The 72,089-nt window shown below is 40.3% G+C and overlaps 2 protein-coding genes across 2 annotated transcripts; both read right to left on the bottom strand.

The window, feature by feature from the left end:
- Positions 1-18,146: 18,146 nt before the first annotated feature.
- Positions 18,147-60,339, bottom strand: LOC129778620 (probable sulfoacetate transporter SauU). The gene is made up of 4 exons (XM_055785643.1): positions 59,793-60,339; positions 23,872-24,144; positions 18,932-19,833; positions 18,147-18,875 (listed from the first exon to the last, which is right to left on the bottom strand). The coding sequence occupies exons 2-4, from the start codon at positions 24,096-24,098 to the stop codon at positions 18,475-18,477; spliced, it is 1,530 nt and encodes a 509-aa protein (XP_055641618.1). The 5' UTR covers positions 24,099-24,144; positions 59,793-60,339; the 3' UTR covers positions 18,147-18,474.
- LOC129774033 (uncharacterized) lies at positions 25,765-29,277 on the bottom strand. Its single transcript, XM_055777729.1, has one exon. It carries the CDS (start codon positions 29,275-29,277, stop codon positions 25,765-25,767), a length of 3,513 nt encoding a protein of 1,170 aa, XP_055633704.1.
- Positions 60,340-72,089: the final 11,750 nt, after the last annotated feature.

The raw sequence follows: 72,089 nt of genomic DNA, 5'->3' as shown, positions 1-72,089 counted from the left end.
AAATTGGAAGCAATCTCATTTCCCCATACATTTGTTCTGTCCATTTGTGTGATTTCCCAAACAGAGCTGTCAATAACGAGCAACGAAGGAGAAATCGTAAGATTTAGGCTAGGCGCAAATTGAGAAGCGTATAGCGCTCGTAAGCGAACACGAGACTATCAACACGACTCATATGTGCCACAAACGTAGCGTGGTGGAGCGCATATTGAGTCGCAGTTTGGTATAAATGTCGTGCCACTCGCATACAATGTCTGATTCACACAGAGTTGTGCGATATATTTATTTACTAACACAACCTTCCGACCGGTACAACCATACAGTGTCAGACTCACGGCGCTATATGATTGTTCACCAACACAACCAACACAACCAGCATGAGCAGCACGAGAAACTGTGGCTCAGCCACAGCGTCGAGCGAGTCGTGTCTCACGAGCGCTCCTTCATCTCGCGTCATCTGACCAATTTGCGCCGTTCCATCTGTTTTCATTAGTCACAAAGACAGGCGCTATATCGCGCCATACGCGTCTCAATTTGCGCCTAGCCTTAAAGTCTCCGTGTAGTGATCCCCGATTTTTGAAATTAATCGTTCATCATCTAATCGAATATGGAATATGATTCCATATGGAATCAAAAAACAAAAAACAGGAAGTGGGTTATATCTATGGTATAACCGCAATGGTGACGTAGGACTATCGTTGATTTAGTGATCATTTGTTTGAAGTTGAATCTGAATTCATTCTGAATGAATGAATAAATGAATATTTGGGGGACTTCGAAAACTAGAGCGTTACGTTGGAGGTACAAGGTTTTATGCATCCAATATTGGATACGAAAATGTCCTACTGATGGGGAAGAATAATCTTCAGAAGCTTTCCTGCTAATTGCACTTGATTGAAAAATCACAGAACTAAATGTATTTGGTCGCAGTATTATATGTATAGAAAACATTAAAATAAATTCGTTCGCTTGCATGTAATTTTCAATTCCAAGGGGAACTGGTTGATTATTTTGCAGCAACGACATCTTTCCGGATTCTCCTCGATTCTTCTCGAAATCCACCAGTGATTAATGCTAACTCGATAACCACCTGTTGATTGTACTTGATTGAAAAATCACACAATTAATTGTGTTTGGTCGCAGTATTGAAAGGATAGAAAACATTACAATAAACTCTTCCGCTTGAATGTAATTTTCAAGTCCAAGTGGGACTGGCAGATTATTTTACAGCAACGATCACTTCATTCCGGATTCTTCTCGATAACCAGCGAACGTAAAGAGTTGCACGCGTGTATGCGTGTGGCAATTGCTTCGATACATCAAGCGGAACCAATTTTCGATGCTGGTACTCTCTCGGTCGTCTTCTCTTCTCCTTCTGATGGATCGGCATTTCTGCCCTCACTCACAGTTCCAAACAAACTGCATGTCTTTCAGGTCAGGTCAGGCCAGGTAATGAATCCCTCGATCCCTCGCCGTCCAGCTCGTCCAGCACGTTCAGCTCGTTCAATTACGATGTTGTCTTGTCGATGTCCTCACGAAAAATGAATACGTTTCACCACCAGAATATCGCTTAAGTATGCTTTTTGTGCGTGATTGAATCGAGAGAAGGTGTGGTTTACGATGGCAATTTCCGTTGCGCGCGCATACAATATTGGATACGAAAATTTTCTACTTATGGGGGAGAATAATTTTCAGAAGCTCTCCTGCTAATTACACTTGATTGAAAAATTACAAAATCAAATTGTTTGTTTCTTTGTTTTTAAGAGGCTTTAAACTTTGCAGTTCATTCGCCTCCAGCCCAGTGAAGAGCCACAATAAAACCAGTCCAGAGGGGACTGGCGAAAGGGAAACCAACAAAATCACTCATCAGACCTGTCCGCTCGACTCTCGGTTAAAGAAGAAGGTAGGAAGGGATCCTATGCTTCATAAGATATTTAATATATGCTGTAAAGAAAAGTAAAGATTTACTGATCCGAGGACCAAAGCAGTAACGAAGCACAAGTGACCTAGCGAAAGGCGTGTTCCAAAGCCAAAAAACAAAACGGCCCCTCTCAGGAGGATAGGAAGGAGAGGAGTGGAAAGGATTTGGGTGGGATTAGTGGATTGGCCGGGGGTGGGAGTGGTATGGGAAGGAAAGAGGGGAGGAGTAGGTGTGGGGTGGGGTGAAATGAAATGAAATACAGTTTGAATAGATAATAAAATATAGTGGTTTTGAATTTAATGGTATATAGTATAGCTGAAAAATGGAGAGGTTTATTTAATGAATTTATTCTCCTTGGTGAGTGTGGCTGTAGGAATAGGAAGTTGATTAAAGTATAATGTAATGGATAGAAGATAGATGTGGGTATGAAAGTATATATTATATTATTTGTTATTTAATATTATTGAATGCGTGTATATACATGTATGAATACCTTCCTTCCGACCCGTACATACATGTGTATACACACATAAACACGCATACATGACTGTGAAGTGGCGAACTTTAATAAGCACTTTCCAAGGTATTTAGTATTTCGGTTTAGATTTTACCAAAGAAGTCGGTTTCTTTCAGAAACGCAATTAAATTGGTTTCTTGGGTCTCGTCTCTACTGAGGATATCTCGGAGACTCTGACCTATGTTGTGTCGGACTCGAGCATCTTTGGTATGTTGACATTCAAGTAAAAGATGGCTAACGGAAACCGGAGCTTCGTTGCAAGCACATTGGGGTTTTTCGGCTCTGCAGAACAAGTGTGAGTGGGTGAAGTTAGTGTGCCCAATTCGAAGACGGGTAAGGACTTGCCTTTCCCTACTATTGAGGCGGTCATCCCAAGGGAGAGTGGAATTTTTAATTTTATGAAGATGAGTGGGACGGCTGTTTATCCAGCCTATGTCCCAGCTTTCACGGACTTGCTGTTTTACCCAGCGGACAATGTCAGATGGAGGACAGGGCATGTCTGGGGGATCTATTTTGCTGCCCTTGCCGGCCAGTATGTCGGCGGCTGTGTTTCCACGGATTCCTGAGTGACCAGGAACCCAGCAGAAGGAGATGTTTTTATTTGAAGCAGCCTCTTCTGTTTGCTTAATCCATGGGTGTTTGCTGTTTCCACTTAGAAGATCGTGGAGACAGCTAGCTGAGTCTGAGAATATTGTGGTAGGAAGAAACTCATGGGTGCATTCTTGGGTAGCTATTAGAAGGGCGAAAGCTTCCGCACTGAAGATGGAGCATTGCGGTGGAAGAGAAAAGCTACCAGTGTATCTACTCTCAAAGATTCCACATCCAACTCCATCGGCACTGACTGAACCATCTGTGTATACCTGGTGGTTGATTTGAAAATTGGATGCAACGAGGTTATTGAAGCAGGCTTTGACTTTTGGAGAAGGGTCTCCCGCCCGAACTGCCTTGAGAAGTTCAAGGTTAATGTTCGGCGGTTTGACGTTCCAATTTCTTCCCGTCGCAGATGAACGTTCACATATATCGGGAAGATCTTTGTTCGTGAGATTTTTGAACCATGTTTTAGCTCTATGTATTAATGGGACATTGTGGTCGCTTTCGGGGAGTGACAAGTGACGGATGGCTTTATTGGTGATGGCTTTTGTTACCAGGTGGGTGAAGGGAAGTTGCCCACTTTCTGCCATTACAGCAAGAGTGGGACTGGTGGGAAAAGCGCCAATTGCGAGCCTAATTGCTTTATTGTAAATTGGTTGAATGGTGTTTAACACCCTGTCCCCTCCACGGCTGAAGGTGCCTATTCCGTAAAGGATTTGTGGGACCAACCAAACATTTACAACATTTAGCAACGTCTTTCTATGACCAGAGGCTAGGTTGCCTGCGATAGACTTGATGATGTTCAATTTCTTTCTGGTGGCTATTTTGGTCTTTTGGGAATGTGATAGGAAGTTGAGTTTCTTGTCGAAAGTAACCCCTAGTATTTTCAATGTCCTCATTGTAGGGATCGGGATTTTGTTGAGCTGAAGATAGGTTCTCCTTCTGAGAGCTTTTCCGATATGTATGTGTTTGGATTTCTCCGGGGAAATTTTAAAACCTGTTTTTAGAGCCCAGTTTTGGATGGAGTCTAAGGTTTTTTGAAGCCTCTTTCTCTGAATTAAGCCGAAGCAGCTCGTAGAGATAAGAGTGATGTCATCTGCATAGACTATGACCTTTATATGGTCCGGGATAATCTCGAATAGAGATTGCATGGCAATGTTGAAGAGGGTTGGTGAAAGTGCTGAGCCTTGTGGGAAGCCGTTTTCTGGGATTTTTAGAGAAGATTGGTGGTTGTTAATAACGGTTTTGAAAGACCGGTTTTCTAGAAAACTTTTAACGAAGAGACCTAATCTCCCACGAATCCCCCAGTCGAAAAGGCTTTTCAGCACTGGGTACCTCCATGCCCGATCGAAGGCCTTGGATAAATCCAGGGAAACAATATCAATGTGGTGTAATTTTTCAGTTGCGTCGTCTAGGATTTTTTCGATTGCTACAAGGCAATCTTCTGTACCTTTTCCCGCACGGAAGGCGAATTGTCTGGGATCAATCAGCTTATTTGACTCTAGAAAAGTCGTTAAGCGTCGATTGACCATTTTTTCCAAGACTTTCCCAACACAACTTAGGAGAGTGATGGGGCGGAAATTGTCAAGAAGATGATTGTTCATGTCTGGTTTCGGGATACAGATCATTAAACCCTCTTTCCAGCAACTGGGGAGGGTTCCACTGTCCCAGACTTTGTTGAGGAGCTTCAGAAGTGCTTTTTTCCCGAGATGGGGTAGATTCTTAAGCATAGGGTAGCTGATGTCATCAGGTCCTGTGGATCCTTGTTTGACTTTGTTCAGTACCCAATCGAGCTCTTTGAGGGAGAGGTTTTTGTTGAAGTCAAATTCCACATCGGTATGAAAATCGATGGGAATTCTTTCGCATTCCGTTTTGTGGGTTAGAAAGGTTTGGTCGTAGTTTTGATTGGAGGAGGCGGAAGCAAAGAAATCTCCAAACGCCTCGGCGATGATTTTCCGGTCATTGGTGTATTGACCGTTAATTAGAAGATTATATTCTTTGCTTCTTTTCTTTCCATGAAGCCTGCCAATCTTACTCCATAACTCCTTTGTTGACGCGTTGGGATTAATTTCGCTGACGAATTTAACCCAACTGTTGTGCTTGGCTGTGTTGATAGCAGTCTTAGCTTCTTTGCGAGCCCTTTGGAACTCTGCAAGCAGAGTGGGTCTCAGTGGGCTGTCCGGATGGGCCTTTCTTAATTTGCGTAGGGCCTTACGTCGACCTTTGATCGCTGCCTTCAGCTCAGGCGACCACCATGGGACACATTTCCTGCCAGGGATGCCACTGGTTCTGGGGATGTGCACCATTGCAACTTCTAGGACAACTTTGGAGAATTCCTTGGCTGTCCAATCTCGTTTAGCGGAGAGGCGGTTTTCAATGTCAAACTGATAGCCAGCCCAGTCAGCGTATTCAAATTTCCATCTTGGCCTTGTTGAAAACTCTGGAGAAGTTTGGCCGAAGGAAGTGAAGATTGGAAAATGATCGCTTCCGCAAGTATCATCGTGGATGTTCCAAGAAAGTTTTGAAGATAGTTTGTCTGATACTATAGTGAGATCGATGGCTGAAGTAGTACCAGAATAATGGATTCTGGTGTGTTGGCCGTTGTTAAGAAGGAGAAGAGAATGGTCGGATATGAAATCCTCAATGATGGATCCTTTTCGATCGAGGTATGCACCTCCCCAGGCGTATGAGTGGGCGTTGAAATCACCCATAAGCATGATTGGGGCGGGAAGTTGGGCGAACAGATGGTCCAGTTGGCCGCGTAGAGTGTTCGGATCGGAATCATTAGTGATGTAGATGCTAACGACGGTGATTGGAAAGGGGTGTTTAATGCGCACTACCACTGCCTGAAGATCAGTGGTAATGGGAAGAAGATCATGTGGAGTGCCATCTTTGATTGCGATTGCAACTCCGTTTTTTGAGGGGTTGGGACCCTCTTTGAAGTATGTGATATATTTTGAGATGAAGTGTTTATCGAAGTTGTTTGGAGTCATAGTTTCTTGAAGGGCTATGACTGTGGGATTAGAGTTTGAGATAAGCATTTTCAGTTCTAGAATATTTCGTCGGATACTTCTGATGTTCCATTGTATCCCGAATTTCTGTGTTGGAGTGAATGTGTTGGTGTTTTTAACTCTAATTCCTAAGTCTTAATTGTGTGTATGTTTGAACTATTCAAAGAGAATTAGTTCGATGGTCCTTTACCCTTGGAAAGAGAAGCTTTCTTTGAGGTATTGGTGTTGTTTTTGTTTGGTGTAGAAGTCTTTGGAGTGTTTGTTGTGTTTGTGTTGTTTTTTGTTGAATGTGCGTTTCTGTTGTTGTTATTGTTGTTTTTTGTTTGATATGTGTTGTTGTTGTTGTTGTTGTTTTCTGTTGGGGTTGTATTGTTATTTGTTGTTGGTGTCTGTCTTTGTTCATTCTTAGTTCTTTTCTTGTCCTTGTTTGTTTGGGTCTCATCTTCAGATTTTTGATCTGACTCTGAGGATGATCCTTTAGTTATTTTTCTTTTGTTTTTGTTTTTGTTTGGAACATCAGACGTATCCATAGAAATGACTGATTCGCTTTCGGATTCAGTTGATGAACTACCAGTTGTTGAATCTGTCATGGTTGTATCGAATGTAGTGTCAATTGGGGGGGTGCTTTCGCGACTAGAAGTGGCCGAAGCGGCCGAGGCGCAGTTACATTTGCAGTTACATGTGGGTGCTGGCTTTTGCAAGTTGGTGAGTCTGTTTTGCAGAACACTTGCGAATGAAGAGCCATTGTTTTGAAGTTGAAACTGTTCCTTTGCCTCTTTGTGTGAAATTCCATTATCGATTCTGATTCTGGTAATTTTATTTTCATTTTGCCATACGGGACAATTCCTACTGGAAGAGGAGTGGTTTCCTTGGCAGTTGACACAAAAAGCTGAAGCATTGCAAACTATGTTTGCTTCTGTTTTTTGTTCCGGATGTTCTTGGCCGCAGTTTCTGCAAAGCGGATTTTCGCGCTTGCATCGCTTGGTCGTATGCCCAAATTTATAGCATTTGTAGCACTGCATGGGATTAGGGTAGAAGTTTCTAGTCCCGACTCGAATGAACCCGAAATAAATGAAATCGGGAACAACCGTTCCACGAATGGTCAAAATTAAGGTTGCCGTTGGGACAACAATGTTGTTATCCTTCCTGGTAATACGCTTGACATCGATCACACCTTGATCGGAAAGCTCAGTAACCAGTACGGATTCTTTGATGTCAATGACATCACGGCAAGTGACAACGCATTTGCGTTGATTTAATGTTGGGTGAAAGATAACTTCAACAGGGGTTTCATCTATCAATTTAGTTATTGAAAGGAGCTTACCAATAATATCCTTGTCCTTGGTTGTAAGAATATACTGCGTCCTCTTTTTTTCGTCTCGTTGTGGTCTCGCGCTGTTAAATTTATCCCCCGCAACGTTGGAGATAGTTTTACTAACTATGAACGGATTGGAAGGGATCACGTTCTCTCCTGTTGCACGAAGGAGCAGAATCTGCAAATTGCCGTTGAGTGGGTCGGCCCACTTTGGAGAGGTACGTTGGGTAGGTTTCCCTTCGTACAGGTTTGTAGCCCGGCCTTGAGGAGGCCCGGAGCTACTGGAAGCCATTTTGTTGTCGGCTACACCCTAGGTATAGCCGACAAGTGGGTTTCACTTTGCACTAAAGCACTGAGTTATTCTTGTGAGGGCTTGACACTTGGGGATATGTTCCCAGAAAATACTACTTTTTATACAAGAGCACTTGAAAAACCACCAATATCGCGGGTAAACTTTTGGAATTATTCCCTCTTGTCACTTCACAGTCCGTACGCGTGCGTCTTCTTTTTAAATTTTATTTTATTTTGTAAACACTAAGCACTACTATTAAAATTGGCAACACTGCCAGAAAAGAAAAAGGGGGCGTGGCGTCAGTGACGCCGCAAAAGCGCGCGCTTTTCCGGTTCACCGGTAGGCGCCCGCTCCTCACGGTCGAAACGAACTGTTGTTTCCTGCTTCTTTTTCTGCTGCCACACTAAAACCGTTGAAATCGCTCCTTTCGAAAACGCCGGGGGGGACGTCCTAGTCCGCTTGTCCAAAACGTCCAACTGCTAAGCTGAAAATAAAAGCGACCTTCTCGGTCGGAGGTTAAAATCAGTATGACAAAATCAAATGTATTTGGTCGCTGTGTTATATGGTTAGAAAACATTAAAATAGACTCATTCGCATGAATGTATTTTTCAATTCCCAGGGAACTGGCAGATTAATGTTCAGCAACGATTAGATTTTTCCAGATTTTCCTCGATACTCGAAGCCCGCCAGTGGTTAATCCTAACTCGATAACCACCTGTTAATAGCACTTGATTGAAAAATATTTGGTATTTGGTTATACGGTTGAAAAACATTAAAATAAACTCTTTCGCATGAATGTATTTTCAATTCCCAGGGGAACTGGCAGATTATTATTTCAGCAACGATTGGATCTTTCCGGAATTTTCTCGATGCTGAATGGCATCCAAACGAAAATAATTTCGCGCGTGTATGTGTGTGTGTGTGGCGGCTGCTTCGATGTCTTCCCGGGGAACAGTTTCTCGACGCTGATACTCTCTTGGTCACCTTCTCTTCTCCTTCTGATCGATCGGCTTTTCTGCCCTCCCTCACAGTTCCAAACAAACTACATGTCTTTCAGGTCAGGTCAGGCCAGGTAATGAATCCCTCGATCCCTCGCCGTCCAGCTCATCCAGCACGTTCAGCTCGTTCATTTACGATGTTGTCTTATCGATGTCCTCACGAAAAATAAATGCGTTTCACCACCAGAATATCGCTTAAGTATGCTTTTTGTGCGTGATTGAATGGAGAGAAGGTGTGGTTTACGATGACTCTCTGAGTTTGAAACTTTCGGCAATTTGGATACGAAAATTTTCTACTTATGGGGAAGAATAATTTTCAGAAGATTTTTTTTTTAATTGCGATTGATTGAAAACCACAAAACCAAATGTATTTGGTTGCAGTATTATATGGATAGAAAACATTAGAATAAACTCTTTCGCATCAATGTATTTTTCAATTCCCAGGGGAACTGGTAGAGTATTTTTCAGCAACGATTAGTTCTTTCCTGATTTTCCTCGATACTCGAAGCCCACCAGTGGTTAATTCTAACTCGATAACCACCTGTTAATAGCACTTGATTGAAAAATATTTAGTCGCAGTGTTACATGGATAGAAAACATTAAAATGAACTCTTGTGCATGAATGTATTTTACAGTAACGATTGGATCTTTCCGGAATTTTCTCGATGCTGAATGGCATCCAAACGAAGAGTTCCGCACATGTATGTGTGTGTGTGGCGGCTGCTCCGATCTCTTCCCGGGGAACCGTTTGTGGCATCACTCTCCTCCTGATGGATTCTCTTCTGGCCTAAGGTGCACAAACAGGCTCTTGGTGACACCGTTCATCCGCGCTTTCATGATAAACGAAGAGCTTCACCACAACAGCGACAACATGCTCCAATCGCTGTTCAATTAGAACTGAGTGGACTTCCAAGCGGCGCTAGCTTATATACCGATTGATGATTTCAATAGCCTGTTTTGAAAGCAATTTTAAGACTATTGAAACAAGTTTTTGGATCAAAAAGTAACAAGTATAGAATGCGTAGGCATTTTATATTTCGAATGAAGTGTTTATCATACCGGTTCATTCAGTTGTTTAGGAGCTATTAACGCTCAAAATCTCGGTCTCCGGCGTAACACCCCGGTATAGAAATGAAAGACGTAGTCCTACGTCAAAAGTGTTCATTCCGCCTGAAAATCAATTATTATCTTTTACTCACCCCTAAAGTCGTAAACGAAGCTCAATTCACGTTGACGGCATTGAGCTTTGTTTACGAACTTAGGGGAGCGTCAAAGATAATGATTTGTTTTCAGGATAAAACTGCAGCGGCCGTCCGTTTTTTTCTCTCTGAGTTTGGATCGATTAATCGACGTAAATTATTCGTTCGCTTCGATTATTGGTTTTGCAGTATTCGTTCGATTAATAATCGATTTCTGTAGAATTCGATTATTCGATTTGTAGTATTCGATTAATCGAACGATTATCGGGGATCACTATCTCCGTTAACAAAGGAAAAGAAGAAGAACGAAGGGGAATATTTGCCTACAGTGCCTATAAAGACTGGATCTCGCTGAGGCAAGCTTAGACGCGAATAAACTGCAAAGTTTAAAGCCTCTTAAAAACAAAGAATTGAATTGAGGCAAACGTTCATTCTTCGTAAAGACACCGACTGGACAACACCGTTGCTGGGCGAGCTGGATGGCGAGGGATCGAGTGCCTTTCTTAAAGCAATTGGCGTGGACGCGATCAAGTTACTCACTCGCATCGCATTGCAATCATTGCATCAAACTGATGCCTTTGCATTAATGTTTTGAGCTACACAATTGTGTGGGGAATCATCAAGTTAGGCTCACCAAGAAAATAATTGTTCTGGAATTATGCCTCTGATTTGGTTTCGCATGGCGGTAGCAAAACTCTTTCCACCAAGGCTAACAGCTAAGCTAAAACAGCTAACAGCTAATCTAGACAGGCAATATTAATAGAAAAGGCTGTTGAGAAGAGCGCAAAACGGAGATAAGTGTGTGTATATTTAGATGCTTCAAGCCATCGATATATGGATATTTGTGTGCGTATGTGCGTGCTTCATAACCCGTACGTAAAAATAGTACATCTTCGCTACGCTGAAACCCCATTTGTATCTGCTCCCGTTTGCATTGGTGGTGCAAATTATGCAGCCGTAATGATAAATTTAAACAAGGAGGAAAGATAGTGGGAGGGTAATATTTGCGCTAGGGTATTAGTAATGAATTTCTGCTGAGGCAAATATTCAGCAATGCTACTCTTTTCGAAGTTGTTGAGAATAACAGAAAGAGATTATTTCGTTTATTTAATCACCATGAAAGTAAATGTCGTTCTGGAATTTTGCATGTGATTTGGTTTCGCTCGCCAATAGCAAAACTTTCTCCATTAAGGATGACAGCTGCGCTTATCTTGAGCATGAGAAAGTAATGCTACTTTTTTCGAGACCAGCCAATATTAACAGAAGCGTTTTTTTGAGAATAGCGCAAAATAATGAGAAGTGTTTATATTTCTAGTAGCTTTGAGCCACCAATGTATGGCTCTGTATGCATGCTATAACAAACTCTTGTTTAGCGCTTGATTTACGTTGTACGAACGATTCCTAGAGGTGCGATTCCACTGAGGCAATACTAAATAACAAGTAGCATGATATTTGACTTTGATGGTCACATCAGTTCCAGTCGAAAAATTGTTTTTTAGAACTGGCGCTAAAACCAAGAATCGGTTTTGTCTAAATTACAGGCATATGGTATGGTTGACTTTTATGGCTGAGTTCAGAGCAGATACCAGTTGTTGAATTTCTAATATTGCTTTTTAAATTAATTTATGAGGCTTTAATTTTTTAAGGATTGGTTTAGCAACGATCAATTCTCTGGTACCAATTTTATCAGTAAATCGATCCGGTCACAATTTAAAACAGTTTCTCGCGAATGATCAACTTCTACGATTCGTATATTATGGCGGGTTTACATTAGGGAGATCTATAGCTATAGATGGATTTATTCACGTGAAAATAGGTGTAAACGAGTGAGAATAAATATGATACACTTATTCGAGGTATATATAACTTGACTAAATTTAGCATATGTAAACGCTTGTGAATTTCTCACTGGTGAGAAATCATTAAAGTTGGATGCAGTTCTACTTCAGGTGAATAAAGTCACCGAAAATATGAATATATTCATTATAGAAGTTCACGCTAGTGTAAACGGTAACGGTATTGAATTAAAGAGACTTTAAACTCTGAGAGTTCATTCGTCCCTTGCCCTTGAGGGCGGGAAATTTTACTGGAAAGAAAACTAAGAAAAACTATTGCAAAATTCGTTATTCTCGCTCGACCCAGTCCTAGTAACCGCTATGGATGTATGTCGTATCGCCGCACCCTACACGGCTCCGGGGTCAAAAACACAACCAAACAATTGGAGCAGGGAAAAAGCCCCTTTTAGTGTGCTTGAGGAGCTCGCTTCTAAAAGGGGCGTAAAAAACCTGCTCATCTTTTGCTGAAAGTAGAAGAGAAGACAAACGAAATTTTATCAGTATAGGTAAATGTAGTAATTAGACATTAGATCTGATCGAATAAACCTGTATCCTTTAGGAAATCGATGGTCCTTTTTTCCTCGACGGCGTCGTCCGATAGTGCTGTCCTTATGGTGTCTGCAACCTGAAACTTTATTCTTGAAGCATTAAATTTAGGGCATGTGATTAATATGTGTTCCACCGTGAGTCTTACATTGCATGACTCACATAGTGTTGGTTCCAATCTACACATGATAAATTTGTGTGTTAAAAATGTATGCCCGATACGTAAACGTGTCAGACATACTTGAGTAGATCGGAGAATACTATCCTTCCAGGGAAGGGTAGTATTCTTGATCCTTCTTAAGAAGAGGTCGCGGGAAAAAATACCAACTGTTCTCCCAGCTCAATCTGAGGGATTGACTGACCCATCTGATGGTGTCATTTGCTGGGTGGGAGGTGGTCCATGGTTCGGAGAGCCTACCCTCCTTGGCGAGACGATCAGCCTGTTCATTACCCTGGATTCCGCAGTGCCCTGGGACCCAGCAGAAAGTGATGTCCTTCCCTGTATTTTTTTCCTCAATGCTTTGTATCCAAGGGTGTTTACTATCGCCACTTTGTAGCGCCCGTAATGCACTATAGGAATCTGAGAAGATCACCACTTTACTGTCGTTATCACAGAGTGATGTCGCGACAAGGAGAGCGGCAATTTCGGCGGAGTATACCGAACATATGGAAGGCAGTTGGAATTTTAGCTCCGTGTTATTGGCAAAAACTCCAAACCCTGTTAGGTTTCCATCAAAAGACCCATCTGTGAAGATTTTGTGGTGGGTGTGATACTTGTTATGAAGGTGGTTATTAAAACAGGCCGTAACAATGCTGCTGGCTTCCCCAACCCTGACAGCATTTTTGATTGACCAGTCTATCTTTGGCGGATGTGCGTGCCATGGGCGTTGACCGACTCTGCTTAATGGGGCAATAGCCGGGAGGGTGACTTGGCTAATATTTTGCAGCCAAATGTTGGCTCTGGAGTAAATGGATAGAAGATCCGGGTATTTCTCGGACGTCCGGATGGCTTTAGTGGCTAGGATATTTGTGAGGAAGTGTTCGAAAGGAACTACGCCAGCCTCCACAAGCAGAGCGTTTATTGGGCTGGTCTGAAGGGCTCCTGATGCATATCTAATCACACTATGGTAGACAGGCTTTAAGTAATTCAAGTGAGCCCAAGAGGCACGGCTGAAAAGTTCGATACCGTAACGAATTTTAAAGAAGATAATGCTTTTGCCTATGTTGCAGATGGTTTTACGAGAACTCAAGCGGCATCGGCCACCTAAAGCTTTCACCAGCCGCAGGCGGCACTTCATATTAGCTTTAGCATTTCTGAGGTGTTGTCCGAAGGATAGTTTACTGTCAACTAGCACTCCAAGAATTCGGGCTGAGCTGACTCTCTTAATAGGCCTGCCATTGATTAGACATGTTCTAAACCTTTTCCTATGACCTTTACATTTGCAGCAGTGCATTATATTAGACTTCTCTGCCGAAAACTTAAACCCAATGGAATTTGCCCAGTTACTAACAGCCGAGATTCCTTCCTGCAGTCTTCTGCGGGCCATTTCTGGGAAAGCATTTCTTGCCATCAGCAGTAGATCGTCTGCATAGGCCAGTACCTCGGTGTTTTTAGGGATAACCTCTAGAACCGACTGCATAGCAACGAGGAAGAGGGAAACTGATAGAACCGAACCTTGTGGTACTCCGTTTTCTAGGCAACGGTGATCCGAAAGTACTCCTCCGAAGTAAACTTGAAAGCCTCGATTGGTGAGGAAACAGCGAAGAATGTTGAAGAGGGAGCCTTCAAAACCCCATCGGTGGAGTTGATCGATAATGTTATGGCGCCATGTGGTATCGTAGGCTTTGGCTAGATCGAGTGAAGCGATTTCGCTGTGTTGGCCTTTTCGATAGTTTCTTGAAGGAAATGATCGAGTTGACTGAAGTAGGTGCCCGTACCTTTACCTCGGCGGAAGCCATGCTGTCTGGGGTCTAATAGTTGGCATTCTTCAAGCGCCGTCCTAAGTCTTCGATTGATCATTCTTTCGAAGACTTTCCCTAAGCAGCTGAGGAGGGTTATGGGACGGAAGTTATTCGCGGCCCGTTTACTCTCCTTTACCTTTGGGATAGGTATTACCAAGCCCGTTTTCCATGCGTCAGGGAAATAGCTGCTAGCCCAACATTCGTTGTATATCTGAAGGAGTAGAATTTTTGCATGAAGAGGTAGATGCATGATCATCGGATATTCGATTCCGTCTGGGCCAGCTGATTTGCTTTTGGAAATTTGTATTGCCCATAACAACTCGTCCAAAGAGAACTTATCGTTGTATTTGTGGACCTGTTCCGAAGCAGGAGGAAAAACTTTAAGTTCCGCCTCCGCCTTAATAGCCTTGAATTCGTTAGTGTAGTTGGAGGTGGCTGATGCCATTAATCTCGAAGGAATAGCAGTTTGAAGCTTTCTTGCCACTAAGTAAGTTGACCTTGTTCCAAAGTTCAGATGTCGAAGTATTAGGGTTGATGCAATCAAGAAATTCCATCCAACTGTTTTGCTTGGCTTCGGTTATTACCTTCCTAGCTAGAGCTCTAGCCGTTTGGAAGTTTGTTAGGGCAATCATTTTGCAAGCGCTTCCATCAGGAAGGCGTCGTAGGATACGGAGGGATTTTCTTCTCCTTTTGATGGCCTGTGCAACTGCATCGTTCCACCATGGTACAGCCTTTCGGCCGGGTTTCCCACTGGTACGGTGGATATTTTGTTCAGCCGCTAAAATAATGGCGTGGGTAAATTCTTCCACAGAGCAGCTTTCATGTTCGGAAAGTAAGCTGTTGATTGTGGATACGAAGCCTTCCCAGTCAGCCGACTGGTATATCCATTTCCTGCGCAAACGAATGTTTGGGTTTCTAGACAGGGTTCGGATGTGGATGGGGAAATGATCACTACCTCTGAGGTCAGTATCAACGGTCCAGCTCAACCTGGGGGCGAGGTCCCAGGAAGCAATCGTGATGTCGATGGCCGATGATGATCCGTGATGGATATCTATCCTGGTATGACGGTGATCGTAAGTATGATGAGGTTTAGCTTTTGGACGATTCCCAAAATTGTTTTACTTCTTTTGTCACATTTGTTTCCTCCCCATGAAGAGTGGGAGGCATTAAAGTCACCCATCAGGACGAATGGGTGCGGTAACTGTTTGATGACATCCGTAAGTTGCGTTTCAATGTCATTACTGTGCAATGGGGGAATATAAATGGAAGCAAGGGTTACCTGTAGAGGTCCCTTCAGTTGTATCGCACATATTTGTAATGATGATGTTATGGGGATGACGGTATGAGGAAGGTCACTCAGGACAGCGAGGCAGGCTCCAAAAAGCCCCGAGGATGGCCCTTCCTTAAAATACCATGAAAATTTGCCGCTAAACGCCCGCTCTAAGAGCGATACATTGATTTTTTTAGCTTCTTGAAAAGCCAGTGCTAGTGGGAGATGTTGTTCCTCAGCTAACATTAGCTTAATTTCGTTCATGGAAGTGGATAGCCCACGCAAGTTCCATTGAATAGCAAGGTTTCGGTTGGGTGTTTGGTTACAGGACGAAGGGTTGCTGTTACTAGCTAGAGGAGTGAATTTTAAAAATGAGAAAAAGGTAAGTGGGCTGAGGTAAGTAAATAGGGGTTCGAAGATGGGAGAAGGGTATGAGATTAGGAATGGGTAGATTTGCCGGATCTGTTCTTTAGTCTAGGATCATTTTTGGAAACGTTAGAAATTTGTTTGTTGGCAAGTGGGGTGGGTTTGTTTGAATGGTTGGATTGGTTGGAGGTTTTAGTTTTGGATGCGGTGGTTGGTTGGAATGAAGTGGATGGTTGGGGGAAGTGGATGGTTGGAGGGAAGTGGATGGTTTGGATTCGTTGGATGGTTGGCCTTTTGTTAGTATTCTTCCTCTTGTTGGAGGGGGTTGTTTCAATTTCCATTGAAATATCTGGGTCGGATTCTGAATCTGACGAGGAGGTGCTGAGTTCCGATTCCTGTGGATTACTGGACGGGGTTTGAACTGCTTTTACAGAAGAAATTGGCTTAGCCTGAGTGCAGTTGCACTTGCATTGAGAACAACCAGTATTCTTTTCTATTCTTTCTTGTAGCTTACTAGCAAAGGAAGGACCATTTTTGTTCTCAAAAATGGATTTAGCTTCCTTATAAGACACACCTTGGTCAATTCGGACTCTGGTGATGTTATCCTCTGCGATCCACGCTGGGCACTTCCTACTGGTTGAGGCGTGATTTCCCTTGCAGTTCACACAAGAGGCAGGTGCATTGCAAATAAAATGTTTGATTTTGTCTTTATCATTAGTATTTGTGTTAAGTTCGGGGTGGGCTACACCGCAGTTACGACAAAGTTGGATGTTTTTAGCGCACTTTTTGGAAGTGTGGCCGAAAGCGAAGCATCCGAAGCATTGCATCGGGTTTGGATAAAAATTTCTGGTTGGGGCACGGAGGAATCCGAAGTTAATTGCTTCAGGGATAACTGTTCCGTTAATGGTAAGGATCATGGTAGAAGTAGGAACTCTTTCCTTCATGACTGGGTCAAATCTTAGGATTCGATGGAAGAAGATTGCCTTCAGTGGCTCTCAAAAGTAAGATTTGTAAATTGCCACCAAAAGGGTCAGCCCATCTGGGCGAGGTACGAGTGGTTGGAACACCATTATAAATATTGGTTGGCCTTCCGGCGCCGGAGCTGCTGGAAGCCATGATCGGGGCCTGGTTATATCGAAATACAGCCAGGCGCGGAAAAATATTCACAAACCAAGGTAGAATATACGACGTGCGACGGGGGACGAAAACGGCGGAGGACAGTAACGGCGGGGGACAATGCAAACGCAGTTACAAAAACTAACACCGAAATCACTTGGCGGAAAAAACACTTGCGGATAAATTCACTGGCTGAAAAACACTTGCTGCAAACCTATCACTGAATAAATGTCACTTGAGAAATTGCAATCACTTATGGAAATCTTGGGATAAGTTTTAGAAATTATCTAACCTATGCCCTCTGGGCGTCCTGTACTTTCTAACTCCTGATAATGAAAAGGTTTTTATCACTCACTGATCGTACCGAAGAACCACTCCGAATTCACCACCTAATGGTAGTGGGGTAGCGGGGAAGGGACCGGATACCGCCGACGGCAGGGCAATCGCCGCAGCGGTTCGAAGCGACGAAGCGAAGAAGACCTCCTTTCACACCTCCTGAGTTGCTGGTGGTTGAAGCAGAAATTGCGCCAAAATCGCGCGTCACTGGCAGGAAAACGATGTTGATGAGACGGGTGCAAACAGCGGGACACGCAAGGGGCAGTGAAAACTGCCGGTCAAAGTGGCCAATCCGACCGAACCAACTTCCTGAATGGCTGTTGGGGGCTTCTCGGCTGCTTCCTCCTTTCCTGGTATCCGTACAACTGTTGCTGTAAGAAACGCTTTATTTAGGACCGAAATTAGCTTTGAAAAAAGCTTTGCATTCGGTAGCAGGATAAAACTTCTATTGCTATTGTTCTCTTTTAGAATGGCGCTAAAAACATAACCGTTGCGGTCGAGTGTCAGTAGCACCTTGTAGTGTAAACGGTTGATGCGATTTCTATAAATCTCATCATATTTCTTCACATGAATATATCACTAGTCTAAACCCACCCTTACATTACCTGTTCGTTCGTTTATGCCCGAGTCGATGACAAATAGAACACAACTTCAAATCTCATCTAATGACAATTATAGTCCCGCTATTCGTCTTCGGAAATACTGTGACTCGATCCATCTCACGTCATTGGTCGAGCTGAATAGGAGAAGGGTTTGTTTGACATGAGGAATGTAACTTTCAAGCTTTTTTTAAGAAAAAGTTTGCTGAAGAATTCCATGCTTCATGCGATATCAGATTGTCTTATTTTAAAATAATGTTGGTGTTTGGTTTTTCTTCTTCATAAAAACTGAATTTTATTCACATTTACATTAACTTAGCGTTTTTATAAATAAAATCAACTCTATCTTATTCTACATCAAGTACTATTGTGTTTCTCGAGCTAACTATTAAAACCGTACGAGGTACTACGTTGAGAGAATGGAATATGAGATTCTTTTTTCCCGGTCGGAAGAAGCTCTCACATTGGGAAAATGTATGTTACAATCGAGATTCCTGCTTGACGAATTCATTTGTTCTGGTTTTGCGTTTTACTCTTTCGTTCGGGTAGATTGTGCATCGTATTTTTTTCTCACAAATTCGATGTTTGACCAACTGTACCGCCCTACAATCTGCTGTTCTCAGGCCCCCGTACACCTGAGACGTTGAGTCCGTTGCTTTTACGTCCTCCAATGCCGTTGATGAAGTCATCCGGTTGGAATGTGCTGTTTTCGTGGCCCATTTCGACCTGGCTTCGATGCTCCTCTACCACTGGTTGTGGTTTGGCACCCTCCATAAAGAACATTGTGATGAAGAACAGAAGAGTGCTGATACCATAGAAGCCAGCATAGAATAGCATGATCGATCCTCGATAACCGATAGCTTTGGCAAGTGGGTCGACGAGGATAGGCAGATTTCCCCCGATATTGTTCATCACGAACAAAAACACCCCCACGATTGTGGAACGCATATGCAGTGGGACAATTTCAACCAGTACGGCGAACACGATTCCGAACCACATTTCAGCTGTAAAAAAGTAAATTTTAATTTTTTTTTCGTTATTCCTTGCATATACCACTTACCGAAAAAGTAACTTATTCCAAGTGTGATCATTGCCCACAGAGGATCGAAGTAAACCGATCCGAAGGCGAACGGCGTGGCAACCAGCTGACTGATAGCAAGACAGGCAACGCGAGATCGGATTCCCATTTTCGCTACAAACTTGTCCGACACGACTCCACCGATAACCACGCCGATGCTGCCAATACCAATTGTCACAGCGAATAACCACCAGCCAAGATCCACATCCGGGAAGTAGATGTTGTAGTACAGATCAGCGTTGTAGGCGAAAGTCATTCCACCGCAATGGCGAATCGACGCTGCGATCATCAGCAGGACCACACGTGGCTGCAATAACACTTTCACGAGGGACACCTTAGCTTTGCCGGTCGTTTCCTCGCCGATACTTTGACGCTCCGGTTCTTTCAGGGTGGTACCAGTCAGGACGGCCATGATCAGTGCTAGCACTCCTGTTCCGTAATAGCACACGCGCCACCCTAGGTCCCACAGGTTTAGCTTGGTGATGTAGCGACCCACGGGGAATGCAATGCCATATCCACCGTAGATTCCCCAGTTGAAGATAGCCATCACCAGGGCTCGTTTGCTCTCTGGGAAGATGTCTGACATGATGCCAGTGGCCAATGGGTTGCATCCTGATTCTCCCGCGGCCATCACCATACGTAACAGGATCAGTTGCCAATAGGCGGTGACAGTTCCTTGAAGTAGTATGGCTACGCCAAATACAAGCGTACAAATGAACAACATACGAACTCGGTTGAATCTATCGGCAGCAAATCCCAGCACCACACCCATCACCGTGAACACGACAATGAAACTGGGACCAGCCATGAGCTGGTAGTCTAGGCCCAAACCGTTGTAATTCCACTCGCAGTAAACGGTTCCGTTGAGGTGTTGCTGATGGCATCTGTAACGGATGGAAGGAGTTTTGAATAAGCATTAGAGGTGTAACAAAAGATAGTGATTTAAGATCAGCGAGGCATGATTTGGCAAGATGTATAAGAGAAAAAGAAACATGACAAATGAAATAGTATTTTAGGTTATTCTAAGCCATTCCATTCCATTCTTTGTTTTTAAGTGGCTTTAAACTTTGCAGTTCATTCGACTTCATTCAAAGCTAAAAGTCAAGAATGTATTAAAAAAAAGGAGTGACCAAAAACTGAGTTAACCCTCCTGTACTCGCGCGCAAAATCATAGTTTGTATAGGGGGAATCATTGACATAGGACTATGTCTTTGATTTCTATTATGGGGGGTCACTCTACGAAAAATCGTTATTCATTAAAAGTTTTCTAACGCATATTACTCAAAACCGACACCCCCTGTTTATTCAGTGAGAAGCAATTTTTCCGATGTCTCCTGTACAAACTTGTCATTTCTTATATTTCGAGAAGTCGCTTTTAGAGATGAGCGAGCGCTCACGAGCCGCTCATTTGAGCCGGTTCGTCAGAACGAGCGTGCGAACCACAGTGCTTTACAAACGAACCGCGGCTCAAAAAAGAACCGCTTTTTGAAAGAGTCTCGGCTCAAAAAAAGCCGCTGTTCAAGAAAAAGCCTCGGCTCAAAAAAAGCCGCTGTTCAAGAAAAAGCCTCGGCTCAAAAAAGACCCTCGGTTCAAAAAAGAGCCGCGCAAATGAGCCGGCTCGTTTCAATGAACGAGCGGCTCTGAGTCGCTCAATGAAATGAACCGTTATGCCTCTAGTCGCTTTATTGTCAAAACAAACAACAAAACAGAATCGGTCAGTAAACAGGAGTTTTTCTGTGTAAAATTATGCTAATGGAATTTGAGTGCTATAGTCGGAAAACTTTGGAAATTCGATACTTTTGAGGGCCTAATTAATTTTAGATCATCGTTCGGTATATATTGTGAGACGGTAGGTGATTTTGTTGCTCAGCGATGCTCGAAACTTAATTTTCGTAGCTGTTTAGTCATCATTTAGTCATCAACATTTCGAATGCAGTGACTTGTTTTTGACACTGAGGAAGCTTTCAGAAAATGGATAGAAAGCAAATCTCAGCACAGGTCCGAAATTTAACTGTGCGTGACTTCCAGCGTAAGGAGTCTCAACGAAACATTGCTGAGAAGTATGGGGTAAGCCGTGGTGCGGTCCAACTGTTAAGTCGGAAGCATCAGTTACTCGGCAGCGTCCCTGGAGAGGACCGAAACGTACGACTGATGCAAGAACGGCCACGCTAATCATCCGGGAAGAAAAACAAAAAAAATGACTTCAGTTTGCGAGGGACCATGTCAACATATGCTGGAGTTCTGGGAGTGCGTTATTTGGTCGGAGGACAAGTTCGAGCTGTTTAACAAGAAAAAGTGACAATCGTGTGCCAACTCCAAAGTCCCGACATGAATCGTATTGAGAATTTATGGGCGGTTTTAGACAATGAGGTGTACAAACTGATGTTACGAACAAGCAAAACTGTGTTGAAGAAGGCTTGGAATGAGCTGGACCCCCAACACTTCAAAAACCTCGCGGAGAGTATGCCAAAGCGTTGTTAGTTGCTTATCGAGACCAAATGGGGGTCATATTGATTATTAATTATTGACATAGGACTATGTCTTTGATTTCTATTTAGGGGGGTCACACTAAGAAAAATGTAACGATTCATTGAGAGTCTTATCTTACCCAAAATCGTTATTGCAACATATGTTGTGTAAAGTAAAAAAAGTGCACAATTTGACGATTAAAATGGGTATGATTTCCTTCGATTGCACTAACCACTCGCTTTCCTCTCCGACGCAACGAGCAATTATTTTGCCTAAATTCGGGCGTTGGCTCACAATGTGAGTTGATGCGTATAATGAATTATTCGTTATTTACCGATAATAGGCTTCTATCGGTTTTTGTATAGTATGTTGCCCAATCAATTCGTGCTCGATTCACGTTTTTATCATGTAGGTCTTGTTACTAACAATTTATGTAATTGTGGTCCAGGATGTCATAATATCGAGCATGTTTTTGGTTATGTAAAAATGCAATATTGAATTTGACTGGCTGCTGATTTGGAGATCGGAGGGGTATACTCACGCATATCAGATTATGATAGCTTGAGTAGTCGCGATCTTAATATTATGCTCCCCATATATGTCTTCCTAAGAAACCCGCTTCACTTCCTCGAATGCACATGCCATAAGCAGAACTTAGCACCCAATGAGATCAATTCACTACACTACGAACTTCCCAAGAGAGCACTCATGGTCATATGATACTCAATATACATCACCTAGCTATAAAGTTATTACAACCCTCTATAAATAATGTTCCGGACAACGTGGCAACAAAGGAGAAAAAGCTATTTTTATCTATAATATATTTCTGTAGTCATAGATTTATCTGACTTAGGCTTATATTAATACTTATATTAAATCAAGCGCCAAACAAGCGTTTGTTATAGCATGCATACAGAGCCATACATTGGTGGCTGAAAGCTACTAGAAATATAAACGAAATAATCTCTTTCAGTTAATCTCAACAACTTCGAAAAGAGTAGCATTGCTGAATATTTTCCTCAGCAGAAATTCATTACTAATACCCTAGCGCAAATATTTCCCTCCCACTATCTTTCCTCCTTGTTTAAATTTATCATTACGGCTGCATAATTTGCACCACCAATGCAAACGGGAGCAGATACAAATGGGGTTTCAGCGTAGCGAAGATGTACTACTTCTTCTTTTTTTGTTTTTAAGAGGCTTTAAACTTTGAAGTTCATTCGCCTCTAAGGTGTACTATTTTTACGTACGTGTTATGAAGCACGCACGTACGCACACAAATATCCATATATCGATGGCTTGAAGCATCTAAATATACACACACTTATCTCCGTTTTGCGCTCTTCTCAACAGCCTTTTCTATTAATATTGCCTGTCTAGATTAGCTGTTAGCTGTTTTAGCTTAGCTGTTAGCCTTGGTGGAAAGAGTTTTGCTACCGCCATGCGAAACCAAATCAGAGGCATAATTCCAGAACAATTATTTTCTTAGTGAGCCGACGATAACCTAACTTGATGATTCCCCACACAATTGTGTAGCTCAAAACATTAATGCAATGGCATCAGTTTGATGCAATGATTGCAATGCGATGCGAGTGAGTAACTTGATCGCGTCCACGCCAATTGCTTTAAGAAAGGCACTCGATCCCTCGCCATCCAGCTCGCCCAGCAACGGTGTTGTCCAGTCGGTGTCTTTACGAAGAATGAACGTTTGCCTCAATTCAATTCTTTGTTTTTAAGAGGCTTTAAACTTTGCAGTTTATTCGCGTCTAAGCTTGCCTCAGCGAGATCCAGTCTTTATAGGCACTGTAGGCAAATATTCCCCTTCGTTCTTCTTCTTTTCCTTTGTTAACGGAGATAGTGATCCCCGATAATCGTTCGATTAATCGAATACTACAAATCGAATAATCGAATGCTACAGAAATCGATTATTAATCGAACGAATACTGCACAACCAATAATCGAAGCGAACGAATAATTTACGTCGATTAATCAAATTCCTAAAATGGTAGGCGCAATATAATCATTTCCGTGATTGAGTAATTAGAAATGTTAGGATGACCACGTGATTAATAGGGGAGAGGTATAGTTAGTGTCCATGCTTGTCCACGTAAGGGTAGGGGGAAGCTAAAATCGTGTTTATGTCTGATGATAGCACCACAGTCTTTTGCTTAACGTAACAAAAAAATCAAAATAGTGTTGGACAAATTTAGAGCGAATTATCTCAAACAAAAAGAAATCCCAAAGTTCCATCTGAAACTGTGCTTCGTCTGGTGAAATTTCTAAACGAGATTCGAAACCACCTCAGACTTACTAGTAAGGGATTACTCAAACAAATAGTCAATTGTTTCAAAAAAATGTTTTTGTGTGTTTAATTCAATTGGTTTTTAGGAGATTTAAAATAAGATTGTGTATCAAACATGATTTACGAAAGAAACTAACAGATGACTTACTCATGCTCAAGGTCGATGTCGGCACATTGCTGTGGTAGCAAATGGCGGTGAACTTCAGTGTGGTTCTGCTGACAGGCGCGGTCTCCATAATCCAGCTGTATAGCCGTGGCTTTTGATGTAACACCGATCAGATAGTGTCCAAGCTCTCCTGCTATGTATCCGATTGTCAGTACCGCCAGGACGTATGGTTTGTAGAGAAATCTTAGCTTTTCCACCAGAGGCTGCATGTTGTCCCGTCTGTTCGTACCACACGTGCCTTAAAAGCGATGCTACCTAGAAGCGGAGAAGAAGATCGGATTTAATTTTAGCAATCTCTGATGACGTTTTCATAAAAAATCAACCACACAGATGGTTATCCAATATGTTTAAAGTTGACAATCGATCAGTAGCGTTTCTATTCAATATTTTATGTGATTGTCTGTTGTGAGATAATAAAGCGGAGTTAATAATTCTGATTACATATTCCTTTTCATAGCAACTCACGCGAGGCATCTTCTATTGGTGTGACCATATCTTATTAATAGTTACTTGCAGGTGACTGTTTAAATCGCTGCAAATGATTTAATTACCGACCGTCTTTGATACATGATGCGCCAGCGATCGTTCACCATTCTACTACTTATTTATGGAAACAATCAGATGAAGTGGGATACCCGCGATTCGCGCGTCTCGAATACACACCCTCTCAAACTAACAAACAGTGGAAAAAGGCACGCTTTGTATTATCGAGTTGAATTACATCGAAATCGTGATCAATAAATTCATATTGATTTGCAATTCCAGTCAAAAGATAGATGATAGTGAAGAGTCAATACGTTCTTCACAGATATTGTCGGTGAATTTGCATATATGCGCCAACATTAGCGTCAGACAACATGTCCCTGTCGCGGTCTTTGATACGATTAAAACAATGGCGCGAAAAGTTCACACGCCATTGAATAGATCATCGATACACTTGATCTGGGGGTGTAACACGATTGTCGCAATAAATCCGGGTTTATTGATTCAATTGGAATTGAAATACAGTAGAACACCGATAATCTGTGAGCGAGTGAAATGGAATGTTTCAAAGTTTGGATCCTCAAAGAAATGCTCAATTTTATTGTAATCATCAAAAACAAGGACTGAAGCAACACGACTTTGTTGTTGAATAGTACAATATGTTGAATTTCCTTGAGATGAAACAATCAATTTCCGAATTCTTAACCACCTTTATTTCAGGTCTATTCGCTGGTTTCAGGTAAGTTAAATTATTCCTACAAATGACAGTTGTATAGGTAAGTAACAGGTAAGTAACAGATATTATAACTTATTACAACTTACGTTTAGTTTCTATATAATATTTTAAATTCAACTATTTCTCATAATAACTTTCTTTTCAGGAATCAATTCTATTAATCTCGATGCTATTCTTCAATTTGTATAGATCACTGTTTATATTTTTTTCTAGCATGTTGGTAGGCCAATGCTCTTGATGGGAGGTGCGTCGACTGTTGCAACACCATGATATTTCTGTCGATGGTGTACCGATTACACAGCCGTAACACTCCCCCCGGGTACACCTGCTTCCAGGTTTACGTTCCTCTCGCACCGGATGTCCAAAACTGCCAATCTAACCACCGGGCGTTCATAGATGCCGCAAGCTGTTTGTACCGCTGCAGATCTCACTTGTCCATCTCGACTTTTGTTCACCGACAGGACTCGTCCTTTTGGCCAACAATTCCGGGGAAACGAAGGATCAACCACCAGCACAACATCATCTATTTCGATTGATTTTACCGATGAAAACCATTTTGTTCTTCTCGTGATTACTGGGAGATAATCATGCACCCATCGTCGCCAAAATATGTTAGCCTCGACCTGGGAAACTCGCCAATTCTGTCGCAGTGTAATTTAATCGTCTGTCAGAAGAGTCGCTGGTTTCAGTCCACTAGAGGAACCAAGAAGAAAGTGGTTCGGTGTGAGCACTTGATCATCTGGATCTTCAATAGGAATTTCCGTAAGAGGACGGGAATTGATGACGTTCTCAATCTCGATGAGCATATTGCGAAGAATTTCGTCGGAAGGGTTGCGTTCTTTGTTGATGCGGGCCAGATTCACTTTCACGGATCGCACCAAGCGTTCCCAAGCGCCACCCATGTGAGGGGAGGCCGGTGGAAGGAATGGCCATGCAGTATTCGGACTGATAATCTCCTGTATGATTTGCTCTTGGTCCAGTTCGGATAGAGCTTTCTTCAATTCCTTATTTGTTGCTGTGAAGTTGGTGCCACGATCACTATAGAACCGGATTGGTACACCTCGCCTTGCCATGAAATTCCTCACCGCTAGTACGCATGAATTAGCGCTTAGAGAACGCGCGATCTCGATATGTACTGCTCGAATTGTAAGACATGTAATTAGTACGCCCCATCGTTTTTCAATTCGCCGCCCCACAGATACAGAAATGGGACCAAAGTAATCGATCCCTGCGTAAGAAAAAGGTCTAGTGAACGCAGCAAGTCTGCCGCTTGGCAAATCGCCCATAGGTGGTGGGATTGGCGTTGCCTTCAAATTTTTGCACGTCTGACATTCTGCCATAACTTTCTTGAAAACGTTTCGTATTTTTGGAATGAAATACTTTTGTCGTAGCTCGTTGACGACAGTCTCGTGATTGCGGTGAAAATAACGCTCGTGAGTATATCGTACGATCAACCTGGTGATATGGTGATCCTTGGGAAGTATTATTGGGTTTTTTGCGTCCATTGTGGCGTTTTTACACATACCAATTCTGCCGTGCATTCGCATGATTCGTTTGTCGTCGAGAAAAGGGTTTAATTGGTAAATTGAGCTTGTCTTCCGTATAGATTTCTTGTCAGTCGAGAGGATAGCAATATCCGCAGAATGAGCGTCACGCTGAGCTTGTTTGAGCAGATAGTCTTCAGCCATCTGAAGTTCCTCGCCAGTCAGTGGGCCTTTACACTGGTTACTTCTTTTCACACAACGCTTGATGTTCGCCGGAAAACGTAGTACGTATGCTGTAACCCGCAATAATCTTTTCCAGGAAGAATAACTTTCTACGTTTATTACTGATGTTGATTGCTGATCTATTTCGTGAAAAAACACATTAACGCGCAGTTCCGTTTCTGATGTACTGGTATGAAGGGGTTCAGTAGGCCAGTGATCACTGCTTTGCCAGATAAATTCGGGTCCCCGCAACCATCTGCTTCCACTTCCAAGAACTGGCTTGCGTTGCCACTTAGTGGCTTCGTCAGCCACGTTTTCTCTTGTGGGTACCCATCTCCAGTCGTTGATACTAGTTGTATCCAGTATCTCACTGATACGGAAGGCGACGAATTGTGAATATCGTCTGTGATCGGACCGAATCCAGCATAGAACGTCTCGTGAATCCGTCCAGAATATACGTTGGTCTATGTTGATCTCTAGAGATTTCATTACGGTATCGGCCAGTCTCGTACCAATTACTGCCGCCTGCAATTCTAGTCTCGGAATGGAGACAAACTTCAGTGGGGTCACGCGAGATTTCGCCGCAACTATAGCGCACTCGATAATATTATTTTCTTCGAATCGAAGATAGACCACTGCAGCGTAACCCAATTCACTCGCGTCGACAAAAGTGTGCAACTGAACCTTAGTTCGTAATCCTAGCGACGTATTTAGCTGGTAGCATCGGGGAATTCGTATGCCTTCTACAGACGGAAGAACCTCAAGCCAATACTCCCACTTCTCCTGGAGTGACACCGGTACCTCATCGTCCCAACCTATTGAAGAACGCCACATTTCCTGAAGAAGAACTTTCAGGTAGATCAGCAGGTTTGACAGCAGTCCCAGGGGATCAAATATACATGCGAGCATACGTAACACTTCTCTTTTGGTTGGTTTTCGTCTACCTCTCATCAACTCAGCATCTTGTTTTGCCGACAGCTTGAATATGAACGTGTCCGTAGCAGTGCACCACCACATCCCCAGCACCTTCTCGGTTGCCATTTCCGAGCCAACATCTAAATTCTTTTCTGGCGCCTTTCGTTGGTTCATAGCTGACAAAACCTCCAAAGAGTTTGACATCCAATTTCGAATTTCAAAGCCAGCTTGTGCGTGGATGAAACGAACCTCTTGAGCAAGTTTTATTGCCTCTTTTTCAGTCTCGACGCTCACCAACATGTCGTCCACGTAGTGGTCATCTTGTATTGCTTTCGATGCCCTCGGAAATTGACCGGCGTACTGCTTCGCGTTCAAATTTTTTACGTACTGGGTGCAACTAGGTGAACAACATGCCCCGAACGTCATCACTTGCATTATATAGACACTCGGCTCCACGTCCGAGGCATTATCTCTCCATAAGAAACGTTGGCAATTTTGGTCTGTTTTTGAGATGAGAACCTGGTGAAACATCTTCCTGATGTCACCACATATTGCCACTCGGTGTTGTCGAAATTTGTAGAGGATTGAACTGAGCGAATTGAGCTGGTCAGGCCCTTTCAGCAGGAACGAATTCAGCGACACACCATTGACTTTAGCTGCTGCATCCCATACAATTCTTGTTTTATTTGGTTTATTAGGATTAAGGACGGGGAAGATGGGTAAGTACCATACACGATCTCGAGTTTCGGTAACTTCATCATCGGTGAGCTTTCTGATGTAGCCTTTCTCCAAATAACTGGCTATAATAGAGCGTAATGAATCAGCTAAAGTAGGGTCTTTCTTCAGACGCGTTTCTAGGCACCGAAAGCGTTGGAGAGCCATCGGTTTACTGTTAGGAAGACGTAACTCATTATACTTCCATAGTAAGCTGGTTTCATATTTTCCACTTTTGGTGCGAACTACAGATTGTAGTAGCTCATGCGCACGTCTATCTTCGTTGGAGAGAAGAAGTTTATCCGGTTTCGCGATTCCAAGTGAATCCAATGAGAAGTAGTTCCGCACGTCTTGTCGTAGCTGATCGGTTTTTTCATTGCACTGACAAAGGTCAATTCTATGGTGTCCTACATATTCGCCATTTGCCGCACCTAGACTACCGTGAATAATCCAGCCGAGACGAGTCTTGGTTGCAATGGGTTCTTGCATACTACCTTCTTTGCCCTTTAAGTGTCGAATAAGGTACTGGTTATCTATTCCAATTAAGATTTGAGGTTGGACATGCGAGTAGGTCTCAACAGGAATTCCTCGCAGATGTTCATGTTGCTTTGAAAGTTCCTTCGCGTTCAGGGATTGTTTGAAAAGGCCGAGATTTGCCACCGTGTGTACCTCTTGCAGGCGGTACTTCTTATGGTTGCTGCCCGTACCGGAAATCTCGACGCTTAATTTCCTGGAATCTCCTTCATAACGACGCTTGTCACCAGTCCATGTCAGACATAACGGCTCAGGTTGACTGTTTAAATCTAGCTCAGCCGCCAACGCAGAATCAATCATCGTTAACGACGAACCATCATCCAAAAAGGCATACGTCTTGATATGCCTATGCGACCATACAGGAATACTGGAACGACACGGAATAAAACACGTTGAGAGGGAACGCGATGCGTATTGCAGTCACGCTCTGCAGATATATCTGTTCTGGCACTGTTGACAACAGTTGAACTAACCGAATCTCGTTGATGACTGTGGAGAAGTCGATGATGTTTGAATGTGCAGCCATTCTGCCCACATGCTTGCTGCTTCTTGCACATTCCCTTATGTTTCTTTAAACATTTTCTACATAGACCGAATTCGTGCACCACTGCCCAGCGAGAACTGTAACCTAGCTCGGCAAATCGCGCACATTTCTCGACTAAACAACACTTTTGTTTGCATACTATACACGGTATCGTTGTTACCTCTGATTTGGACATCCTTGGTAAAGTTGTCAGTTTTAATGCTGTACTCGGTTTGGCTTCCTCGGTTTGAGCATTGAAGAAGACTGCCTCTTTTCTGGAAGTACTCGGTTTGATTTCGTCGATTTGAGCGTTGAAGAAGACTGCCCCCTTTCTGGAAGTTTTTTGACCTTTATTTTCATACACCGACATTGCTGCGATAGGTGAAATAGTTTTAGCCATATCATACAACCAAGTTGCGAAACAAGACAAATTTGCATTGGGTAGAGAACGTCGATGTTTAGCCCACTCAAATTTCATAGTCGGAGTCAACTTTTCAACTAGCTCTCTCTGAAGAGTTATGTTATACGCATACTCTTCTAACCCGCATGCTTCGATAGTCGCATACAGATTTTGAACAGCAAGGGCGAATTCGATCAGCGACTCCAGTTTGTCCGCTTTGGGTGCAGGAGTTGCCTGAATTTTACCGATTAAACTTTGAACAATAATTTCTGGGTTTCCGTATAGCATCTTTAAAGTAGAAATGATCCCAGAAACGTTTGCTGGATGCATTAGTCGACATTTGACTGCCTCATATGCTTTTCCTTTCAGGCACTTCTGCAATCGGACTAGATTTTCTTCAGGAGTATAACCACACATGTTAGTAGTAGTGTTGAAGGTAGCAAAAAATAATGGCCACTCTTCGGGATAACCACTGAACGTTGGGAGCTCACGAGAAACAGCTTGTCAAGCTGCTACTTGACTGCGTGATAAATTGTGTCCTTCGTCGTATTCATCATGGATAGTATATCGTCTTGGAGTCGATCGTTGTATCGGCACAAATTCGGGAGCGTTCGTGTTGAACCCTTGACTGGCGGACTGATAATGGCTCGGTCCACTTGGTTGAACCACATGTTGAGGAATAGGAGGGGCCTCGATAACTGAAGGATGCTGATAAACAGACTGTTGATTGACTGGAGGATTCTGTGGCACAGATTGGCATGTCAACTGTTGTTGTTGTAACGGCATTGATACCGACGTAACTGGATCCACTGGAATCGTGTGTACACAGGGAATTTGTTCTTGATTGACTTGTCCGTCATTCTGAAGCCACCGTTCAACTTTCTCAATAGAACCTTCTTCAACTTCACTTGCTCTCGACGTTTTCTCATCTGCGATACCGATCAACAAATTATACCGTTTAAGTAGATACTCGCGCTTCCTGGTTTCTTCTTGTTCTTGTAGTTTACGTTCTTCATCCAGCATCTGCAACTGTAACTGCAATCGTCGCTGATTGTTACTCATCTTGGAACTCGTTGCTTTCGAAGACCGTCTCGAAGTACCCACAAAACCTTGTTGATTGTTGTTTTGTGGATTATTTGTAGGCGGTACGCGCGGTGCTTCCAATGACGGGGCAGTAGCTTGATGGACAGGTTGCGTTGATACACTAGACGTTGACGTTGTTTGGATCACTGTCGAAGAACAAAGTGGACCCAGCGTTGCATTTGTAGGTTGCGCTCCACTAACTGTAACACGATTTTGATTTTGACTCACGAGCGAACTAGATGGCAAAATATTTGGTAATGAGACTGTACTTGGTGCAGTAACGGTGACCATAGACGTGACTGCACTGGGGGCGGTTAACGATATAATTGTGGTTGTGGGGGCGTACGTATAATTCGAAACAGTTTGGTCATCTTGCGACCGTTGCGCATTTATTGTGAGAACGTTCGGATTTTTACTTACTAGCTCTGCTGTACTGAGCGATAAAGGAATATGCTTCGTTGTTGTAATTCCTGGAGGTAAAACATTCGTCGTTGGTTTTTTACTTTGTTGTAGTTTCCTCTGGCAGATATGGCAGATCCAATCCTGATTCTGGATATCCTGCGTGACACCGACGCACTCGAAATGGTACCATTTGTCGCACTTGTCCCACTGTACCATACGACTGTTGTCTTCGTTCCCGCATACCTGGCAATGAACAGTCGATCGTTGGGCATCAGTAGCTTCTCCTTCGCCGGATCTACATTTTTGTGATGATGTCGCTTTCTTCGACATTTTATTCGTGCAATAAAACGAATAATTTAATTTGTTGAATTTCCTTGAGATGAAACAATCAATTTCCGAATTCTTATCCACCTTTATTTCAGGTCTTTTCGCTGGTTTCAGGTAAGTATAAAGATAAGTTAAATTATTCCTACAAATGACAGTTGTATAGGTAAGTAACAGGTAAGTAACAGATATTATAACTTATTACAACTTACGTTTAGTTTCTATATAATATTTTAAATTCATATATTTCTCATAATAACTTTCTTTTCAGGAATCAATTCTATTAATCTCGATGCTATTCTTCAATTTGTATAGATCACTGTTTATATTTTTTTCTAGCATGTTGGTAGGCCAATGCTCTTGATGGGAGGTGCGTCGACTGTTGCAACACCATGATATTTCTGTCGATGGTGTACCGATTACACAGCCGTAACTACGTAATTGGTAATTGGTGATATAATGCGAACGTTGAGCATTACAGACGGGTTTGTTGTAGGGGAGGTGGGGGTAAAACGGACATGTTAAAAAGAATTTCAATTATATCTTTGGAAACTCATGTTTCCCAAAACTTTGATGCAGTTTCTTGCAATTCAATGTACTGTCTTTCTATACAATTGGTCAAATGTTTTACAAAAAAGTGTTTTTCAACTCAAATCAAAGCAGACCGAAATATGCAACATTTTTTCGGTGCGGGTAAAATGGACATATAGTGGGGGTAATATGGACAGGTTTGTAATATATGAAACGTAGAGGTTTATCGATCGCGAGAGGAATAATTTTATTCAACCAAGGTCACGAATGTCCATTGAATGATGAAAAAATCGAATTAATACACCTAGAAGTGATATCGTGATTTTCAGCAGTACAAACGGACACACCCTCAACTATTTAGCTTTTGGTTCCAGACAGCTTCTGAACAGTCCACATTTGGCGATTTGATTTCCATTTATAGACGCAGGGCATTCCTTAGGAACAGATTGAACAGACTTTTCACAGTCTGTTCGCGACCGACAGCGCGAATATGGAACAAGTGTTCCATGAATTAGATTTCCCTGTCCATCCCTATCCTTATTCCCATCCAATCCTCTCCCTTCCCTCAAAAATGCAATATGTGGTGCATAACACAACTACAACAGCAGCATATTCCGATGCCGAACACATACGTACAAAACAAGTGCATCTAGAAGTTCCTTCCCAATATAATTCATTCCATTTCCAAACGTTTACCGTGTTACATCGTTATTAATAAATTTGCCAAGTTTTTGTTTTCCAGTATTTAATTTTCCTGTGCAAGCCACATCCGAACTAAGTTCCTGAACTATCACCATTCTGGCCACCTTCAGCCGAAGGAACCGCCATCTTCCTCAATGATGTGATCCACCACAGTGCATCTCACTCCCACTGGCAACTGTCCGTTTAACCGGTACAATATTTTTCAATAATTTAAATTTTCCACTAAAAATTAATTCACCTTACCGTACATACCTAATATCGCTTCTCTGTTAACTCACAAACCGAAATGTAACTATCAGCGAATTGAATTTTGATATTAAACCACTCAAAATGCTTAATATCGAAGCAGCGAAAATAACATTGTGGATGCGGAATCATTCATGATTTTTGGTTTTTCTTTCCCTTTTCCTCTTTTGATCAGTATTCATTGCCATAGGGTGGCTTAAATATTATAGAATAACATGTAGAAGGTATATTAATTAACAGAAATTTGAAATTCAAAATGTAACTATACAAATGAACCACCTGTCCATATTACCCCCACTGTTCGTATTACCCGCGGTTCCCCTACATCCTTGTTCTATAGACCTTTCCAGAATTTATTGGATAGTTGTTAGAGCCAGGCTTTTTAATTCTGGCCAAGACTCCAAATTACTTATTACTGATGTATACGCGTTATCCACAACTTTTGTTATCCATGGTGACCTTGCCACCCTGTTCCGCGGATAATCGGGGTTCTACAGTTGTCAGTGAATTTATTTTTCATCATAGATGGCACAACGTTCATAAAGGAACTACACCTTCTCGGCGTTGTTTTACTTGCATCATTATTAAATTAGTGCCGAGATTTTTTTGTCAAATAACACGCTTTGATTGTACACCAAGCTCGAGAATACACGCGTCCCGACACTAGATTGTGAAAATAAAATTTGAAATTGATTATAAATGGGATGAATTATAGGGATTGTAGAGATTGTTCAACTGTATATATCGAAAACTTCCATTGATTTTAATGTTGATTTTTTTTTGTTACCCGTTGATTAGTTCACGATCGTATTAAAGATGAAGCACGAATCTCAATCGGCCAACATGTTCGCTATCAGTTCATTTCACGACCATTGCCCTTAACAAGTTCTACTAAATCTTAAACTGTACTTTCTTCCCACTTCGTTCATTTAAGCGATGTTTAGTATCGAGTATCATAAGATTATTGCATTATTGTTTTGTTAGAATATAAATAAATGGACAGACCGGATTGACCGGTCAGCCGTGGGTTTCACAATTTAAGTGAGCATCAAATCTCTAGTAAGGAAGGAAGGAAGGTCTTGTATTATAGAGACTTTAAACTTTTACAGTTCATTCGTCTCTAGCCTTGAGAAAGGCCCTTTGAAAACTCTACTCTATTTACTCCAACGCTACCACCTCCACCCTCTTGCCTTGAGAAAGGCACTCGATCCCTCGCCGTCCAGCTCGTCCAGCAACGATGTTGTCCAGTCGGTGTCCACACAAAGAATGTAATCTCTAGTAAACTCCCCGTGTCAGCTTTTATTAGTATTTAGCTGAGATTTTGGTCCCACCTCATTCCCCTACAAATGTTTGAGCGGGACGAGTTATCTTATTGATAATAATTGAATTACTGTATTTCTTTATTACATCATATTAACGAGTTAGCACACTAAATTGAAAAGGAAACGGACTGGTTATTGTCGCAGACATAGATCACTAATCGAAAGAACCTCTTAAGCTTTTGTCGAAAGCATTTATTCCATGGCATGTCGAGAGAATTTCCAGCACGGGAAGACCCTAGACCGATCGGAAATTGTACCCAATGCCTATATCAATATAAGCAATGAATTTACGAGGGAAATCTCGCTTTATCAAATACCCGGCCACGGTCCGCAATTGCGATGGTTTCCGAGTTCTAGCAGCTGAGCAAACCAAGCCTAATTTGAGCCCATACTCCAAGCCCATTACTTTACATATCCCAAGGCATGTCAAGAAAATTTCTTGAACACCCACTGTTGAACTTCGATCAACAGGACTGAAAATTTCCGAAATAATATCCTCCGGGACAGAAATAAAATTTACACGATCCGATTTTATATGGAGACCTATATCATTAAGATTCAGCCTATATCATTAAGATTCAGCTTTTTATTATTTTATTTTATTTTGCTGTAGGTTTTAGAATTAGACTCACCACTAGTATTAAGTAGAAAAATATAAATTTTAATTATATACTATATATACTAAGTAGAATAATAAAATTTTTAACTATATAAGAAACGATCCTGTGATTCCAACTGTGATAATAGTTTGAATAGGCACTAACAAAAGACTCCTTCAACACGCAATGGTTTGTCTACTCCTTTATTCGGCTGTCATCGTTGCTTCCGCTTTGCTGTCAATTGTTTCATCGTTGACGCTAGGTGCAATACTTTTGACGGTAGGTGCGTATACAACACCTTCCCTTGAAAAAGCAATTTTTTAATTTAATTTCACTCGGCATATAGTAGTTATTTTGTTTACTCTGGGTCAGATGTCGTGTAACTGGGACGCGTATCCGAAATAGAGTTGTTTCCGGTTGGGTAATGTCAGAGTAAATAGGGTTTGTTTTATTGATGTAAAAATGCAGGTGCTCCGTCAAATGTTTTGCTATAAAAAGTGCTCTGCCATAAAAAAAATCTGAAAACCCCTGATATAAAGCATTAACTTTAACGCCTTTCTCAATAAAAACATGTGGTAGTTTGCCGTATTCTCAAATACCTCTCCAAACCATCATGGATGCGGTGTGGAATCGTGGAATGTTTTAGTCACTATCTGGGATATTTTCCGAACTGTAGGGCCACAATCTGTCTCTTTGCACATTGTGAGAACGTTGCAAGAGAAATAGCTTTTCATCTGAAAGGACAAAGTCTTGCTGACCATGCCGTGATGGTAGGAGAGTTACTCTTTCAAACCGTTTCTTCTTCGAATCTTACGAAACTCCATTAACTTTATTTTTCCTCTCCAGTGGCTCCAACGTTCCTGGAGGAACTTAGCCGTCTCAACGTAGTATTACTTGCGTCATGTTTATGAGTTTTCAGTTGAGATTTTTATTCCAAATAAAACACCTAGAACGTATCCTGAGTCTGAGCTTTCAAACAAACAATATAAAAAAATATAGCGCCCTCTAGTCCAAAGCCATGAAATCTACAAAAAACAAATATAATCAAAAATTACGAACAAAAAATTTTTTTTGCTACTGAAATATTTCTTCCAAAGAAGATTAGATCCTTGACTGATATGTCGATCATCTTAATCGGTCCAGTAGTTCAAAAGTTATAAATTTTGGGAAAAAACTCATTCCATTTTTGGAAAAAATTGATTTTTCGAACCACTCTAAAGTGAAGTTGGGCACCCTAATAGTTTTTTTTTAAATTTAGAAAAATAAAAATTAAAAAAAAAATTCACGACAATCTGAGAACTACTATATCTGTTCGGCTTGGAATGGCTGTATAAATAAAAATAAATCACCAAATGTGTTTGTCTGCAGTAGAATATCGAAATCGATTGAATTATGAATTATATTGAAATTTTTAATTATTTCTCTTGCTATAAAAGGTGTGAGTTAGGTCAACTAGATATATATTATACCTACTGATAGGGTTGACAGACAACAGGAAACGATTGTTTCTTTCAAGAATTACAAACACTACTAGAGAATACGGATGTATAAATGACCCTTAGTAGTAAAACAAAAGTTAATTATAATAAAGCTGCTGGATAGTGCACGCCGAAGAAATTATCTCGCCAGAAAACGCGGTAAATCTTTTCATATGTTTTTTTACCGAAAGTGGTTCGACTCTAACGCAAAATTCAAGTGCGTGTAAATCACCCGTAAAACCCCTCGAAGTTCAATCGCATCTTGGACAAAATTTAGTGTTGTTAAGCGCAAAGCTTGAGAACGGATCATCCGGTTTCAGCTGTATTTATTTTGTTGTGTCCGTTTCTGCCCATAGAAGAAAAGTATTTTGGCGAGAAAAATTGGAAAATTTTGGAGGAAAATAGCAAAATTGGGAAGAATACTCTACGTTTTACTATAGATTCACTATGGAATTCACTGTTGCGAATAATCCGCACCGCGGATCATCCGCTCGATAATCGGGGTTCTACTGTAATTCATCTTCACGGCCTCAGCTTTTCGTAGTGAAGCACGATATCGGTGTGCTCACTGTCATATAGACAAGGCATACACAGAGCAGGCGATGGGATAGAATTTTCGAATGCCCGTGACTTATGTGTTAACGTCACATTCACACAGTTGCCTCAAACTGGCTCTACATTACAAAGTACGCTACGGAAGACGATTCTGATGCTTTCATTTGAAAGATGAGAAAATTTAGTACAGGATGTAGTAGTGGAACAACTATATTAGTGGATTTTAATAACATTTTGGAAGTGACAAATTTAAAAGTTAATAATTTTGAATGTGTTATTAATCATTTTATCCCAAAAATTTTTATTAAACTAGATTATTTCTATCAATTAAATTGAAGCTCTTCAATCGCTCTACAATTTGTTCTTTGACACCCAACTTCTATCTTTCTTAATTTGACTGCAATATCGATATAAACAATTCCTGATGAAAATTCAAGAAAAAATTTCAAAAATCACGATTTTTACCCCACTGTACATGTAATAGTCACTTAAACTTCACCTTAACGTTGAAAGGTTACATTTCTTCTTGAAATAAGTCATATTTGAAATATAAAAAAATATTTTTTTTCCAAACTGTATATAATCGAATCACATATAATCGAGTGTGACCTATATATATTTTTGCCAGGAGAGAGCTTATGTAAATTTTTGATTGTTCTCAAGTCGACCATTCATTTTTCTTAAATTCTAGCATTGTTCCCGAGTTATAAGTAGCGTCAAAGTGCAAAACGTTTTGAATCGGATGTGAAGAAAGTATTGTACTGCGATAAGAGGTGTGTTCTTCGGTTGAAAACTGAAGGTGAAAATTTGTTCCGCTGCTGTTGTTTTCGCCGCCATCACATAACCGCTTCGGCTCGGATTTTGTGTGGTCGTTCTACGAAAGGTGCTGCATAGTATAATTCGTGGATTATATTTTTTTGATAACAGTGTTTTGAGAGCGTTGGAGATGTGATTTTGCTAACTGATACTGGATATGCTATTTACTTGGACATTCAATATGTTATTTAAATTGACAATCCTTGGTCACTGGAGGCTGAAGTAGTACTTTTTTTATCTCTATTATAGTGACTTTCAACACTTTTGGCTGGTTCGTTACTTTTTACTTCCATTTTTGAAAGAATGTCTGGAGTGAGAATTGAACTCGTGACCTTTAGCGTGAGAGGCATGGATGTTACCACTACGCCAGGTCGCCTCCTTAAAAAGTAGTACTATGCATTACAGTTATGTCCTCGAAATTACTCACTCGTCTTTTTATTCTCAATTAAATTCTTCGAGAGCAAAAACAAAATACATCTCTTTGTTTTTTTTTTACTTGCGTGTCTTGCGTAGTCTTGAAGTAAACTATTCGGAAGTATTCATAAAAAATCAATTTTGGGCGGAACGACGTTCTTTGGGCGAACTACAGAGTCTTTCAGATTAAACGGTCACGCAACAAATTTTAATAACTTCTACAAAAGTGAAATTTTTATTTTTAAAAAAGGAAAATAAAGTTTATTTTAGGACATTTTAGATTAACCACCCCTTTCTTCGATAACGAGTTTTAACCGACGAACAAAATTCTTCATGCAGAACTCTAACATTACGACTTCGGTGATGTTGAAAATCCGATTTATTTTATCTTATGTTCCTCCATTGTGGCTTATTAACATAGCAACGGTCCTTCACGCACCCCCAGAGAAAGTAATCGACGACGAAAAATGTTGAAATTCTTACCATAAGAAGACAAAGTTTCATTAAGGCTTCGGTTGCTCGAGTAATGCGATTTCACTAAAAATACACATTCTTGTAAATTGTACATCTTGACACTAAAAACCATACGATCAGACTGAACGAGTAGCCAAATTTTATCATCCCGAAGTGGAGAATGCAGTGTTACCATCAACAGAGGGGAAAAAAATTATAAGGAGCGATTCGATTTTTTTTTGCGTGAGCGTTTAATCTGAAAGACCCTGTAGTAAACAATATAATCAAAGCAGAATTTTTTATAAAGTCTTGTCCAGTTAGAATCCGTACGGAAGAAATCATTTATATCTCGGAGATAGAATGACATACAAAAAAGAGTGATCAACCAAAAGAAAGATATATTCTTGCACTTTTACAAAAAAATGTCCTTAAAATTATTTTTCTTCATTTCTGATGAAACTTCTCACTTTTCTGGTGATTCCTCCCATCAAACGTTGCACAGCGGCAGTGTCGACCTCTGTGGCCAGTTTTTTCCAGAATCTGGTCATCCCTGCAGCGTCCCGAGCCATTTTTCCGGTCTTCTTTAGCTTCCGCTTCATAATCGCCCAATATTTTTCAATTGGGCGGAATTGGGGGCAGTTTGGTGGGTTGAACTCCTTCTCGATAAAATCCACCCCGTTGTCGCGGTACCACTGGAGAACCTCCCGGCTATAGTGGCAACTCGCTAAGTCAGGCCAAAACTTAACGGGACCATTGTGTGCCTTTATGAAAGGCAACACACGCTCCTTCAGGCACTCTTCCTTGTACAATTTCGAATCCATGGTCTTTGTAGTGATGAAAACCGGCGTCTTCGCACCACAGGTGCATATACCCTGCCAGATCATCATCTTCTTGGCAAATTTGTCCATGAACATGAACTTGAATTTGGCGGGGACATCGCCTCGTGCCGTGGAAAGATAAAATTTTTGTCCCGGAAGTTGGCCGAAGTCCATTTTTACATAAGTTTCGTCATCCTGGAGCAGGCATCCATGGTACTTCGTTAGTACCTGATAATACAACTTACGAGCGCGAGTTTTCGTCACTAGACTCTGCTTCATCGTCCTATTTGGTTGCTTGATTGCTTTGTAGGAATGAAGTCCAGCTCGGTGAATGATTCGTCGAACGGTACTACGAGCGGCACCGTATTTCTGAGCGATATCATGTTCGGACAGTTCAGGGTTTGCTCTGACGGTTCTCAACACCTTCCAATTCAGCTGACGATCGTAGGTTCCGCTTCGACGCTTCTTTTGAACCGCCCGGTCCACGCTGTTCCGCTCGCGGAATCGTCTGAGCACATCACATACGGTAGTTTTAGCGATATCCAACTGTTTCGCGATCTTCGCACCCGACCACGTTGGATTGTCAACGTGGGTGTGCAAGATTAATTTTCTTCTTCTGTCTTCCATGTGGAATAACTCCGGACTTACGGCACGAAAAAATTTGAAACTTTTACCACCAGAAGAGGAAACATTTGTAAACAAACCGCTGTAAAAACTTTCTTGCAGCGGCCACTGACTGTGCCGCTGTAAAATGTGCAACGCGTACGGATTCTAACTGGACAAGACTTTAACATTAAAAAGTAGAAAACTATGTTCCTAAGGACACGGCTTAGCGTAGTACTGTGATTGTTCGGAACAATTGTTTTTGAATTTAGATTTATTGACCATCTTGGTGTGTTTATAGTGTGATTATGGAATAACTGCATCCACGCAGTTAATGTCTAACGGAACTAAATTCATGGCTAAAATCGTCGCTAGATTCGATCCATTGATAAAGCATAGGAAATATTTTGTCATTGTTGAAATAGGAGTGTGTTTCATTGATATTGTTGTCCTTATATCCATGTATCCGAGGCGAGACTGTGAAAATGTCTAACATTATTGAGTACATAAAAAAGTCGTATCCAATTACCGACCAAACCGCAAATCAAATGCAATTATCACCATGGAATAATGTTCGTATCAATAGCATCTCGCCTAAGGTAAATATTTATCGATTAGATTACCGATGCACACGCGTATAATCCTTCCTTGTAAATCGATCCTTATACCACTTGAAAAAAAAACTGTAACATGGTGTATACATCTCTAGAACAGATACCGGACCATAGGCCGAGTCGACCGTGATATGCAAGACTTACGTCACCCGCTCCTTCAACTGATCTAGAGTCCGAATGATCAAGCGCGGGAGCTGTATGAACCACAGGCAAATCACCACACACCTGTCAAATACAGCAATTGACCATCTGGCACAGGACGGAACAACGACGTGTATAATGTGTATCTGCGGACGTGTCTGATTAATTCGGAGGGGAGCACACGTTGTGAGAAGAGGTGAAGTGATTTTTTTTTGCTCGCCCGCCCCTTGTTTCCAGCAGGTAGTGATCTGATCTATTGCAACTCGTTCACAAACAATATGTGATAAAGTTGCCTATTAGCAGGTTAATTTGCTTTGCATTAACTATCTTTGAATGGTGATTGCTGTCCGCCTGATGTTTGAATATTGCGAGTTATTCAAACAGTTGGAAGCGAGTCCTTTTTTTCTGTATTGAATTTTTATAATTTTAATAATTGTTTATTTTTAGGGTGATTGATCGAGACGTGTATGGTTGGTAGTGCGTACAAAAGGTGTCGATTAGATGTTGAAACCTTGCGCAATAAGGTAGTTATTGTCCGTGCTAACGAGTGTCCTAGAAAGGTCTTAAAGAAAAGCAGATTTCCTACGATTCGATATAAATAGCACATATCTAACCTCAGATAGCGCATATCTAACCTCAGATGAGATTAGAACATTTCAAATTCGTACAGATAATCTAAATTCATATACTACTACCTGTTTTTACATCTGAAATAATTTCTACTGCACAATCAGTTGTAATTATTGCGTTACTGGATGTTATGTAAGATATTTCACATTATGCAAAAATCCCATCTCTTCTATACGCGGCGATTATTATCTCCCGAGGAACATGTCATCGTGCTCCAACGGTTATAATCAAACGCAGTGAATCGAATTGTTCACAAGGGATAATTATCGGTCGTTATGAAGCATTTGAAACAATTACTTGCCCCATTAATTATTTTTACTAGATAGAATTTCACAGCTTTGATGAACACATCTAATGTGTGAATGCGATTGGATATCTATGGCATAAATCTTTCAACGATTTTGTAATCAGTGAGTAACTGGAGTGGAAGTTTTATATTACGTGAACGCGAAACTGCGTCAATCGATATGAATTCCAGGTTGTATAATACTGGGAAAGATGTTGTTCGAATTCACTTTTAATTTTGAAGATGATTTTTGAGTTGAGGACGTTTGAAAACTTTGGAGGTTTTTACCTAAAACATCGAAGTTATGGGGTCATATATGAAATGTTACATACTTACTCGTATATTGAACAAGCACTCTTTTTCTATTGACTTGCGTCGACTCTGTCGTTATCCCATCATAACTGTGCATGAATTTTTCAGTGGTCAGCCAAATTTCATTTAAATTAATTTAAATTTTCCACAATGCAATTGCATGTTTTCAAGACGTCAGTTTCTCGAATTTTAATTGACCACTCGTTTCCTAGAAACAACACTCATTCGTAGATTAACACTGATTAACTAAGTTTACGAAAGAGTTTAGCAATTAGTATATAATTTTCACAATGTGTGAGATTAGATGTTCCCCATTTACCACAAAAAAGTGATAGACAGGCAGTTCGGTTTGGGAGTACATTAAACCCACTTGCAATCGTCGAAATTCAACTGGTCCCACTCGAAACGATTTCGCTAACCTAAAGTAAAATTGAAGACATCAACAATGTTCTGATAACCATGTCATATCATGCTCCAGAACCCTCAATTATCATGTTTCATTTGCTACCTGTGAATATTGGCCCCTTCATGCGACGGCAAATTAATTTTAACTATGTTTTGGATGTTACGCTCCAAAAAACATAAAATATACCAAACTAGATTTAAATTCCATCAACCGTAGGAATCGAACCGTGGTACTGTTTATTAATCCTAAATAAATGAGCTCAGAATAGATTTGGCGAGCAATTAGGACGAACTTAGCTGACAGTAGTTCTATCCGGCAGAAACTGAAAAAGTCAACAGTGAATCGTAGTGCGAAAATATCTAGACATCTAACAAATATGTTCATTCCTGACTATTGTAAATAATAATAGTTGGAAAATCCCCATTTGAAACTGAAAATAACTCCAAAAACTAGTTATGCAAATTGTGTTCTGCACCGCCTAAAGGTTAATTCTTGTCCGCCATTAGATCTGAGCCAATTCCAAGCACTTCCTTATTTCCACGTGCCGAAAAGGTGGAACGCTTTATTGCCGGAGAGTTCGAGAGGCAGTTCGGATCATTGCCTCAACAAAACGAACAATCTGCTAAATACATCGCTTTTATTGCTGTCCGTTTATCGCACTTCTCTCATTCGCTCGCATGCATTCTTGACCAGAACAACAACTGTTCCTTTCACTTTTTGTCGTACTTCCACGCGGCGTTTGTTGGGCTTCCCGATATGGCGACCAGATTGAATCTATGGCGGCATTGGGCTTCAATTTTTATCCCAATCCATATGGAGCTCGCTTATCGGCTGAGTTGTGCTGAAGTGTAGAAATTAATACCTATGGAGATTGGAAATAGTGGCGCATATAGAGGGAATGTGAACTTGGGTTTGCGGTGAATGTGAAATGTTCGGCTGTTCAGTTATAGTTGAAAGAATATCAATCGTGTTTATTTCTTATTGAATTTTTATCCAAGCATTGTACATGGGGTATTCTCCCAAGATCAAGATCTGTTCATTTGCGTATAATCAGCTCCACTGTTCATCTTTTACGCGGATTGTGCCGACTTCAACCGGTAACGCCTTCGACTGGTTTAGGTTGGCACCTGTCAACAACAAATCAAACACTCCCATTCGGTAGGGAGCAGCGGCTACAAACATCTGGAACATTGTTATTTGTCTGAGCAAATGGGAGTGAGGTTTTGCCGCATTTTAACCCACTTAGTAACGACCTGTTTCCCTACCTAGACGTCCAATGCCACACACGACACCGACTTCAATCAGTCCAGCTGGATAGTTTAAAAATTTGAAATTATTATTACCAGCACGATTATAATTAATTATTCATTTTGCTGTAATCAATGTCCCAACAAGCAATTAATGCCGTATTCCGGTTCAGGTATCATGGTTGAGGTATCTCGATGCGGATAGTGCTGACCATCTGGGAGTAATAGGAATGATCACAGCTTCTGCTACCTGGTTTATTATTTAAATGCGTTCATAGCCTGCTAGAATAAGCGGGCATTTAATGACAATGTATTCACATAGTTTATTGATCATTTGATGTTGGATATTTTTGGCGATGTTGAAAAATATCTCCGAATTATCAATAAGTCTAAAAATAATCTTTCATTAGTATTAAAAAATTATAGGAGGCTGTGTCCTAGACACGACCGCATTGTTGACGTAGAACTACGCTGTACTTTAATTCAAGTCGCTTATTTATAACTGCGAATATTATTTTATAATGCTACGAAATTTTAGAAAAATAACCAATCTACCAGTTTGGTCGCTCTGAAATATTTTTTTTCTTGTAGAATCATTTGACGATTATTGTTTGATGATTCATTCTTGTCTTCTCAGAACAATACATGCTCGAGATAAGCACAGTTATCATCCTTAGTGTAGAAAGTTTTGCTACTGGCAAGGAAACCAAATCACATACAACATTCCAGAACGACATTTATTTTCCTGGTGACTAAATAAACTAAATAAACTCTTCCTGTTATTCTCAACAAGCTCGAAAAGAGTAGCACTGGTTCATTATGATCAAGATTAGCGCAATACAATCCTAGTTGAAGGGAGTATTGCAACTGGCACGCGAACCCAAATAAATTTATAACTTATTATAACTTATTGAATAACTTGGTATTCCCAAATAATTTTTTGATGCACAACCTTAACACCTGCTTTACCATAGCGTCAATTCAATGCATTGATACAATGTCAAAGGCACCAACGAAGCCTTTATGATGACGGAAAACAAACAATGTCAACTGCTTGGAAAAAGGCTGAATATTTGTCTCAGCAGATATTCATTACTAATACCCTAGCGCAAATATTTCCCTCCCGCTATCTCCCCTCCTTGTCATCATGTTCGGATCAACATGTTCACCCGCAACAGCGCAATACGTTAAAACGCACGCACGTACACACACAAAAATATCCATATATCGATGGCTTGAAGCAATTACATATGCACACACTTATCTCCGTATTACGCTCTTCTCAACAGAAGCCCTTTTTGTTAATATTGCCGGTCTAGATCAGCTTAGCTGTCATCCTTCGTGGAGAGAGTTCTGCTACCGTCATGCGAAACCAAATCACAGACAAAATTTCAGAACATTTATTTTCCTGGTGAGCTGACGATAGCCTAGCTTGATGGTTTCCCACACAATTGTGTAGCTCAGAACCCTAATACAATGGCGTCAGTTTGATGCAATTATTGCAATGCTAGAGGCATCAGCGAGTCAGTAATTTGGTCGCGTCCACAGCTCAATCCGAAACTAAGACACGTGAGACTTTAAACTTCTTTAGTTCATTCGTCTCTAACCTTCAAAAAGGCCCTTGGAAAACTTTACTTTTTCCTCGTATTACTCCTCCACTCCTCACCGTCCAGCTCGCCCAGCAATGATGTTGTTTAGTCGGTGTCCTCACGAAGAATGAAAGTTTGCCAGCGAGATCCATTGTTTATACTCTAGGCAAATATTCCCCTTCGTTCTTTCTCGTTTCCTTTGTTCACGGAGACTTTAAGTTTTCTGATTTCCCCTTCGTTGCTCGTCCATAAGTTGCTCGTTATTGACAGCTCTGTTCGGGATAGCACACAAATGGACAGAACAAATGTATGGGAAAATGGAAACGCTTATAATTTTCATGAATTTTAACCATTTACACACCATGGGATTGTAATGTATAGCATATCAAACAAATCTTAGGGAAATTCCGATTCATTTGGTATGTAAATCGCCAAAATCCGTTCGCGGCAAAAATAGTGATTAACGTTAACTTAATTTCATAAAAACGTGACCTGTTTTCACCCTTGACACCCTTAATGAAAGACGTAGTTCTACGTCAAAAATTATTTTTATATTTTGCATCGATTTCAAAAAAGTGCCCAAAACAGGATGTTTACAGTGCTTTACAAAATCTGCTGTTATTCTAAAATTATCCAAAAAAGGAAGGAAGGTCTTGTATTATAGAGACTTTAAATTTTTGCAGTTCATTCGTCTCTAGCCTTGAGAAAGGCCCTTTGAAAACTCTACTATACTCTATTACTCTACTCCAGCGCTACCACCTCCGCCCTCTTGCCTTGAGAAAGGCACTCGATCCCTCGCCGTCCAGCTCGTCCAGCAACGATGTTGTCCAGTCGGTGTCCACACAAAGAATGATCCAAAATATTATTTTTGTGCAGCATTTATAAGAGTTTTCAAAAATCCTTTTCGATTTGCGGTGCGATGGTTGTTTATTAAATAATTCATCATCAAAGACGAAGAAGTAATTTTTCATTCAAACTGAAATATCTCTGTATGGAAAGATCCTACAAGAACGTTCTAGGAACCTAATGAGAGCTGATTGGTAAGGTCAATGGTTAATAAGATTTGCTGTTAAGTCGGTTTGCCAAAAATTGTGTTGTTAATCCAAAAAATCTTTAAAAAAAAAGAAAAAAAAATTGTATGGGGTTGTATCTAGAACACGACCGCATATCTTCGACGTAGAACTACGCAGTTATCCTATGCAATTCACTTGTTTACCACTTCGAATATTATTTCAAAATGCATCGAAATTTTTGTGATAAATTATGTTCTTCGTTACAAATAAATTTGATGAACGTCCTTTTACGTTAGATATGATGCCTCGGACTACCAAAATATATGAACGGAAGAATTGTCAAACGATCATTGCATTTTACATTTCCCTCTGAAATTATTGCACATCTCATGTTTACGTAGTTCTTGAACCGCGAAATTTCATTTACCTAAAGTATATGAAATGACGATTTTCCCAGGCTTCTCAGTTTAAAAGTACGTTTTAGGGAAACATATTCCGGTCTGCACAACGACAAGCGAGTACAAAAGTACTCAACACCCAAAAATAACCTCGACTTGCATGTATTTGCAAAGCGGATTTCTCCAGGCACATTAATTTTGAAGTCCGTGTTAGGGAAACATAGCTCAGTGGGAACAAAAATACCCTCGACTTACATGTTAAGATGAAGCAGATACCCCCAGACACATTGATTTAGAAGTCCGTGTTAGAGAAACACATCTCAGTGGGAACAAAAATACCCCCGACTTGCATGTATATTTTCAAAACGGATTTCCACAGCTACATCGATTTTGAAGTCTGTGTTGGAGAAAACGTAAATCAGGCCAATCAAAACTCAGCAGCTAGAGCGTTTAGATAACGCTTGACATTTTACAGTTATTCAATTTTTCATCTCATAAAAAATAACATTTTATTAATTGTGATAGACGCGTAGAAATATTTCCTATCAATTGATGCAAACATTTTCCCGATCTGTCAAGAAATGTTCGAGTTATAATCGTTTGAAATACGGGTAAGGTTAACACACAAATCGGCAGAATAAATGTATGGGAAAAAAGTAGGTTCTTTCAGTTTTAATGAATTTAAACCGTTTTTAGATTAGCGAATTGTAATGTATAGCACATCAAACAAATCTTAGAGAATTTCCAATTCGATTGGTATGCAAATCATGAGAATTCGTTCACAGTGAAAATAGATATTAAAGTTAACTTTATTTCATAAAAACGTGACCTGTTTTCTGATTTGGCACCCTTCCTGAAAGACGTAATTCTACGTCAAAAAGATTTTTATTTCTTCTCGGTATTGTTGTCCACTACACCTACACACCAAGATAAAAATATTTACGTAAAATATTCTAATACCTGAACGTTGTAGCTTTAAAATTATCGATATGTGTTAATTTTTAACGAAGTAACAGCATGTCAAATATCACTCAAAATTTCCGACTTCGCACTCTGTTCCTCTATTTTTTGTCGAGTGTATATGTATTCACCAGGGAAATACGAGAGACAGGCATGTGAAGTTTTCCAAGCAATGTGAATTTTCCAATCAATGTGTTGGAAATATAGGTGGTGAAGATCGCGGATCGTACGAGCGTGATAAAAGATTTTCCTTAATTAATTTTGTGTAGTCGATATTTATGTTTTTATTCAATTGCCACATCCATGAGAAAACTCTATTTTTAGTATTTTTATCAATTAAAAACTGATATTATTTGGAATTTCCGCTGAATATGAGTATAATGAGGCTGTGGGGATTGGATATTCGTGGAATCATGTCGAAGAAGACGATTAAAAATTATATTTTTGTGTGTCATTTTCACTTCCCCACCTTCATAGGAACATACGTACTATCATTATTTTAACGATACCAAGATGACATTCTGAGTCGGTATGTATGATGTGGGAAATAGTCTGTAATAAAGCAGCATTTCACCAAAAGTGCTACAGCTTTCGAGGACTAGCGAGACCTTTCCACAACTTAAATAATGCAAGTAAGTCACAATACAATTTTCATCTATTAAGGCACAAAGAATTCATGAAACATCATCAAAACATCATGAAACCGTGAGTATTTGTAATATTGTTTTATTTCGTCTATACAGCCATTCCTGCCAAACCGATATAGTGGTTCTCAGATTTTCATGAAATGTGATAGTTTTGTGCCTTATCGCAAAATATTAGACTCGTATTTTTTCATTTTTTCATTAGGGTGGCCATTTCTATTTCAGGGTAGTTTACACCTAATAACTTTCTTATATTTATAGATAGAGGTAAACATAGTTCGGCAATGTTGTAGCACCAATTATTTGAGACTATCAAAATTGGAAAAAAATGATTTAAATAAGTTTCTTCGGTTTTGCAACAGATGGCGTAACTTGATTATTATTCCAGTGAATCAAATTTCCAGACATTCGTTGGAAAGCTACTGTCATTGCGCGTCTTTTTCAGTATATGTCAAAAAGTTGAAGCGTAAACAACATAGTTTTTTGGTATTTCGAATATGTCGAATTGTGTACCAACGAAAGTGTTTTTGCGGGGAGTGTTACTTCATTACTTCAATATGAAGAAAAAAGCTGTGAAAAGTCATCACATTTTGGTGGAAGTTTATGATTACCATGCTCCAACTGAGCGAATGTGTCAGACGTGGTTTGCGTGTGGTAGTTTTGTAAAAAGTGGTAATTTTGACTTGAGAGACGAAGAACATTCCGGGCCGCCAAAAAAGTTTGAAGAATTGGAGAATTGGAGGCTTTACTCGATCAAGATCCGTCACAAACGCAACAAGAACTTGCAGATATACTTGGAGCAGCTCAGCATATCCGATCGTTTCAAAGCAATGGGAATGACCCGAAAGATAGGACATTGGGTGCCGTATGAATTGAAGCCACAAGACGTCGAACGCCGTTTTTTCACGTGCGAACAACTGCTCCAACGACATAGAAGATAGGATTTTTTGCATCGTAACGATACTGGCGATGAAAAGTGGGTCCATTAAGACAATTCTAAACGTCGGGCACCGTATGGATACCCCGGCCATGCATCAACACCAACGGCCGCGCGGTTGGCTGTTTGGTGAGACCAGCTGGGTGTGGTGTACTATGAGTTCCTAAAACCGAATGAAATCATTACCTCTACCGACGACAATTGATGCGTTTGGGCCGTGCACTGAAGGAAAAACGGCCACAATACGAGCGAAGACACGGTCAAATTACTTTGCGGTCAAAACAAACTTGGAAACACTGAAATGGGAGGTCCTATCCTACCCGCCGTATTCTCCAGACATTGCACCGTCCGTGCACTATCTTTTTCGATCGATGCAACATGGCCTGGTTGACCAGCACTTCTCCAATTTTGATGAAGTCAAAAATCAGAATTTTGCAGAATAAAGCATTAGTTTTTGAAAAAAAACAAAGAAACTTACCGGTACTCCTATTATATTTTTTATTTCATCGACAATTTTGGTCACCCTATTTTTGACAACATGAAAAAAGGCGCTCTATTATATGTAATGACTTTGTCGAAGACAGCTTTTGTCTAGAGAATAACTGTCGAGCTCTAGATGCAGATTTTCAACTTAAATGCACCTCTTGGACCATTGTGCATTGTCCATTGATTTTTTTTAAATCGTTTGATTTTTTTCGACTATATTTATTTCATTATAACTAATCAAAGTATACACATTAACAAGTGTCTTTTGAAACACCCCAAGTTCGCCCTCGATATTGCATTGACAATTTGAATTCATACTGTTTAATCGGCGATTTGCATCTAATCTCGGTACATACACACGACATGAATGAGGATTATTTCACGAATGGCATCCACCACCTGCGAGAAAAGTGTTATCACAAAATTAACCATTAAACGCGAAGAGCAAAATTTAGGAAATAACAAATGGTGCATACAAAATAGTTGCCACCGGATGCTTTCTTGGTGTTGGCTACTAAGGTATGCACTCACTCACGAAACGTTAAGCTGATTGCCAACCCCTTGAGGCTCTGGATAATAACTCTATTTAATCGTTTGGTGTTTGAAATTATATCCGTACTTCACTTTAGTAGGACCGAGAAAATCTAGGTCTCGAAAATTGCTCCGTCATTTTGTCATTTAAACAGGGATCGAACATGTATACTGTTGGCCGTTAATAATTAACACAAATGGAAGCAGGTCATACACATTGACATGGTTGATGCTAGGTAGCATTTTTCATAGACTCTAATTGTAACGAAAATGATAGAGGAGAGTTGGTGGGAGTTTTCCTGCGTGTTACGTGCAGGCGTAAATCTAATATTAAGACATATTACGGCAGACGAACTACACTCGATTTAACGTACGCGAAAATATAGTTCCCCATTAACGGGTATGTATATCAAAGCTTATACGTGTCAGACGTAAATCAAAGTACTCAGGATGACAGATGAAAGAGAAATCTCGTTTTAAGTCGTACATATGTACAAGGCTCATATGGCAGCCTGATTGGAATGTGGATTTAACAATAAATCTAAATGAATGCAGAGTCCAACATTGATGAATTCTAGAGGGGATGAATTCTGATTGATATTTGTGATACCACAAAACAGTTCGCTACTAAGTCATCATTTCACAAAATGACGTAACGAATAAAGATCGGAAGTTTTGAATGAACTAAACATGACCGTGAACACGAACGGAGTATTATATTTCGAAATTATGTGATTTGTATTCATTGCGTTAGGCAGCCTCGAAATTGTGGCTAAAACCATGCGATTTTGTATATTTATTTTCAATTGAAATGGCCAAAAAATTCATTCATGATTTTTGTTTGAAAGACGATCATTTCAATGACTTTGTGGAGACGTGTTCGGACATTGAAATAAGTACGTAGTCCGCCTATGAAAATGTACCACCTTTGATCGTGTTTTGGCTAAATACAACAGACTAATCTCCTTGAAGCCCAAAATATGTTGGAATTCGAACTTACAATGGGTCTGGAGGGTTTTTCGATCGATTTTTAATTTTTTATGCTTTTGCGACGAAAGATTATATCATTTGTATCATATCATATCATATCATATCAAATTAAACTTAGTTGGTTACTTAAACAATTCTTTAAGTTTAGGTTTGTTCATTTACATATATGTAAGACTGCATAATTACGTGATCTTAACACTATTTGTCTCAATTTTAATTGATGTTTTGCGCGAATTCCTTAGTTTGCTTATACAAGCCGTTGTTAGACGTGCGAAGGAAATTAATTCTGCGAGTTTTCCGAGAATTGTGAATATGGAAGGATCATCTTCAGCCGGCCTCCAAAATTGTGAAGGCTATTACTGTCGTTCTACTCATAGTTGTCCCATGTTACTTTTGGACAATGTTTACTTTTCTTCATAAAACGTTGTTTCTATGCCTAATCTTCCGGAAAAATACAAAAAGTTATTGTTTGTTCTCAGCTTTTAAAAAAACAACATCATGCTCAATTGTCCTATGTTCATTTACTAGGCATAACTGTCCCGCCATACATTTTTTGCAAATCCATGATAAATGAATCGGTCAAGAAATTTATGCCTCGCTTTCAGCGGGCTAATGCACTCATTTCTGGTTTGGAGAACAAACTAATTCTCAAACTAATGAAAAAAGTTTAACATAACACGTGTACACCTTGTTAGCGAATGCCTAATAACAGTGAGATTTATATTCTGCAAAGGTGTTGCAGATCACTCCCTTTTTCATGAAACGGTGTTTTTATGCATAATCGTTCAGAAAAACACAAAAAAAACGTATTGTTTGTTCCCAGTATTTCAAAAAACAACACCAGGTTCAATTGTCCCAAAATGATATTCTAGGCATAACTGTACCACCATGAATTTTTAAACTAATAATCAAGCTTGATTGATTCAAGTAAGGGGACTTTTCACATTTCATTAGACAATAGTTGATCGCTCATAAAAAACCGGAGTATTACTAAACTGAAACGCTTAAAGCTTCTGGTAGACAAATATGCTAGAAAACTTTGATTGCATTGTTCTCAATTGCTGATTTCGGAACATGGGACAACTATGCGTAGAACGGCCGATTAGGTATCCAAAATATATGGTTTTTGGAAACTTCAGCATTTAATTGTACGACAAAACACTTTTACTATGTTTTTTCCGGTTGATGTAGTTCATGATACAGAGACCAAATTGAAGGATGATGTTTTAAGTGTTTGGTTTTTAGTTTAAAAATTAAAAAAGATAGGAAAATTGTAAAACAAAATAAAACATAAATGTTTGATAATTTTTGATAACGAAACATTGATAATGATTTTGATAAAAAAAATTCAATAATTTGTGAGCGTTGTTCATTTGTAAGTCTTTTCATAATGAAATGGCAATTAAAATTACACAACTTTAATTTTGACAATGACACGAATCACGAGTGATCTCTCGAAAACAGAGTCCTAAAAACCAAATAACAGAAAAATCACCCGTTAGAATATCTTTTCGACATGCTTGAAAAGGGTGATCCGAAACCGACCCACTGTGGATCTCAGGAATGGTTTTGCCCTAACACAAGACATGATAACTGGCTTCTCGCTCTTCTTTTTGCCTTTTCCAAGCGCGAACAACAGGGAATAACTCCAGATGTCAAGTTTCCAAATGAGATAAAGTTAATGAAGACTATTTTTCCACGTCCCAAACATATGTTTTCGTATCATTTATTCAAGAATACTTTCTATATATAAATAATAGAGTTATAACCGGTCTAATTAATTTACAGGTTTTCCTTCTCAGGATACCTAAAGATATTTCCGGCCGTGTGTTTAAATAAAAGTTTCGGAATTTCGTTTCTTCGAGTGGTCGATAAATCGCGTTTACATAATCACATCACTTACTTCAGTGAATCCTGATTCTCACTTCTCCCCATTAACAACTGTCCCTCCCATTATAATCGCTAGGGAACCACACTATAGAGGCGAATTTTTTGGCCTTCGGGTGGCGAATATCGTACTAACATTCCTTCCCTTCTCTTGATGACTGTAAAGACGTGGCCGGCGTCGTTATTGACACTATTTAAAGTTTGAATCACCGAAACTTGTACATTGAAAATGGTTTGCTTCTTCCAAGCGTCATTCGGTGTGTTCTTTGTGCAATTTTGCTGAATCAGGTCAATCACGGAGAGCAACTACGAAATGAACAGTCTACCCAAGTTCAAGTTAATATATTCATGAATAGTTTTATTTGGTTGATGTAGTGCATAATCGTTGCATATTTTTCTGTTATGCTTTGTTGTGAAAACTAGTTTGAGAGTATTTACCATGAGAACATTATGTAGAAGTGTATTTTCAAATATTATTGACAACCTTTTAGAATTGAACAATCAGCAGTTGATCCGAAAACTGGCTATAGCACAGTAAACATTCACCCAGTCAAAAAGCAGTCCAGTTAAAGCAGGTTCAGTTATCGAACGATTACTGTAACTGTTTCATCGATCAACCTCCCTAGGAGGACGGATGAAACCGATTTATTCAATTAACAGATAATTGTTTTTGCTTGTCATGTATCTAAAATGTAATGATTCGGCATTGTTGAATGGCATATGCATAATAGATATACTATTGCATGATATGAATCTGCTATAAATCATACTCATTCATATGGTTTACCTCAACTGTTGCTAACCCTTACAACTTAGCGGCCGAAGTGCGGCGAAATAAATCATCAGAGATGACCTTAAAAAAATATGGCTGAGAATTTTATTGGGTTCGGATAAAAAATAAGCCAGCGATGATTGTGATAATGCTAATGTTGGCAAGAAAAAAAATCTTTTATCAGACGGATGAAGCCGATAACGATTCTAATGGAAGTGTCTGGGTTATACATGTATCTTCTGCATGTTTTGAATGGTAATGTTTAGTTTTTGATTGAGCCAGCATTCTCAGCATACAATGATTCTGTGCTATCGTAATCAACCGCAAATCACTTCGATTTGTTCCTTCATCAAAAAATCATTTTTTGACATATTACTTAATCATCAACTTAGTCATCATTTTCGATGATCCATTGGTAAGAATTATATTTAAAAAAAAAATATTACTTTAACGACATTATTATAGAACATACGACGAAAAGAAAGTATCGAGTCATGGGATTCTATGCTAATTTTTTAAATTGCTGCTTTATGAACAAGAGAGTCAGAACAACAGTTCCGTTCTAATCGTCGTCGTTATTATTTGTTGGTTGAAAATTAGATGTCATTATACAGTGTTCTAGGAAATTATAGAAGAAAGGTGTGCACATATTGAAACATGTTCAGTCGCCAGTACTGCCACATCATTTTTTCTCACCTAAGTTTATTTTATTAACATCTTTTGCTTTGTTTATTTTATTAACATCCAGCAACGCAAACAACCGCTTCGTTTCATCTCATTCAATGATTGCCGAATGTAGCTTTTTCATGCCTCTAACTACACCCAAACAAACGTTGGCTGAAAACATTTCATCTTTGGCAGAAATAATGCCATTTCGTGTGCTGGAGGGTCAAATGCGTTGTAAGGATATCGTTCTGAATTAAGCGGCGGCATACCGCGGCGAGTACTGAGGAATACTATATTTTCTGTCACGATCGCAATGTTTTGTCGTTCGAGAACAAGAAGAGGCGATAAAGGTTTAGTTTCATATTTCTGCTCGGATCTGAGGAAACCGATTTCTAAGTTTTGCGTGGGGTCTGTACGGAACGTGATTTACATTTCTGTTGTATCAAAGTCGGGGTATATTGGGCTAATGACAACATTTTATGGTTCTTAGAAATCTTGTGAAACAGTATTTGATGAGATCTCATAGCGGAAGAAAATACGTAATCAAGTATTTGACATTTCTAGCATGCATTTGTGAGTTATTGTTTCCTATTAGGTACTATATGAAATGGCAACAATAACTAATTATCATGGTTTTGATTGTGTACAATCTTCGTTCTCTGTCTTTTCAATCATTTGGTTAGGAAATAGATGCAATGCTAAACTACACTGAACAAAAAAAAAATTAAGGAACAGAGTGCGGAATGTGCGGAAATTCTAAGTGAATTATGACATGCTGTAACTTCGTGAAAAATCAACACATATATATGATATATGCATTATTTTAAAGCTCCAAATTTCAGGTGTTAGATTATTCCATGTACATTTTTTTTATCTTGATGTGTAGGTGTAGTGAACAATACCGGGAAGAAATAAAAAAAATCAATTTGTTTCTCTTTTCTCAAAGATTTTGTAGAATAACACAATTTTTTGCTAACCTACTCTATAGCGAATGCAATTAACTTTATCAACCAGCTTGCATTTGGTTCCTAGCACGTTCCTCTAGACCAGCTGTACATTACCCATTTTTTGACATAAAACAATGTCTTTCATTAATAACATCAAATCAGAAAACCAAAAAATTAGGTATGTTATACATTACAGTTCCCTAACCCATTAATGATTTGAATCAATAAAAATAGGAAGAATACACATTTTCCTATCGTTTACTCATGGCCGAGTATGTATCAGCGATGTACAATATTTAAACATCACTGCTAATCAGATGAGTGTAAATCGGTCGCTTGAAATGCAAATGTAGCATTCGTTCTACGGACAATGCGGATAGAGAAAATATTGCAATCTAGGCTCCGCCGTATTATATTCATTGAGTATGAACGAGCCATTCGCGATTTCAAATTACTGTATTCACAATTCATCAGTCATTCAACTACACCAGACGACAGTGAGGCATTCGAAATGATTTTTCTCGAGACCGAGTGTTTAGTTTAGTTTTCCAAAATGCTCTTTATCAAGGCTAGAGGAGAATGAACTGATGAAAAAATGTCTCTAAAATCATCATTCAAGTCGTCCTGCTCCAGCTATTAGACAGCAGTCTTTCTCAATGCTGATGTCACATACAGCGGTTTTGCCCGATTCTAGGGGAAATAAAGAATAGATATCGCATAGTATGGTGTAATTTTGTTTAATGTATTTTCCTCTGTATTTTTGCGTCACATCATATTTGAATCTGTACTTGAGTGTAAGTTTTAAATTTCTAAAACAAGAGTGTTACGTTTGGAGTGCAAAGTTTTCAGCGTTAATACCTTTTTGTCGTTTAACCAAAATGAGAATGTCAATCACTTTATTCGAAAGATAAAATGGTTACTTATTGATCCAAAAACTTGCTTCAATAGCTCAAAACAGCTTCGGACGCAAACTATTGAAATCACAAAAATCTATTAATACGAGTACCTGCTTGAAAATCCATCGTAGTCAAGATTTGTCGATGCATGTTGTTGGATGTTAGTGAAACTTCTCTAAGTATTGTGCTCGCCCTAGCCATCCTCAGTTTCTATTTTGCTATTGTGTTGAACAATTTTTCCACCAGAGACTGCATATTCAGAGTATGCAAGAAGCAAGCATAGTGTAGAGCAGAATCAAAGCAAAGAAGAAATATTAAATAGGACGTACGTCTGTCGATTCATACCGTTGTACGAATTGTTGATTTTATGCGTTATTAAATAGATAACGGTCGTGGGGGACAAACATATAATAGCCTGGAGACGCACTGTGTGTAGTACCTAGAAAATCTCACGATGCATACTAAGTCCGTTAAGTGTAATGTTCCCACGAGAACAAGAACGAATCATAAATCAACCAGTTTCCCACATTACTAACCATAAATTTAAGAAAATTGTTCATATATATAGTTTTAAAAATATATTTTTTAAGATTTCGGCTCCTTTAAACTTATGTAACTGAGCCTGTAAAAATAAACGAATTTATAAAAAAAAAATAAATTAACCAGCTTCAGTAGCGTCTACAGAACAACGCAAACCCATCGGTCCTTTTCAGGGCCTCTTTCGACTAAAGAGTTATTTTAGAAATTTCGATGCGTTCTAGAAATCTATTTTATATTTATTTTTGGCTGAAGTGAGCTTCTGTGAATTCAGGAGTGTGTTAAGATTTATTGATGTAATGATGTTGTTTTGAATTATATAGGCTTCAAGCTTTCTCAGTACATTCGCCTCTAGCCTTGAAAAAGGCCAATTTGAAAAACTAAACTCAACAACTCGGCCTTGAGAAATACCATTTGGAAAGTCTTGCTACCGTCCGGTCGCTAGCTGGATGATTGTGATTTGTGATTTTTTTTTCAATTGATCATTCAATTTTCGTGATTTCAGTTGTTGTTTCCGGGTTGAAAGTGACACAAGGTATATTTCAGCGTTGAGAGATGTTTTCTTCGATGGAAATCTGAGGGTGACGGTTTGTTTCGACACTATTGTTTTCGCCTCCGCAGTTACACAATAGGTCTGGCTTCGGATTTTTTGTTGCCGCTCTGCGCCTTTTGAGATGTTGAGGTCTGCGTTGGAGATATGTTAGCTTAAAGATACTGAGAAACTACTTAGATATTCAAGAAGCTCTGTATTCCACTTTCGGAGTTCTATACAGCGAGCAATCAACAGTACAATTGTTTCGCGACAAGTTCACGTTCCTCACTCAGTTAATGAATTCACTCCTCGAACCATACCATTGCTATCAAATATTTGTATCAAAGAGTTTTATTGTTAAATTTCTTTAATGCTTGTTCTGGCCGGCAACAATTTTGTAGTTCTATGTTAACCATGCAGTCCTGTCTTGGGAATCACCCCTCTTCATTCATTTTTTTTGCGGCCCGCGACACCATGACCGACACATGTATGTGGCCCGTCTGAAGAAAAGGTTGAGTACCGCTGCTATAGGACGTTTCCATACAGAGATATTACAGTTTGAATGAAAAATTGCGCCTTCGTATTTGATGACCAATAATTCAACAAATAATGATCGCACCGCAAAACGAAAAGCACTTTTTAAAACTCCAATAAATTCTGTGTAAGGATAATTCGTTACTTTGATGGAAAAAAAATTATTCTATTTTGTTTGTATCAATTTAAAAAAGTGCCAAAAACAGAGCACTATAACTTTACAAAATCTGCTGTAATGCTGCAAATATTGCAGGCAAATTTTGAGCCGAGTGTATTTCCTAAACACCGGTGAACGTTTCAAATTGATACGTTTAGCCGTTTTTTTCATCGCTAATTGTACCGGACATACAGAATGCTATGCTATGCGTATGCCCAGCCTTCGTTTTTATGAGTTTGTAGGTACGAGCATTGCGAGTTACGAGGTCAAATCGTGGGGTAATTTTCGATAAATATTATAATTGGATACTGGAATTCTGAAAAGTACAGCAAAATTACATATGTCATTCGAGCACCTTGCTGTGCGCTCATTATCATAATGTTACTTACAAAGCAATAATTCGATTTCCGATCTTCTGTTTCCACATGAAATCAGCAGCTATCAATAGGTGGAACCAAAAGAGGTGACAACACCAAAAATTTTGGGAAAATCTCCTTGATATTTCTTTAAATTATCGGAAAGTGATGTTAAGTGAGATACAAATCTCACATCATAAACATTTAAAAATAAATGTGAAAAATATAAAAAATCCTCAAATGTTATATAGAAAACGTTGCGTTTTGTACGTGAAAGCTACGCAGTGATAAAAAACAATAGTTTTTTTCGTACGTTACGTATGCAAGATAAATATATAAATAATTCAGGTTATCAGTTTCTTTCTATTGTAACATAACATAGATTTGAGAATTATTATATATAATTATATTATATCTATTATATTTGAGAATTATTATTAGGATGTTGGAAATGTGTATAGCTCATACTGATATAGGGGATTAATTCCCAAAATGACCCTCACATAAAAACAGCATTACCACAGGAACATTTGATTAATGAATCCAATTTATTCCAGTGAAAAGAGCAATTCAATAGTTTTAAGAATTTTCAGTCGATAGCTTGTTCGAGTTTGAATTGAACGAAATTCATGGCGCTTTTATAGCCATTGGTGGTCACTACAAATGATCAACAGAACATTTGAATCTTCACGATCACTTTGTTCTTGAAATAACTTTTTTTTATATCCTGTATGTTGAACTTCATCACATTTCATGCATGTTTTTATGTTTATGGTTTTTCTGAAACAATTTGAAAACATGTTTTTTGTTTGTCTCAAATTTCAAATACGAAATGAACGAGTGACACTTGTTCCATAATTTTAAACTCATATGGTACTCAAAACCGTAAGTCTTTGCGTCATAGCATTTCGTTTTCGGAATTATTAAGCACTATTACACAATCATCATTTCAAATCTCCTTCGTTCCTAACACCCAAAAAGCTGTTTTGTATAAGTTGTACTGGCTGATGTAATCCCCATATCTTCGTGTGTATAATTATCAACCGCAAGTCACTCAGATCAGAATGTAATTATTCACCTTTGAGCTTCAATTACTGAAGATGTTTGTACTATTCCTCTCGAAACTGATTGTGTGAAATATCGAATCCGTATCCAACACACCGTTGACAACACTTTATTTGATCAATAATTTCACTGAATATTCTTTGAATGTCCCTCGAACGTTATATGGCACTATGCTGAATCGTGCGCGCGCGTTCACTGTCACACTTTCGATTTCCAACGGATGTGCACTAAATTCAAACGATTGAGAAGATCACTCCAGTTGTGGGGCTCTATCGCGGAATTTCGTTTCCTCTACTATGCCTAAAACTTCAGGAAAGATATAAAATACCGCTGGAATGTTGGGTCTTCTCCTGTCCAGTCTGAGGAGAGATGGACTGGGACACACAACCGAATCTACCACCGATCAGCCGTTAACTAAGCTTGGATCAACCCGCGGTGCTTCAATAAATAACAAAAGCACTTTTTGTTTTACGCTCTTCGATCTCCGGCATCGGGCTGGAAGTAGACACTGGACTTGACTTGCGGAACTACCACCTCGCGTTCGTTCCCCTCCACCTAATTGAGTGCTGTTGCGGTGGCCGCCGTTGCAGGTATGAATTGGCATCGAATAGATAGAACCAGAGAGGCGGCTCCAATATTTGTTCTTGGCTTTTTCTGCTTCTAACTGTTGCTCTTTCCATACCCAGCACCTTACCCTTTTCAAACCAATTATTCAGCGGTGTTGGGATTGTTGGTTTGATATTATGGAAAAATATAGGAACTAGTCAGAACGAAGGAATAATAACCATGAGTGCTATGTAGTAGAAACTGATGAAAGTTCTCATCAGTTGAATGCCGTTTAAGCTCCACTTGTCACATACCAGCATCCCAACATACCTTACAACACGAACAAGGAGTGGACAGAGTTGAAGGTGGAGAGACGGTGGTTGGTGGTGTAGGCTTATTGGGTTAGGGATTTTCCGTCACGCTTCGCAAGGTTGAAAGCAAACTTGAGAGTGGACAGTGTTTTTTGCTATCATTCCAGACAAACTCTCGTGAGAGATGCGAGGAAAAACATGATTCGGTAGGATGTGTGCGTTGTAAATGTACAGCAAAACATTATTTCCCATCATTGGGAAGCCCTTGATTGAGACTCAGGGTAGAGTGAGGTGGGAAGACGCTCGCTGGGTCACACAGGAAATCTGCGGGGCATAACAAAACAGAGAGACCCAACAGAGTCTATTATGAGGAAGACAGAGGGACAGATGTTGGTGCCGAGTTCATTGATTCTAGCTATAATATCTGATGAAGCATTGTAGTTATTGCTATTGAGAACTTCGCCTCAGTGGGCCCTAATGGTTGCGGGTAATAAAAATAAAAATTGTCTTCCGACTAGATCGACAAGAAAAGAGCTGTGATCGAGCAGTTCGACATTGAACTCAAACGATTTTTTACGTGAAAATAGACATGTTTGGTAATATTTTGGATGTTTCTTTAAGTCCGTTTATATGATGTCAATGGTCTATCCGGCGATGGATAGGATCAAATCAAGCAGATATCCCTGTGCAATATGAACATAGTGAGAAAGAAGTCTGAAGCATTATAGATTGCTGGTCTTGAACCCAAATGAATAGTACCGTACAGTAAGAACAACGAGTTCCTCATCGTTGTGCTCCGCGAATACCATATAATATATCTGGAACAACCATTTTTGTATTCTAAAATTGTGTAGAGCGTTGTGAAACCATGACATGCAAAATATTTGTGCCTCAACTTACCGGAACCGTTCTGAAATGAATTTCTTCGTATATAAATTACACTTGAGTATTTTTGTGAGCTTCATTCAATACAACCCATTGCGTTGTAAACGTTGTGTATTTCCTTTATTCAAAACCTAAACTTCTATGTTAAGCATTTGTTTCAGAGCATCTCTGAAATTATTAGGGGGTCATCTAGTCTAGAAATTTGAAAACCATTGAATTTTTTATCTTGATATTTCTGAAGTTCAGACATTCAGGAATATACCCTAGAGAGGGTTTTTAGAAAAAATAATTCTAGTGATGCGGCTATTTACTCGATATCTCATGTTCTACAGAACCGATTCATTCCAAATTTGATGTGAATAAATCTTTACACAGCGCTTTTTGCTATAATTTCCTCTTTAGTATGAAACAATGAAAAAAATGTTTTTTTATTTTAAAAAAATTGAAATCGCCATAAAAAACGTGCCTGCTATAAGGCAATTCTTGTTTTCAAACGGTCGCTATTTTTCCAAAAAAAAAATTTTTAACTTGTCCGATAGCGGCATCTTTATTTATTCAGAATTTATTCGATTATTTTTTCAATTTTATTTGAATCGTGTACACCAGGGTATAACTCACTTCACCAACTTGTTTATTTATTTATTTATTTTGGCTTAACGTCGTTACAAAATGGCCTGATTCACAATTTTTCTGCAATCTCGGTTCGTGGATATCTCCCTCCAATTTCGCGGACACCCCGTGCTCACCATATCCTGCTCCACTTAGTCTACCCACCTTGCTCGCTGCGCTCCTCGTCGTCTCCTACCAGTTGGCTTCCCGAAGAACACCATTTTTACAGGATAGTTATCCGACATTCTTATGACATGTCCTGCCCAACGTATCCTTCCAGCTTTGAACACTTTTTGGATACTGGGTTCACCGATGAGTTGCATCAGCTCGTGGTTCGTTCTTCGCCTTCATATGTCGTCCTCCTGCACACCACCGAAGATGGTTCTTAACATCCGTCGTTCAAAGACTCCGAGTGCTCTCAGGTTCTCTTCGAGTATTGTCCACGATTCGTGTCCGTAGAGGTCAACCGGTCTTATGAGCGTTTTGTACAGGAAACATTTCGCATAATTGATAAGTCTGTTTGATCTCAAGTGTTTGTGGAGACCATAGTAGGTACAACTCCCATTAATAGTGGGTCTCCGGATCTCGCGGCTGATGTCACTGTCAGACGTTATCTTTGAGCCTCGGTAGACAAATTGGTCCACTACCTCGAACTCATCGCCGTAGATCACCACACTACTAATTAATCGGGTCCTGTTGTCCTCGGATCCGGAAGCCAGCATGTATTAGGTTTTAGACGCATTGGTTCTCATTTCAACTCTCTCTGCTTCGTGCTTAAGTCTGGTGTAATGTTCAGCTACCGTCTCAAATGTTCTGCGTCATCAATGAAGCAAATAAATTGACTGGATATATTCAAAATCGTACCACACAAGTTAAACGTCGCCCGTCTCATAACACCCTCTAGCGCAATGTTGAACAGCAGGCAAAAGAGACCATCATCTTGTCGAAGCCCCCTGTGGGACTCGAATGAATCAGATAATCCACCCGATATTTTCACACAGTATTGTATTCTATCCATCGTACCCTTAACCCTTTCATTACGGCAGTGTGCTCCGCCGAAGTGCTACCCCTGTACGGAGCACTGCGCCGAAAAGTATGCACATCGCGCTGGTGTGATCGAAGAGCAGTATGAATTTCATGTCGTCTAAAGACGACGCTCGTACACACAGCTCGTCACACGGATGTCGTCTATAGACGACACTCGTACACACAGGACGTCGCGCGGATGTCGTCTATAGACGACGCTCGTAATGAAAGGGTTAATCAGTCTTGTCAACTTCCCGTGGAAGCCGTTTTCGTCCATGATTCTCCATAGCTCTTTTCGTGTTATTGAATCACATGCGGCTGTGAAATCGATGAATAGCTAGTGCGTTGGGACTTTGTATTCACGGCATTTCTGGAGGATTTGCCGCAAGGTCAGGAGTAGACCGACCTTCGATGCAGCCGGCCTGATAACCTCCCACCAATCTGTTTGTCAATGGCGATAGACGACGGAAGATGATTTGGGAAAGCTTTGTAGGTGGCATTCAGGACGGTGATTGCACGAAAGTTTTCACAGTTAGTTTGTCACCTTTCTTGAAGGTAGGACAAATAACCCCATCATTCCACTCCTCCGGTAGCTGTTCTTTTTCCCAAATTCTGACAATCAGCCGATGCAGACAATTAACCAATTTTTCCGGACCCAGCTTGATAAGTTCTGCTCCGTTGATTTTCCAGTTGATTTGTTATTCTTAAGATGTTCAATGGCATTCTTAACTTCACCTATGGTTGGGGGTGGTACATCTTCATTATTTACTGCACCAGCGTAATCGCATCCACCGTTATCTTGGCCCTCTGCCTGTACGCCATTACCAGCTTGTAACTATTCTAATTTTGAAATTTTTTTTCTGTGTAGTTCTTCTTGTATTGTTTACAGATAGAGGTATAAATAACGAAATAATGTGTAGTAAAAATATTCTTTGCTTTATTTGTTCAGAACTCGAAAAAATATCCAAACTTCTTGCCTCTACATTCTACCCCCTCAGAAGTTGCAGATTTTTTGACGCTCGCAATCAACAGTTCCACTTCCGCTTAAAGTTAATGATCCCTCTCCCGCTTTCTAACGTACAGTTTACAAATATCACTTCCCTCGCTTACTTAGCGATGAAAATGCTGCATCTACTATAATATAAACATCCAAGCTTATCTCCAAAATATATTTTATTCTGATGTTATCCTTTATTCTAGAATTCCGAATTCCGATCTAATCAGAAATCGGGTGGGATAATGTTATAATAACTGACCCGGCAAACTTCGTCCCGCCAAAAATTTGTTTTTTGTTATCAATACCTTCAAACATTCACGTTTTCTTACTAAGCGCAAGTTCATGAGTCCAATCGCAGAACTGTTCTTTGATTGATCTTCTAATCGACCCCGTTGAATTTACCTTTTACTCAAAAATTCCTAGTACTTCTACCAAAACTCATCATTATAATATCAGATTATTTTCAGACACAATTCTCGTTCAAGATTTTTCAACTACTTGCAAATAACATGTTTCTCCGTTACATGGAATAAATGTTTGACACAGAAAATATGATAGAATGAAGACAGACCCCTTCCCTCTTCTCCACTTAGAGAGGGAGAGGAGTGTATATTCACCATAGAAACGTTTCGTGCCCCCTAAAATCTTCACATGCCAAATTTGGCTCCATTTGCTTGATTGGTTTTCGAGTTATGCAGAAATTTGTTTTTCATTTGTATGACAGCCCACCCTAACAGAGGGAGGAGGAGTGTCGAACCACTATAGAAACATCGATTGCATCCTAAAACCTCCGCATGCCAAATTTGGTTTAGTTTGCTTAATTAGTTCTTGAATTATGCGGAAATGTATGTTTCATTTGTATGGCAGCCCCCTTTAGAGAGAGGGATGGAGTGTCTAACCACCGTAAAAACATTCATTGCAGTCTATAACCTCCGCATGTCAAATTTCGTTTCATTTGCTTGATTAATTCTCAAATAATACAGAAATTTGTGTTTCATTTGTATGGCAGCCCCCCCTTAGAGAGGGGGGTGGAGTGTCTAATCACCATAGAAACATTTATTACACCCTAAAACTTTCATATGCCAAATTTCGTTCCATTTGCTTGATTAATTCCCGAGTTATACAGAAATTTGTGTTTCATTTGTATGGCAGCCCCCCCTTAGAGAGGGGGTGGAGTGTCTAACCACCGTAAAAATATTTATTATACCCTAAAACCATCACATGCCAAATTTGACTTAGCTTGCTTGATTAATTCTCGAGTTATGCAGGAATTTGTGTTTCATTTGTATGGCAGCCCCCCTCTTAGAGAGGGGGGAGGGGTCTGGAAATATCATAAGAACCTTCCCCGTGCCCAAAAACCCCTACATACCAATTTTAATGTCGATCGGTTCAGTAGTTTCCGAGTCCATAAGAATCAGACAGACAGACAGAAATCCATTTTTATATATATAGATTGAATAATGAATAATTAGGGTATACTCGTAACTACATTTGTAGGTATCAGGGCCCGAAATCTTCGAAGGTGAAAAATGAGGATCAACTCTACTCTCAGTAGCTTCGCTTCGAATAGAACTGCTTCGGCAATCGCCGCCACCAAAAAGTGACTTGACTAGAAAATGAATTGACTAGCGTTGACTAGCGAGGATGACTGGTGAACTAGTCCAGTCAGTGGTTATTTTAACTGACTCGACTCATGAATACAAATCTGCCTCTTCATTCAACTGAATTCAATCCACACTTGCATTTCCCCCTGACACTAATTCATACCCGCATACGCAATATTATTTTTACGTCCATATAAAGAGGAACGAAAACATGATTTTTTATGCAAAAAAGAAGTTACTCCATCAATGGACTGTTTATTGTCTACCCATCGTGAACTCAAACCAACGAACTTAGACATTTATCAAGTATGCCATGAAGGTCCTCGCGTTACTATCAGTAAATAGTGTGCAAAATAGCGCACACACACTGCACGCTATTTTATACGTGTGAGTAATTTTCGTGTACGATACGAAAGAATCTAGCTCACCTTTAACGTATGTCAAACCACGTTGAACTCAAACATCGATGCATGTACATGTACACGGGAGAGAGAAAGAGAGGAACGAATTCGTTTTGGGGGAAGTCACTTCAAAATGCAATGAGGACAATTTGACTGGGAAGAATGAAATGATATAGTCGAGTCGGTAGAGGGAGATAGCGACTAAACGCCCGACTGACTGTTCAGTCGTTTTGACGGAGAAACTGCGTGAAGAAGCCAAAAGTCATTACTAACTGACTATGGATATAGTCAGTCAGATAGTCAGCTGACTCTCCTCAGTTGACTATGACTATGCAGAGCCCTTCTCTCGAAGAACTAAGATGCTACCAATTTGGATATTTTTTGAATGAAGTTTTTCCGTTGACTGTTGCAGTCCCGTGATGTATTCTCGACTCCAGCGTTACCAGTAACGTTGAAACATCTGCTGTCGTTACTGATAGTGGGCTAGGCGGTTAGTGGGTATGGCGGCAAGGTCAGTATCGGGAAGAGCCTTCATAGAAGACCCGATCAAAAAATGAGCTGGTGTGAGGGCGTTTTAATCCCTTGTTTGTCGCATTGTCAGAGTGAATTGGCGATGGAAGCCCGTGATGTTCGACAAATCGTCGTAGTGTGGATAGGAAACCAGTTGTTGAAAGGTCCATGACAAGCTCTAAATGTATTGCTTTGGTCGTGAAGCATATAAAAACAGCTATATAACATTTCGTTGGTGCGGCTCGGAATCGAGTGGGCTGGTTGTATCCGTGTAGATGGCAGCTGCCCATCGGTTGTTGTATTGATGTGGGGTTTGAACGGAAACATCGATGACACTTTCGGAAGACGGTACTAACGACACTTTTGCCGTGAATTGGCCAATATTCTTGTCTCATAACTGCAAGCGTGACTTGACATCCTCCGTGATGGGTTTGAAGATGATAGAATTCGGTGAGTAATCGGGTAAAACTGTGCGATTTTGGCAAAACTGCTGGATGTTTCGTTGAATAGTTCTCCAGCGAGTGTCGTAGATGACCACCAACTCTAACAATCCTATCCTTGCCAAAAAAAAGGAGATAACAGCTTCAAAGATGATTTATGAGGAACTTGTTATCGCTTCGTTAAGGATCTGATTTCTCCAGAGAAACATTCCTCCTGAACTAGTCGTACGAGAACCATTTTTGCTTGAGCTTAAGCTTGGGTAGACTGTACAATTCGTAGTTGCTCTCCGTGATTGACCTGAACCAACCAAATTGCACAAAGAACACACAAAATGACGCTTGGCACTAGCAAATCATTCTCGTTGTGCAATATTCGGTTATTCAAGCTTTAAATAGTCAATAACGACGCCGGCCACGTCCTTACAGTCACCAGGGGAAGGGAAGGAATGTTAGTATGATATTCGCCACCCGAAGGCCAGAATGGTCGCCTCTATAGCGTGGTTCCCTAGCGTTTATCATGGAAGGGATAGTTGTTAGTGGGAATGGTTAAGAAAATCAGATTTCACAGCGGTAAGTGATGTGATTCTAAAAACGTGAAGTCGTTCGAGAACCATTTCATTTGTTGTCAAAAATACCGAAATGTTTTGTTTGACGGGTTTTCGACAATTGTTAACGAATCGTAGGCATAGTGCAACTATTCTGACCAAAGAAAGTAAAGCAGTTCATACGTACGTTCCCCTGTAGATTTTCGGAACGAATATATATGCAGGCTCCGTACGCAAGATCCGATGCGTCAGCGAAGCAGTGGAGTTGTATGTCGACGTAATCTGGAACGAAGCAGAATCTAGGTATGTTGAATACGGATAATTTGAACAGTCGACTGCGGTACCGGAGCATCCCATCCTGTGTGCAGTAGCGCCAACTGCTGCATTATTATATTTGCGGTTACCACCACGGGAGACATTAATCCAAGTGGATCGAGCAATTTAGCAATTGTAGATAGTATACGTCGCCTGGTCCATTCTCCTCCATCATCTCCTACATTGTATAAAAACCGAAGCTGGTCTGCTTTCGGTTCCCACGTAATCCCTAGTGTTTTAACTTTTTCATCAGGATCCAATTCGAAAGTTATTGTGAGGTTAGTTCCTAATTGTTCTTCAGGAATACCAGATAAAACTTTAGGTCGATTCGAGCACCAATATCAAATTGGGAAACCTTCTTTGCTCATTAATGTTGTTAAATCCTTCCTTAGCTCGGTTGCTTCATCGACACTATTGGCTCCTCCAATATAATCGTCTATGTAGAAATCTTGTTTAAGTGCTTGTTGGGGAGCCTGTCCGTAAAACTTCGATAACTCTATTACAGGCCCCCAACATCGAAGGGAAATCCATTCCCAAACCACAAACATCCTATTGCCGTCGGCGAACAACAAAAAAACACTAATTGCCTCGAACACAATGCCGACTGCAAGCAACACACGAACGACCAGCTAAACCAAATGTTCTTTCCCGATTGCTCATAAACAAACACTAAACTATGCTGGCACAAACTACGTTTAATCATTAACAACATTTAAAAATACATATATTATAAGAAATCGGTTTCACAATATTACAAAAACAATTCTCACAAGTAATGTTCATCCTGTGGTGGACCGAACTGGACTGTCGTCGCTCCTGATATTGGTTTCCATCCCATGCGAAGTTTCGTCTGCCGATCAACCTTCGGCTGACGATAATTATATTCACCACTGTGATCTTCCACTTTGGTTTGGTAGTTCTTCAGCATCACAGCGGTGATCGAAAACGTAATAGGAGCGAACGGTAAACCCATTGGTTTCGTTGCCTTCTGTTCTGGCACACATGAGGAAAACAAATCCACAATACCGCTACTTGCTGTGACTCATCAGCTGTTAGTTCCCGTTATTTCGTCTGACTTAATTTGGGTATCCAGACAGACGATCGAGGAGGGAATCCCTGGACCAGGGCTGTAGTAAGGATGTTTGTGCTACTCCCCAACATCCTCACCCACCCTGAAATTGCTTCAATTTCTGAAAAGATAAGAACTCCTCTTCGACAGGGATGGGTTTGGGGAAAGTAAATGGTGCATTTTTGTGCTGAGTGGTAATCCCTTTTACTTGTTTGAGTAATGATGTCGCGTTCACTAGATTTGAAATAATCTATAATCTATTTGAAATAATCTACATGTTCCACGAAAAATACGTATGGCTGCAACAAATTGGTGGCTGCAGATGTTAAAATTTTGAACCACAATCAAATTATCCTCCACTAAATCAGTGCCGTAGTTGAACTAGAAAGATATACTGTCCTCTAGCTCTCACCCACCGTCGAAGACCAAGGGTGCTTCAACCTGTTGCCATCATTGTCTCGTACTGCTCGCGTCCACTAATCCTTTGGTCTCTGTGGATCGTAGTTCCCTGGTAGTTCCTTTGGATGAAACCCTTTGCTTCACTCACTCCCAGCTGCACGTTTCTGTATTTGACAGAGTGCTTTCCATCTATCTTGGCTACTGCCAAACAGTGCTAAATATGTCTTATTGCCCTCCACACCTTCGTCTATAGCTAGCTGTTGCATCGCCCGTGTTGCGAGAAAAGATGACGCTTTGAGCCCATATGTGACTGTGAGTAGTTCATATACATCTATTGGCCTGTCTTCCGTGAAACGAAAAAATATTCTTACACGAAGAGTGTCCTTGGTGTCCTGGAGTATCTATATCTTTTATCTACATCTCCCACTAGCACCACGTAATAATAGATTCAGTAGATCGTCTTGAATTACGGGTCCTTTTAATAGAACGTCGTTGTTCTTCCTTAGACCAAGCGGGTTGTTCATCGCAGCTTTCTACATTCCAGAACGTTTCTATCAATTCTTCGATTTTTCCGGGGGTGGTTGCTGTACAGCATTGCACAATACTTTTCTGATGTAGACTTTCATCACGTCCCGATACAATCCACCCAAATACCGAATCCACGAGTATTGGTAATTGCGGACCCAAAACTAATCCTCTCACTTCTCTGTCTGCTAAGAAACTGAAGAAATGTTCTGCACCCAGTAACAAATCGATCCGACCGTTGATGTTGAATTGAGGATCTGGCATCTGGCATCTGATTTGGAGGGATATTCCAATATGATATTGGTACTGCTGTCGGAGGAAGTTCAGCTGTCACCCGCTATAATACCAAGAAATCCAATCCAATGGAGAAATCGATGACTCTGGAACTAACCGTTGTTCTAACTGCATGCCTCGCCGTTGATTCAGACTGTCCAACTCCCGTTATTGGAACGCAAATCGGTCGACGTTTGAGTTTCAGCATTTGACAAAGCCTCTCACTAATAACATTGATCTGAGATCCATTGTCCAGTAAAGCCCGAGCTAGTTGTTTACCACAATTTTCTTCTTATATTGCTACTATTGTATTGTCTTTTTTCGTTCCGACACTATACAATCCGGTTGAGAATCCTTGTACTGCTTCACATTCTCCATCATTGTCTATTTCGGTTCCCGGAATAAATCGCCACAGAAAACGACTGCAACAGAAACCACCGCTTATAAAATGTGTAGTAGGCTATAAATATTGTGGCGCGGTATTGTATTTCAAAACAAGAATTAACCGGGCAAACGTATCGCCCCAGGCAAACGTAACGCCCCGGGCAGACGTATACCGTCCGACGCTCGCTAGAGCTCGGTCGGACATTGCTAAAGGATCGTATCCTATGTTTCAAACTAACCGGGCAATCAGTGGATCCCAGGTTTGCGTGCGAGACACCGCCGCTTCCGACGGCGGGTCGGCGGTGGACTCGGATTGCGTCATCTTGGCGGCATGGGCCGCCTCGATTCCTTATCCTCGCCAAATGGGGACTTCGTCCCCATTACATTGTCCTCAGAATAAATTTCGAAAAACGAGAACAAGAGAATAAATTTATAATAGAAATGTGAGGCACATGATGTTTTTCCCGCGCCAAATATTTCTAGCCTACTACACTTTTTCTAAGCGGTTGTTTCTGTTGCAGTTGTTTACTGTGGCGATTTATTCCGGTCACCGTCTATTTCTACTGCAACGTGCGTCCAAGCTACGGCGTCTTTTCGTTCAGAGCCATTCATTGATCCACCGACTTACCTGACTTACCTTTGAATTACCTTTGTTACCGCTTTCTCCTTTCGCCGTTTGGAATCCCGGATGTATTAATGTGTTGTGCTTCTTTCCGCATGTCTTGTAGCTAAACTTGGAGCTATCATCTCGTCATTTTGCGACGACGCGTGAACCGCTACATGTTCACGTTTAACCGTTGTCTTGGACTGAAACGAACTATTGCTAGTGTTGGACAATACAGCCTCCAAAACTCTGGTTTGCCTTTCCAAATAATCCACCAAAACGTTGGTTTCTTTATAGATGCTGCATGATCCTCTCATAGCTGCAAAGTTCTCGAATTCAGCTTCGAGCACATCCAATGAACAATCATCGCACCCCAATGCTCCGTTTTCTCGCCCAATTGCTTCAAAATCTTCAGTCGTTGATCAAACTCGTCCACTCGTCCACCATGTTTTCGCCCTACCGATTTTTCTCTATTTTCGGGAATTCCATCAACGCCTGAAGATGACGCTTCTTTAGTAGGTATTCGTTGGAGTAACGCTTCGTTATAATTTCCCATGCTATTATATAGTTTCCGTTGGTAATGGTAAGTGACTCGATTAACTCGGCTGCTTCTCCTTTCAATGCGGACTTCAGATAATGAAATTTCTGCACGTCATTGAGCTCATTTGAGTCGTGTATCAACGACACGAAAGTTGACTAAAATAAAAGCCATCCTTTGAAATCTCCGTCAAACTCTGGTATCGAGATTTGCGGTAATCGAACTCCTGTGTGTACACCAAAACCACCGTTGTTCCGACCAATATTATTGTCCAAATTTACCGCGGCTGTGGGGAGTTCTAATTTACTCAGCAGTGCAGCTCGTAATAG

The sequence above is a fragment of the Toxorhynchites rutilus genome, chromosome 3 (genome assembly GCF_029784135.1).
Source record: "Toxorhynchites rutilus septentrionalis strain SRP chromosome 3, ASM2978413v1, whole genome shotgun sequence".
In the NCBI taxonomy this organism is placed as follows: Eukaryota; Metazoa; Arthropoda; class Insecta; order Diptera; family Culicidae; genus Toxorhynchites; species Toxorhynchites rutilus.
This window is presented reverse-complemented; position numbering and strand designations above follow the sequence as displayed.

Excerpts from the sequence above, each read along its gene's own strand:
- LOC129774033 (XM_055777729.1), bottom strand. The coding sequence starts at position 29,277 with ATGATTGATTCTGCGTTGGCGGCTGAGCTAGATTTAAACAGTCAACCT.
- LOC129778620 (XM_055785643.1), bottom strand. The coding sequence starts at position 24,098 with ATGCAGCCTCTGGTGGAAAAGCTAAGATTTCTCTACAAACCATACGTC. Across the intron at positions 19,834-23,871 it reads GACATCGACCTTGAGCATGA|ATGCCATCAGCAACACCTCA; the intron begins GTAAGTCATCTG and ends CATCCGTTACAG. Across the intron at positions 18,876-18,931 it reads TGGAATAAGTTACTTTTTCG|CTGAAATGTGGTTCGGAATC; the intron begins GTAAGTGGTATA and ends ACTTTTTTACAG.